The 66727-nt window shown below is 39.4% G+C and overlaps 4 protein-coding genes and 1 long non-coding RNA gene across 11 annotated transcripts in view; 4 read left to right on the plus strand and 1 right to left on the minus strand.

Annotated features, from left to right (window-relative positions):
* Positions 1-4731, plus strand: part of LOC590866 (zinc finger protein 696) — a 5304-nt gene extending 573 nt beyond the window's left edge. The window contains exons 2-3 of one of the 2 annotated variants that reach the window (XM_030992834.1): positions 2432-2568; positions 3129-4731. In XM_030992834.1, coding sequence (XP_030848694.1) covers positions 2493-2568; positions 3129-4669 — 1617 coding nt within the window. In that variant the 5' untranslated portion in view covers positions 2432-2492 and the 3' untranslated portion in view covers positions 4670-4731. The remainder of the gene's footprint in view (positions 1-2431; positions 2569-3128) is intronic. The other variant, XM_030992835.1, reaches the window with a different exon arrangement.
* Positions 4732-10540: 5809 nt separating this feature from the next.
* On the plus strand, positions 10541-14551 carry LOC105444044 (calcium-binding protein P-like). Of its 2 annotated transcripts, none has more exons than XM_030992836.1 (4): positions 10541-10644; positions 11697-11934; positions 12956-13030; positions 14165-14551. In XM_030992836.1, the coding sequence occupies exons 2-4, from the start codon at positions 11743-11745 to the stop codon at positions 14432-14434; spliced, it is 537 nt and encodes a 178-aa protein (XP_030848696.1). In that variant the 5' UTR covers positions 10541-10644; positions 11697-11742; the 3' UTR covers positions 14435-14551. The 2 variants fall into 2 exon arrangements, with proteins under 2 accessions (XP_030848696.1, XP_030848697.1); XM_030992837.1 differs by having other exon boundaries at positions 10595-10644; positions 11727-11934.
* A 3454-nt stretch (positions 14552-18005) lies between these two features.
* Positions 18006-37576, plus strand: LOC100888163 (zinc finger protein Xfin). Of its 4 annotated transcripts, none has more exons than XM_030992841.1 (14): positions 18006-18135; positions 21171-21283; positions 22019-22660; positions 23044-23265; positions 23620-23735; positions 24450-24653; positions 25159-25987; positions 27071-27343; positions 28601-28669; positions 29069-29869; positions 30740-31543; positions 32212-32430; positions 33492-34250; positions 36102-37576. In XM_030992841.1, the coding sequence occupies exons 2-14, from the start codon at positions 21196-21198 to the stop codon at positions 36356-36358; spliced, it is 5283 nt and encodes a 1760-aa protein (XP_030848701.1). In that variant the 5' UTR covers positions 18006-18135; positions 21171-21195; the 3' UTR covers positions 36359-37576. The 4 variants fall into 4 exon arrangements, with proteins under 4 accessions (XP_030848701.1, XP_030848702.1, XP_030848698.1 ...); XM_030992842.1 differs by having other exon boundaries at positions 30737-31543; positions 33492-33856; positions 36102-36220; XM_030992838.1 differs by having other exon boundaries at positions 18007-18135; positions 30737-31543.
* A 4697-nt stretch (positions 37577-42273) lies between these two features.
* On the plus strand, positions 42274-43016 carry LOC115927247. Its single transcript, XR_004065516.1, has 2 exons — positions 42274-42382; positions 42918-43016. It is a non-coding gene; the product is annotated as an uncharacterized LOC115927247 (long non-coding RNA).
* Positions 43017-43341: 325 nt separating this feature from the next.
* On the minus strand, positions 43342-59562 carry LOC115918023. Of its 2 annotated transcripts, none has more exons than XM_030992843.1 (6): positions 59456-59562; positions 57140-57295; positions 55754-56212; positions 48571-48663; positions 46321-46478; positions 43342-44130 (listed from the first exon to the last, which is right to left on the minus strand). In XM_030992843.1, the coding sequence occupies exons 2-6, from the start codon at positions 57266-57268 to the stop codon at positions 44046-44048; spliced, it is 924 nt and encodes a 307-aa protein (XP_030848703.1). In that variant the 5' UTR covers positions 57269-57295; positions 59456-59562; the 3' UTR covers positions 43342-44045. The 2 variants fall into 2 exon arrangements, with proteins under 2 accessions (XP_030848703.1, XP_030848704.1); XM_030992844.1 differs by having other exon boundaries at positions 59402-59545.
* Positions 59563-66727: the final 7165 nt, after the last annotated feature.

Genomic DNA, 66727 nt, shown 5'->3' on the forward strand with positions numbered 1-66727 from the left:
AAAAGTTACAGCCCCTCCAACACGCTGGTATATTCATATCATTTTGGTCAAAATCGTCGAAAAAGACGTCCACGCAGAGTGATGTTGTTTTGCTAAATTTAGCCAAACAGCTGTATCGCGCGATATGCAAGCGTATGCATATCGTACGCATGCTGCTAAGCCAATCCGCGACTTGCAGCTTGAGCTACGCTGTCTCCGCGACATGTGCGATTGACTAGTATGGTTGGCGTTCGTCGCACAATAAACCCGGAAGTGAATGCACGTTATAGTCAATGGCAATATCGCGGAGACAACGCACGTTGTCTCCGCGATATTGCCATTGACTATAACGTGTATTCACTTCCGGGTTTATCGAGGGAATTTCCAACCATAATTTCAGTCACTTGAATTTGGGGTTTCGTTCGTGCGCGGAGATGTTACGCGATGTAACCATGGTTTGGACTGAGCGGAGCGCACGCCCCCTAATTAGCTGATCCACCAAATAGCGAGAAGGGTATTTTTAAACTGTTATCAGTTGTGATCCCTGGGGGCTAGCGAAAATATAATCACATAGAATTGTTCCTTAGGACTGGGACTACTTATCGATCGGGGCGTCATATCTCAAAAGTGACAAACCTCAGAGTTAGCCAGGACACAATGTTTAAATTGCTGTTTTGACCAAGATATTTTTAGAATTTCGGGGGCTACGCCCCTTTGGAAATATTGGAATTCACCTGCTCTTTCATATGACACCTCATTCATTGATTATCACCTTCAGGATCACAACTGATAAAGGTTTGAATCTCGATTTGAAAAAAAAAAATTGACTTTTTTTGCATGGTCGCGCAATGCACGTAGGCTGCATAGGGATGCGTGTAATCTCTATGGGAAGAATTTTAGCACACAACATCGGGTGCGCGATCAGTCTAGATCTAGACCCTAGTCTATAAAATAGAGTCTAGATCTAGATCTAGCAATATTATTATTACTATAGGCCTATTAGCAACTACCGGTAGACGTAGACCTAAACTTAAAGTGAGTTAAAGGCTAGATCTAGGCCTACCGGTAGTCTAGTTCTATAATCGCACATTTATTTTGGCGGCCAATGCATGGCCTGGAATAGCAACAAACTGACTTGTGGTGGCGCACTGGCCCTTTACAGTAGACCCTAATTAAAAAAGATATGACGGGTTCGGAGCAGTGACAACTCGCTTGTCGCGGAAGTTGTCGCTCATCTTCTTGGCAAAGACGGCTTTGTGAAATGACTTAGCTGACAAGCCGAGCTACAGTAGCGACAGAAGCGAGATGTCTTTGATCTTTTTGTAAAAAATTGTAGTCATGACGGTTTCGAGAAACGGCCCCCAGGCTGTTTATTTGTTTTTTCTTGGCTTTTTTGCCCAGATTTTTCTTCGAGTTTGACCAATTGAGGCATTGAGTGATTTCAAGTTCGATGTGTGTTTCGAGCAGCCAAGAGCTCTTACATTGGGCAAAAAATTTGCTGATGAAATTAAGAGCTCGATTGATACCGATATCAATATCGGTAGGCCTACTGTGCGCACTGACTTTGCCACACAGACTTGATTTCACGACGATGATTTAAAAATAGTTCATCAAGAGTTCAAGACTCAAGATATCATGAAAAGCACAGAATAAATTTACACTCACTTCTCTGGTCTTATAAAATAACTCATTTTACACAAAAGAATGTTTGGATCACATAGTGAAGGAGCTGTTTCTACTTCTACTTCTACTATCGTCAGACAATAAATTAGCGTCGTTCGTGCGTTGACTGTTGTGCGGGTATAACACTAACACCGAACTGGAAATCAACATTTGCTTAATCCCTAGGGTCTAGTGTTAGTGAATAGGACATTTGTACATAAAATATTAACACCACAACCACAAAGGTCGGTTCAGCAGACAATAATTTTGTAAAATCGATAACACTAGCTACCGGATGTTGACAATATTCAGTGGTCAAAGCCTTAACACCAGCTGATTTCCATTTCGGTGTTTAGGGCTGGTGTTCGTGTTTATTTAACACTAACACCAGCCCTTCACACCCAACTTGAAAATACTAATTGAGCTGACTGAGCTGCGTAAATTCCATTACTTTTCTTACATTATTGTGTAAAAGTTAGATACTAGTAGGCCTACTAGGCTGCCATTGACGGTAATGTTTTGAATTTGGTTTGTTTTCATGGATATTGGGCAGTGTTTTTGAAGACTACTGAAGTACTAGTATAATTCTCTAGTCTATTGAAATAAGCATGATGAGTAACTGACAGGTGTGAAATGTAGGACCCCAACAAAATGTCCATGTAATTTTCTGTTATAAATATTTAGGAAAAACAAGATTCAGAATCAGAGATACGCATACCCTGTAATCTATCTTCATAATATTTCTCACCTGTAAGTTACTCATTGTCCCGTTGTTTATGATTTCATGCAGGTCTCCAATCCAGTAGTGCTTCAATCGGACTGGCCTGGGCTGGTGGATGTGAGTTTAGACGATGGAGAGCTCGAATCTGGCAGGCATCGCCAGCACCACTGTTAAACAAGAACCAGTGGAACCTCACAACCAGCTTGGTAAGACAAGATCTTGATCTAAGTCTGTCGAAACTACTAGGAAATGTCTACATGTTGGTCACTTATTCTGATGACATAAAACATAAAACTAAATAAAATTAACCCTAACCCTATCCTTAAAGCACTCTCCTGATAATTAGTTGTGACCTCAACCCTACAACCTACAACCCTAAATATGCCATTGGGGACTCATGAATGTCAAAACATAATCATGTACATGTACATGCAGATTTAAAGTTAACAAATAAATTATTGATTCCTCTTCTAAATTTGATGTGTTTTTTCTTTGTAACTCAAGGATAAAAGGTAGACTGGTTTAATTAAATCCTTTGTTGAATAATTTTAGATTGCTATGTTACATTAATACATTCTCAAGAAACATAAATCAGGCCAAATGGAATATTTCACATACCGGTACTTACAAATTACAAAAGCTTTTGTAAGGGTATGATCAATAATAATAATAATAATAAAAACGTTACTTATAAAGCGCTTACCACCGAAGTCTCTAAGCGCTAAATTTAGTTGTTAATTGTACATGTATGTTTATTTTCTTATAGAAGATGAGAGAGGATGTCCGGTAAATGCCAATCAACCTGTGTCACACTCACCACCAGGTCAATCAAACATCAAGACAGGAAGGACCAGTGTTGGAAGAGATGGTCATGACTTTGGTTCTTCAACAGAGGAACAGAACTCACAGGATTCCTGCGCAGGTTTCCAGCTTCATGCACCGACTCTGAACCCTAGGAGGACGCCTCCAGACTGTATCCCTTGTGAGCCACCAGGTGCAAGCTCTACAATGATCCAAGAATCACAGGTTGCTCTTCAGGACCTTGATGGTCCTTCGACACAAGAGACTGAAGTGAGCATGGTTTCAAATATCTGTGAAAGGACGCCTGACCAAAAGCCATGGATAATTGGAAATAAAGGAGGACGTATTCTAATACCACAGCGGGAAAAGCATTCCGGTGGAATTGAGTCGATTTCCAACAAATCCAGGGTTTCCATTTCTCATCCAGAAGATCTTTTGAGCAGAGATGGGAAAGAAACAAGTGCTCTGGAAAGGAGATATTTTTATGGATCACAGGGTTCTGATACTAATCACCTGACGACAGATGGTCTGGGTGCAAGTGTCCTTGAAGGACAGCTTCATAGCCAACGTGTTCCTGATGCAAATCCAAGATCTCCAGGCATTGACATGATGCAAGCAAGTGACATAGAGTGTTTGGATGACAGACCTTCTGCTAAGGGTTTGACTATGATTCATGAGTCGGGAGTTGCTGTTCGCTGTCAAGAAGATCTTGTATCCCAAGAGGACACTGGGACATATGTTTTGGAAGGAACATCTTGTCAAAGGTCACAGAACCATTGCGCAGCAGCAACGGCGTCACTGAATGAAGAAGAACAACTCTCGCAGTGCAAGATATGCCTAAAATCTTTCATGCATCTAAAATCACATATGAAGGTTCACACTTCAGAGCGGCCATTCAAATGCAGTGTCTGCGACAAGGGCTTTATCGAAAGACGCCACCTTGAAAACCACATGCGTAGCCATACGGGTGAGAAGCCATTCGAATGCTCCGTCTGCCAGAAAGCATTTAGCCGCGCGACCCACCTGACTTATCATCTCCGCACCCACACCGGGATCAGGCCCTTTTCTTGCGAGACCTGCGGGAGGAGCTTTGGTCGTAAAGGAGACATGACAGTTCACATGCGAATCCATACAGGTGAACGTCCGTTCGCCTGCAAGCTGTGCGACAAAACCTGCAGTACGCAGAGCAACCTGACCCTTCACATGCGTGGCCATACTGGGGAGCGACCTTACAGCTGCACCGCATGTCCAAAGACGTTTAAATCGAAGAGCGACCTCATCAAGCATGTACGCATGCATACAGGCGAGAAGCCGTACCAGTGCGGGGTATGTCACAAGGAGTTCCGCGCAAGCTCGGATCTGACTCGGCACATGAGAGCCCACACCAACGAGAAACCGTACAAATGTGATGTATGTCTGAAAGAATTCAGCTCAGACTGTTATCTCCCTAAACATGTCTGTGCACCAAAGACTACCAATATGACTGATATGACTGATACTGATTAGCAAGGACATTCATCATTGTTGAGAGCCAGAAGAATGAAAAAACTCTTTAATTTAAAGGGATCGTTTAAAGGTATTACAAAGTTTTGGTATGGGGTCATGAATTTGGTTCAAATTAACATATTGGAAGCATATGCGTTCCTTCAATATTCATTGATCGTTGTCGCGGTTGAAATCGAGTCTAAAGTTATGAAATTATAAATAATTAACTCTTTATGTTGTATAGCTCCCTCTCAAGGTCAAGATTTTAATTTAGCTATGAAACAATGTTTCTTGACTAAAATCGACCGATTAGCTAATCCCATTTGGAAATTATATATCACAATTACATATTCTGAGATTTTCATGGTCGCAGCTCCCATTTCACGGCAATAGGCGCTATTTTAACTTTATCAAAATTTACCGGGAGCACCGGTAAATTTTTATATTCAATTTTTCTCGAAAACAGAGGTGTTTTAGGGGCTAATTTTTTTAGTGCTTATAATACATCCACAGGGGCATCCAAATATATAAAAATTGTAAAGATTCACTATCCACCCAATTTTCAAAATTTCCCAAAACTTTGTATTACCTTTAACAATGTTAAATCTGAGATACACGGTCCTACATGTTACCAGTGTCTGTGATATGGTGTAATATTGAAGCCCTAAAAAAATTGCGCTTCAAAATGATCAAGAAGTGCATCAAAATAGTAAAAATCTTTGAGTGACCGGTTTTACCATACTCGTTTTCCCCAAAATTTGTAAATCCAATCATTAATATCTTGATAAGCAGACAGGCGATCGGCTTGTAAAAGTCATGGAGTTCCTGACTGACCTAAAGGTTTATAATTATCATTGCAGCATGAGCTAAATCAAGGATTATTTCTAAAGGATCTAAGACAAAGTTACCGGATCCCTTTAAAACAGAGTTCATGCGCTCTTGGCTCTCAACAGGCAATATCTTGATTAGGGGCGAAACAAAATGCATCTAGAATTCTACATGTAGGCCTATGTTTGTAGAAGCTCTTGCTTGGTGTGCTGTATTGAAATTAGTTTCTCTTTTGCCAATTTGTTGTATTCTATTTGTTTGTAATTTGTTTGGTTCTTTATATACCAGAGCTCCTCTTTGGAATTACCAGAGCTTTTGATCCTACATATGTATCCCACCGCTGCCACCATGATGAGTTTGAGGGTGGAATGCTCTTCCACTGAATATTCATAACATCCAAAACTATGAAGTGTTGAATATTCATTAACATCCAAAACTATGAAGTGTTGAATATTCATAAACATCCAAAACTATGAAGTGTTGAATATTCATTAACATCCAAAACTTTAGTCTTGGATATTCATAAACATCCAAAAACATCCAAAATCGTTGAAACATTAAAGGTTCTTCTGCTGAATCAGGTCCAAGTGGGCTAGTTCATTTGTGGAAAGTTTTAGTTCTGACCAATTCATAAATTAATTTTTAATGTAATTAATGTGCTGTGTGACATACGGGACCAGAGAATTTCTGACTTTTTCAAAAATAAGTTCATCATAAAAGTTCTCTGAATTTATTAAGTTATGAGATTTATGGTAATGATATCTTAATTCATTATGGAATCAAGCATTAATCACAACTATTACCATATTTTTCTGACCTTTCGTTGTTATGTAATATACCAAAACATAAATGTGTGTATGTGACGTACGGGACACGTGACGTACGGGACAACTTTTCCGTATGGGAAAATGCATTGAAATGAAGAATGAAGATTAGAACATGTATATGTTGCTGTCATATATTCAAAAATTTAGATGTACATTAATGTAGCCTACAACATGTACATGTTTGTGAAAGATGGATACAAAAATATAAATCTTGAATGTATTTTGTATTGATTAAAGACATCTTATTAACACCACCAGATATAAGAAATTAAAACCCTAAAGGTTTGTGAGACCTTTTCCACAATTCAAAAGATTAATGCATGGGTGTAAAAGTGATAAAAATCTTAAGTGGGTGAGAGTGTGAAATACTCAAAAAGGCTATCCTTCCTTAAAAGTTATGATTTAGTTTTTAGGAGATCAAAATTCCCAAGCTGGCTCCATAACATGTACAGTGTATGCTGTAATCCTTTACCATCATAATATGACATTTAAATAGAATATCAAAAAAACCTCACATGGAGAGCTTGATAGCATACATGTGCTAAGATTCTTACCTGCAGCATCTATGAGTTGTAAAAGCCAGCTTCTGGTGCATCTACTACCATATAATTTCATTAGACTCATTCCAGGAACTAGTACACTATTATGATTTACATATTTAGCATCTTGCCAATGTTGGGGACATCAACTGGCAAAATACCAAAGTTGATAATACCAGGGTCTGGCTTGAAGACTAATTACATCGAATTCAGTACAAACAAGTAAATTCCTAGAAGGGACCCAGTTGAAATGTTCATATATCCCTGTATACAACAAGTTTCCTAACACAGTATATATTCTCCTTTTGGTCATTTCTTTTTCACATCTTGCATTGGTTTTATATGGGGTTGTCCCGTACGTCACACACTTGTCCCGTACGTCACATTTCTTAATTTGATTATGTAATCAACACAGAATTTTTGTAATTTTTGTTCAACCTATTTTTTGTTAGGTATTCATCTAAATTAGAACTTCCTAGAATATCTTTAAAAAAAAAAATATTTTCGTAATTAAAATTAAACAAATTGTGATCAAATTGTGACGTACGGGACATCACATTTTGGAACCTACCTCATTTGCATAATTAATTAATTTTTAAAGTTTTTATATTTTTTTCCTATTTTCTAGCATGATGGTCTACAATTCCTGAGATATTTAATTTTAAACAAATAATTCAAACGAGATACAAAAATAAAAATGTAATGTCCCGTACGTCACGCTAATTAATACAAATCGAAGTTCGTGACCTTGGCACTCGTCGTATTTTGATAATTTTTTTCTTTTTTATCAGATTCATAAAATTCATAGTTTCAGCTTTAAAATGAGGTATAGTTTGTTAAATATATATACAGATGAAATTTGACTCCCAGAGGGGACAATAGCTTGGACCTGCCCTTATTCAACATCCAATATCATTCAATCATTGCTGTTGAATATTCATAATATCAAAAACCATGAAATCATTAGACTTGAATATTCATAGATGTCCAGAACATTGAATAATTATTGTCTTCAATATTCATAAACCTCTTAACTCACTAAAATCATTTAAAGTTCTTCCATTATAAATAAATAACACCATCCGAAAACATTTATAATCAGGATGATAGAGAGTCGGCAGTCTGGTTTGTTATGGTAAACATGTTGTTGATTCAACTACAGCGGATACCGGATATTCGGATGTCGCATATCGTAACATTTATTTTCTTTCCTGAGCAGTATTAGTATGTTGTCTATGCCGAGTACCGATGCCATTCTGTTTCTCAATAGGTGATATTTATGTTTCTTGATTTCAAGGAAATGATTGGGGCTAATTGGCACCTACTTAAAGAGATCCGTAACTTTGTCTCAGATTCTGAAACAAAATCCTGGATTTAGCCCATGCTGCAATGATAATTATAAACCTTTAGGTCAGTCAGGACTTTTACAAGCAGATCGCCTGTCTAATTATCAGGATATTTATAATTGGAAATTAAAACCAAATATTGTGTTTTCCTAACGGTTTTCATAAAACTGCAGTATGGTGAAACCGGTCACTCAAAGATTTTTACTTTTTTGAGGCACTTCTTGATCATTTTGAAACACAATTTTTTTTTTTAGTGCTTCAATATTAAACCATATCACAGACACCGATAACACATAGGGCCGTGCATCTGAGATTTAACATTGTTAAACGATGCGTTTAAGGATGTGACAGGATGATTGAAGTACCGTTATTGAAGCTTTAAACAAAGTTTGATAGCAGTATTAAAACATTGCTTCTTGATCCTAGTGTTTGATGCAATCAGAGTTTTCCTTCAAAGTTTCAAGAAAGGTAATCACTCAGAGCCTCACTTGAAAACCAGCGAGTGAGTTATCCTTAACCCATTGCTTACTGGAACCTGGTGGCCTCTGTGTTAAGCCTATGGCAACAAATAAATTCAGTAGTCAACGAGTTAAGTGTCATCACAGAAAGATCCAATATTCTGGAAAGAGGAGATGGCACCCAAAAGATAAAGAATGAGAAAAGAAAAGTAAGAAGACAGAAAGAAAATGAAAGAAAAGACAAGGAAATTAGTAAATTAATGAATAAATGAATAAATAAATAAATTCCAAAGGTCAATAAAGAAAGAAATTAAGATAAAGAGAGACAGAAAAAAGCAGTGTTCAGGGGACGCTCATTTGAAATGGCGGATGCACAGCTCTTACATTAATTCTATCAAATTTGGTGCTTATAGAGGAAACTGGAGAAGCTTTAATATTTTTGCCATTTAATACAAGTATTAAACTCATATTATCAGGTTAAGTGCAATATTGTGATTTGAGTAATATTCATTTGAAGGACATTCACACCGGTTTCATGGCGTTATGTCAGTATATAGTTTTCTTCTACCGTATACATAATGTACACACTGTACATGTACATGTACATGTCAGACAGAAATTACTGAATTCAAGAAACTTCTAAGAGTTATTTATTTTTGTAGTAGCTTATGGTACAGTGTAATTATAAAAATTATGTCCCACTGTGGGAAATCTGTGATCATTTATTAATTAGACTAATTGAATCATAAAGATAAAGTTGAGTTCTGGTCATGCGATTGCATTGTGAACAAAATGTATAGCAAATACTGACTAAAGACTGCGACACACTTTTAGGCTCTGCAAGATTGAAGGAAGCAGAGTGTACCATAAAGTATAAGAAGACTCTGCTCAGACCCAGTGTTATGCATGCAGATAATTATCGCAGGGTGTACATCAACTACATGTATCTTCAATAGTGGACACATCTATATATGCTTAAGTCTACCTAGATGAACATTATCATAGGTTGGAAGTTTTAAGTCCCAAAGTCAACTCAGCATATCTTTGGGAACATATCAGTTTTGTAAAATACCCAGATAGATGTGAACTAATATTTGTATGTTTTATTTAATTAATCATTTGTTGGATATTAATTATATAAGATGAAATTATACAGAAAAAATGATGCACTCTAGTGGATACTTGTAATAGCTTAAATATAAGTTACCTGGAGTGAGAGAGGAGAGAGAACAAAAAATGAAGAGAAATAGAGGAGAGAGAGAGAGAGAGAGAGAGAGAGAAAGAGAGAGAGAGAGAGAGAAAGTAGAGGTAGGAGAGGGGAGAGAAAAAAAACTACAGGGTTTAGGAATTAAAATAATGAAAGAAAAAATCAAATGAATGAGGTTGATCGAGAGAGGGATAGAAGGAGGAGGTGAAAAAGAGATTGAAGGTGTTCAGAGATATTGGGAAAATAATGAAAGAAGAAATTAAAGCACAGAGAAGGGAGGGGCAGGAATCGTAATTAATTAAATAAAGAAAGGCTTAATTTAGAAGAACCTGTCAAGAGATTGATATGGGGACAGAGAGAGAGAGAGAGAGAGAGAGAGCTAGAGAGGGGATAACTAGAAAGATGGAAAATGGAGGGAGCAAGTGTGTGATACTGGAAATAAAGGTTGGACGCAAAGGGGGAGGGGGGGGATAAATAAATAAAATTAAATGTCGCCGTGTTGGGGAGGAAGGAAAGAGGCGGGGGAAGGGGAGAAAAACATGTTCAGTTAATTACGAGGCAACTTCATCTGACTTGATGATAAGGATTTTTGTTTTGTTTTGTTTTTATGTTTGAGTTTGTTTATACAAACATACACTTTTTAAAGGTCTGATACTTTTTTATACTACGTGTAGGCCTAGATATCTAAACTATTAAAACTGGCTAATACTAGCACGCGCGCGTCTGAGCTGAAGTTTGAGAAAGACTATTATCCACGAGCAGATCGAGGACCTCGCCCTTAAAGTTGGACGGTAAGAATGTCTGTTTTTTCGCCTCAGTTCGTCAATATTTTGTTCTTAATTCACTTTTATTGATATCAAAGATGAGGGTACGGTATGTATATATCTATCAATTTAATGGGAGCTAGAATTGTTCCTTGAATAGGTTGGAATCGGATAAATAGTACCAGCATAATCTCTAACTCTGAAGTCGATGTGTTTACATTGACTTTACTCAGTCCCATGTATTGATTTTGGCGTTTGTTACTAATATTATTGTTATGAATGGATCATTTTGAAATATTAAAAAGCAAGACGTGACGTGAAGTGCTGTATGAAATCAAATCATCTATTTTTAATGACACAGCACCAATACCATGTTCAAAGAATTATTAATTTCAGATGAATAGGTCTATAAATAGGAGGAGGAGGAGGAGGAGGAGGAGGAGGAGGAGGAAATGAATGATAAAGAAAGACAAAATGGAAGTAGGTCTAACAAGTTAGACCTATGATCAGGAGAAAAAAAAAATTAAACAAAATGAATATTAAAAACCTTGTGAACCTTCTGAATTTGGAGTCAGCAGGGCGGTATTCCGCATGTCGCTAACTTGTACTAGGGGGTGCAGGTGGACCACTACACCGGGGTTTTCCCCTACTCTTATACGAATAGTGCAGTGGGTTCTTATCGTGCAAAGGTAGTGACTCTTCTCTACACGGGGCCTCCATTTAACGTCCTATCCGAGGGACGGAGTGTTTTCCACTTGACATAACCTGCGTCTATGAACAAGGGAAGGGGCACGTTAACACACAACGCAGGCTTCAGTCATCCGCCTGGGTGGGAGTCGAACCCGGGATCTTTGGTTCGACAGACGGACGCTTTACCGACTGAGCCAACTCGCCTCCTCAGCCAACTCGCCTCCTCGAAGAAAATATTGAAGAGGAAGAAGATTGATTGTGGGCCTAGCAATAATTTTATGCCAGCGATTGCCAAACTTCCATTTACGTCTGAGTGGAGAGTAGCAAATACACATTTTTACTGTCATAATTAATCTTCTGACACTTCCCTATTCATTCTACCCATACAGAATTTAGACCCTTGCTGCTGAGGATTCCAGCTGATACCATCTCATCATGAGCTACCCCCCACCAGGTGGAGGAGGGTACCCCTACCCACCCGACGGTGGTGGCGCTTACCCCCCTCAACAGCCCCCTAATCAGGCTTACCCACCCCCAGGACCAGGAGGGGGCTACCCCCCTCCCCAAACAGGCGGAGCACAAGGGGCGTATCATCCCCAACCTTATCCTGGCTTAGGCGGTGGTTGTGTAAGTAATTTATTAATTTTTTTTTTTTTTTTTTTGGGGGGGGGGGGGGGGTTTAAATTATTCAGCTATTATTTTGCAAAGGAGTGTTGTGAAATATATTTTAAAGTTACATTTGCATATGTATTAACAGTAACAATTTATGCAAGTGATGATTATTTCATTATATTTGTTGTTGTTTGCTTTTTGAAATTTTGTTGTTGGGGCATTGGTCATTCAGATTTTGTTCATGGTTCACAAAACCCAGCCCCTCGTCTACACTGCAGGCTGAGACATGCTAACTGTTGCTATATCAGGAAATTATCCTACCTCCTTGAAATATATTACCGAGAACCCTCCAAGCTTTAGCTAAGCTGAGCCATGTTGGGAATCTTCAGTGACGAGAAAGAGAAAACTTCAAACCTTTTTCTTGGCAGTGAAAATCAGATTAAAACATAGTGGAGATGTTGTGTTATTGTGTTTCATTCACTTGAATTGATCCAAGGATCTAGGGTTTGAATCCAAACCCGGACTAATAATAATAATATCCTTTGGTAACCGGAGTGTTGGCTCAGTCAGTAGAGCGTCCGCCTCACAACCGGGAGGTCGTGGGTTCGAACCCCGGCCGCGTCATACCAAAAGACGTTAAAAGATGGGAGTTGTTGCTACCTTGTTTGGCGTTCAACAATAAGGGATAGAGCAACGTCAATCTGGCGCTGCTCAGTGGCTGCCGGGCTCACGATCAATTGGGCAAAAAGATTTTCCGTTTTGGTTTAATAAAATTTGGAGTGGACTATTAGGCTATTATTATTATTATTATTATTATTATTAAAACATCAATCCGCATTTGCTACTCTCCACTCAGACGTAAATGGGTACTTGGCAATCGCTGGCATAAAGTTATTGCTAGGCCCGCAGGAAGAACAGCACTGATTCGCTGATGAGGTTTTCCTAGGTAAACAAAATTATCGCTATATTTTTGTTTACAAAAGTTATTCTACTTGAAAAATATGTCATTTATGGTTCCTTTGTTTGTTGCGTGCAGATTCCCCCACCACAAATCCCACCCCAGGGCTACCCAGGACAAGTGCCATCATACCCCGCCCAGGGCCAAGTGCAGGTAATCAATCAATCAATTAAAAGATATTTGATACCGCGCCTTTTCCTTGCGGTTACAAAGCGCTGCAGTATGTAGTCACACCAACGAGACCGAGTCTGACAGACACCAAGGCATGAAACAAAGTTTCATGAAACTGTCGTAAGTACAAGTTCCCCTGCAGCCCATTGAAATGGGTGTATTAGAATTATAGCTTGTTTCAGTGGGATGTCGTGTGAACTTCTATACTTATGACTCTTTCCTGAAATGAGGCCCAGACGGATATCAAACCGAACAGAACAATTACATGTGCATTACATTTTTTTGTGTCAATTTTGATTTTTCATTTTTTCTTCTCCAGATGTCTTCTCATTCAAGAAACATTTCTATATATTCCAACTATGAAGAAGTGGAAAATATGATCAATTGTTGCTAACTTGAGGAGAGAAAACTTATTAATTCAGAAAATATGAAAAGTTTTAAATAGATTTGCATACTAACCTTCACTCTTAAAGCCCCACTGCACTACTTGTAGCTACTTGCTCCCTCTATATAGAAAACAATGCCTAAGCGGTGCCTGTTGGTCCCCCATGATCCTCTTTTTCTTATGATAATTGATAGCTGAGTTGATGAGATAACCACCTGTCAGTACCACACTGGGTGGTCTAATCCCTCCTGGCCAAACTAGTGCATACCGGCTTTAACAGACTTGGCTCAGACAAGCGGTAATTAGAGTTGCATTCTAGAGGATAAGTGTCTAGACAGTGAGTCACAAGGCAGAGGGTTCAAATCCCTGTCACAGTGCCGACATCTTTAGGGTTATTCCCCCCCCCCCCCCCCCCCCCCACTCAGTGTTATTTAGGGTACGCATATGCTATGTTACGGATTATTATGAGTATAATCATCATTATCATAATAATATAATAATAATATTCTGTTTTTATAAAGTGCCCAATACATTGATATAAAGATGTGTCTAAGGGCTTTACAGAGATATTATTACCCCGGTCATTGGATTCAGGCTTACCCGCACACAATGTATGCACATTCTATACTCCCTGGGGAGCATTCCAGCCAGTCGCCATGATGAGCATAATCGTTATCATTTTCATTATTATTATTTTTTGTCATTTACATTTTTCTATTTTCCACTCCTAGTACCCACAAGCTCCTGTCGGCTACCCTGGTGCGGCAGCACCTGGATACCCTGCTTCCGGTTCAGTGGGCGTGGTCGCTCACGGGAAGAAGAAGAAGAAACAGAAAAAGATGAAGAAACACAAGCACAAGCATGGCTCGTCATCCAGTTCATCCAGCTCTTCATCATCGTCGTCTTCAAGTTCTTCCAGCAGTGACTCGGACTGTAAAGGGCATGGTTATAAGGTGAAGGTGAAAAAACATAAGAAGAAGAAGCACAAGGACTTTCGATGAATGAACCATTTATAATAGAATCAAATTTAATGCATAAATCTTTGTTAAAGATGAAGTTGAGTTCTGGTCATGCGATTGCATTGTGAAAGAAACGGTGTGGAATCGACCAGAAAAGGTTGATCATCTGGCATATAAGTATTTGTGTGTATTGCAAGGTTCTGGAATCATCAAAATGATAAGAAATTTGGCCAAGTCTTAGTAAAGTTACAAACACTGTACACAGAAAGATGTATATGGGACTACACCAACACGTAGCGTAAAAATCTGTCCCGATTTTTACGATGTTACATGACATATTTAGAATATGAAGGCATTTGAAGAAACAAGTTTTATCTGATGTTCTTCCACACTTGCGTAATAACAATGAAAACGCTCACAATTTATTTTTCACCTCTTCCCAGAACTCAACCTTCTTTTTAAGTGCCATGTTTTAAATTCTTTCATTCACTTGTCATGAATAATTGTATTTCAATAGGTAGAATGCGAATTCATACCTTAATTTTTGCTTGGTAGGACAAACATTATGACATGTCCTACCAAGCAACAAGTAATAAGTGCAGTTCGCATTCTGGCTATTCAAAGTAACAGGTGAATGAAATAAAATGTACATGTAGCATGGCACTTAACAAACCATTAGGGTATGCATTAAATTTGATTACATTACAAAAATGGCCTATTTAGGTCCTGGTATAACTCGATCCTATGACACGAAAAGCGATCCAAATCATTTATTTTTAACTAGTAGTATTGGTGTAGATAGGGGATGTAGCATGCATAAGCATTTTTCTTTTTTTGGTGAAAAGTGACAAACTAGTAGACAATTGGATGAAATATGAGCAGATAAGGCTTTTCCTTTCTTGCTAGTTTCTTAACCTTCTCTGCTGCCTGGAACCAAATTTTGTCTGTATTAAGCCTATGGGAATTAGACAAATTCAGTAGTAGGGTTATGAATATTTCTTGCTTATTTTTTAACCTTTTTTCGACTGTAACTAGGTTTTGTCTGTATTCAACCTGTGGGAATAAGAAAATTCAGTAGGTCTAGTTGGGTAGCGTAATTTATTAATATACTCACTGGTGTGAATTAAGAGGCTGCTTTACTTTATCTGTATTCTTGTGTTATTTCTATTTGTTTTCTGTGAAGAAAGGGTTATGATTTAATGTTACAAGTCTACATTAGGATCATGGCTAACTTGGGAATAGGGACAACTCAGTGCAAGACCTTGGCAGAGTTGTCCAAGCTATAGCTGAATCAATCACAAATACTTGTGTGCTTTTTTTTATAAATTTTGCATCAAATAAATCTTTTAGAAGACCATGTTCAAGATTATTTGATATGATTGTGTAAAACTAGTTGAAAATTGCAGGAGTTAAAATTCTGCAAAGCATGAAATGTTCTGCTATTACGGGGCCTGGTGTGTACATGTAGCTTTTTTTCAATCCTGCGCAATGCCGGGTTTACCCCAGTGACAAGTTAGCGGCACCTTCTAGATCATTTTTTGCCCATTTCCATGAGAGACCGCCACTTGCTAGCAAAAGCATTAAGATGAGATTGATTCAGTTTATATATATATATATATATATATAAAAATTATATTGCAATAAAACTAACAGTACTCTTATAATAATCTTGTTTTTCTCTTTTCCATATTGTAGATCGAATATGAAAATATGTGCTAGAATTATCAACCTGTCAATAATTTAAATTTTCATATGTATTTTTATATCATGAATTGACAGGGGGTAAAATGAGAGGTGAGCAGTGTAGAAGATAGTTTCTTGACATTTTAGTGCTATCATTTCTACGTATATTATTTGCAGTATACAGGAATCTAGACTTATTTGATTGTATTATTTGTGAAAAGTCTTAAAATAATGTGCGTAAATTCTGTGTAGAACAGTGTTTCAAGAAATTTGCACTCTTCTTCTTGTGTATACATGTATGTAATAAGAAGCCAAAAAACGAATCAGTGAAAAATAATAAATAATTTATACATCTATTTAAATTATGATCATTTATCAGATTTATATTAATTTATAAATGAAGAATGCAGTACTAATGTGGGGAGTTTGTTGCTAATTTAAGCTTAGTGAATTCACAGTAATTTTTTCTGTATTCATAATTTTCAACCATTTGCTGTCAGAAGGAAAATTGTACATGACAATTTATACAAGGAATAATCAAATTCAACAGAAGTGTTATAGGCCTATATGTTCCTTTTTTCTGAGTGGATTGTATTGTCTAATAGTCAGACATGTTATATGAAACATAGTGCCAAATATAAACCAGGAGGTTATTAGGTTATATATTGTTATGTTCTTAAGAGGCTGCATTTTATAGAGTCAGGATCTCAACTTGTTCAACTCTGTTTAACTGATTATTGGCATGTTTACTACTACTACTACAACTATTACTATTACAGTACTACCACTGCTACTCAGTACTACTACCACTAGAAGTAGTAGTAGAAGTAGTAATAGGGACTTTTAAATTTGCTTGGACTGATACGTGTGACGTCCATTCAAGGCAGTGCATTAAAAGGACGTCGATCGTACCATAGACCTATTGTCTTCGTGCGAATCTAAAAGTCCCTAATGATACTAATACTGGTACTACTAATACTAATAATAATTATAATAATAACAGTAATGATAATAATGATGATGATCATGATTAATTAACAATAGTAATGATGGTAATATGAAAAGTTAAAAAAACATGTTGATGATGATGGTGATACTAAACAAACTATATTGATATTAATAGCAATAATAATAATAATAAGTTCTTGTACATTGCATATTCATGTTATATCAAGTGCCTCCAAACAGCTTTGGATTTGTATCTATGTATTTTCTGCTGCGACAGAAACATAAACTTTAATCTCAGATGTTGCTGTTAAATATAGGCTTATATAGTCTGGATCTTTCATGGTTAATATATTTTAAATTAAGAGAGAAGAACGCAACATTTTGTGTTTATTTTGTTTGTTTTGCATTATACTGAATTCATATTAAAAGGATGGAGACTGAGATTGGGGAGAGTAGGAGAGAGATAAGTGGAAAGTTCATGGAGAGAGAGAGAGAGAGAGAGAGAGAGAGAGAATCAAAATATTGTTCAGGGAGCTCTATACGATACAAGATTACAAAATAAATAGCACAAAATGATAATGATATTAAACTGAAATAAACCATAACGAAAAATAATCAGAATCATAAGATCGAGATAGATATGAAAAATGAATTAGGATAGAGAGTAATAATAGTTTTAATATTTGAATGAGACAGATGGGAAAAGGAAATACTCGAATGAGGGAAAGAGGAAAAAACTAAATTGAAAATGAGATAGAGAGAGAGAGAGAGAGAGATAGAAAGAATGAAAGAGAGAGAGAGAGAGAGAGATAAAGAGAGAGAGAGAGAGAGAGAGAGAGAGATAAAGAGGAGAGAGGGGGAACACATTCGTACACTCAAAGAACAAAGAATTCATAGAGAAAGGGGTGTGCTTAAAACTACATTTACATACCCACTATCCCGGAAATTACCCACAATGCAAATGGAAGAATCCATGGGGGAGGGCGTCCGAAGATTAAACAAAGAAATTAGGATTTAGGGTCTGAGGGCTAAACTATACCATTATCGATATGCTTCCGGTGTACGACGCAAAAAATTTAGGGCACTTTTCATCAAAAATTTCCACATTTATGGTAAGTGTTTTCGATCCCTTTTAGTTATAAAAGTGCAAGAAATATTTGGTGATAGTTTAGAAGAGTCGATTGTGTTGATTTTCGTCGTGTGGAATGTGTAATATTGTGTTGAATTTTGTGCGAGGCTGCCACGACGCCCCGCGGCCCCCGCACGCCTATGAAAACTGTTCATTGCACTATAGTATGGGCCTTGTGCGTGCATAGTGTGTGCAGTGCATGTATGAGCATATGATTTGGGCCTGCGTGTGTGTTCGTGTGTTGTTGGTGAATTGACATTGCCCACGCGATAATTTGTGTGAGTTGCTAGACGTGTTTTTGCGATTAAAATCCAGTCCATTCAATAATGCCAATATAATTCACATTATAAATATGATCTAGTGAATCTATACATAGAAATGATAGAATTTAAAATCTAGAATAGATTAACTCAAGTTAGATCACAAGAATATGGTCAGAAATCTGCAGTAAGCTCGGTCTCAGACTCTCGCTCAGCATGGGGGCCATTGCAAGCACATCCCCCCCCCCATTAATCTGATTATGATCTAGTATCTGCACTTCAGAAACTGGTTGGTCTTGAGCATTTGTCGTACATGAATTTGCAGAATTGCATTTAATTTGAGTATTCTATCCACATCGCCAGTGTAGAGTCATAATATCCAATCATTGCGCAGAGTTAGGTGGGAGGGGGGGGGGGGGGCCGGGGGGATGTTTAGCCTTCTTAAATTTGCTGGATGTAAAGTTTGACTAAAGCAAATTTTGCGCAAACACAAAATCACCAACTAAATACCGCTGTACATCATGGTTGATTAAATGTAGAATCAACATGTGTTTTTTTTTAAATTTACAGCAATATTTAGCCGCACCGTTTGAAAAAAAAAAAAAAATCCTTGATTTTGACTTAAATTTTTGATTTGAATTATTTTGTTTTTTCAGAAGCGTGGAATGCACAGCATCAATAATTTGAAATATTATTCTAATTCAAACTATTTGAAAAAACTTACCTTGATTTTTGTAAATGTAATTTTCTGTACCGCGGTAGTCTACTTTGTATTTCATTATTTTATATTTTAATATTCATGACTGAGCACTCCATCAATGTCTTTGAATCTATGGGAGAAATACAATTTTTTAACTATTTATTTCCGTCCATAAATAGAGTCTATTAATTTTTTTTTCAGCTAATCCATATGCTGGGAGAGTAATAATTATTTTGTTGTTAATGTATTATATTGTTCTATATTTAGTTGGTACTACTGATTCATTTATTTATTACATATTTTGGTTTTTCAGAAGCGTGGAATACACAGTATCGACAATTCAAATATTATTTTAATTCAAAATATTTTAAAAAACAATTACCTTCCTTTTTTTTTAAAGGTAAAGACGAGTTATGGTCATGCGATTGCATTGTGAAAGAAACGTGGAATCGATCATAAAAGGTTGATCATCTAGCATCTAGCATCTGCAAGGTTCTGGAATCATCAAAATGATAAGAAATTTGGCCCATTCTTCGTAAAGTTACAAGCACTATACACAGAAAGATGTATATGGGACTACCCTATATCTCTCACAGACCATGAGAGAAACAAATTTACCAAATATATGAATTAGTAGGCGGTTTCCCGGCAAATTTTTTATCATCATGTATTAGTCAAAAGGTGGACCTGTGCGCTATACAAGTAGCCACTATTATTATTATTATTAAAACATATTCTTTCACATGATTGGTAATGAGAGCTTCCATTTCATTTTTTGAAATTGGGGCGTTTCCAATACTGGTCTTTACCTTTAAGGTAATTTTCTGCAGTCTACTTTGTGTTTCATTATTTTATATTTTCATGTTCATGCTACTAACCACATCAATGTCTTTGAATCTAGTGGTGAAATACACATTTTTACCTTTTAGTACATTTCTTTTTCTATAAATTCATGCTGGGAGAGTAATATATTTGTTTTGCTAATGTATTTCTATTGTTCTATATTTATTTAGACTACCCTAGACCCATACTGATTCATTTATTTATTCTTTCATTTATTTATTACATATTTTGAAAATTGATTATGCAATTATTTTTCCTGGGGGCTTCTCTTTCTATATATATGCAGTCCTTATTATGATGATGTCAATTAAAATATGTACCCTTGAGCAATAGACTATAGAGTGGTGAAGTATGACGTCATAACATTAGGAACCAGAGCACTATATAACACTGAGTTCCCATAGGACATATATATATTCAGATGGTCAATATCTCAGCCAATACTTGACATATTCAATTGGTTTTCGACGTTCAGACATTATTTTTGATGCTCTTTCGGAAAATGAAGAAAAAATTGAGAAATTCTAAAAATAGATTTTTATGATGTCACAGCTTCGGTATAGCTGAGTGGACTATCGTCACATGCACAGTGTGTAGTGCATTTTTATTGTACCATATACACCTAATAGTACCGGTAGTCTGCTTGCACAGACTCTGATGCAACACTAAAATACAATTCAACAAAACCTTGAGCCAAGCCTAGCTCTGTCGGTCTCTTGCTGTTTCAGAAGCAGCTAAAGTAAATTACAAAGACTAGTGTGTCAACTGTGTAGTCAACAGACATGTAGTCTCACTGTTCAGACATTAATTGTCTTACTTGTGTACATGTGCATAGGGTTTGATTCCTGGAAACAAGAGTTGAGGTGTTGTGGTCTAGTGGATACGTCGCCAGACTGTGGATCACATGGTTCCTGGTTCAAGTCCTGCCTTGGCCCTGGCGTCCTTTAGCAAGACAGTTATCATCAATTGCCACACTCTACCCAGTGATGTAAATGGGTGCATGCCAGGAACGAATTCCTTGAAATGCTAGAGCGCCATAATGACAGCCATGCTTAAGCCCGGGTAATCATTGTAGAGTGCCAGGAGTGTTCAGAATGACATAGATATGTATGAGTGATATACAAGAACCCACTATTATTATTACACACAAAACTCTAATTTTGCAATCCTTAGCAAATACAGAGTTGACCCTTAATGCTTGACCTTTCCTAATAGATTCCAACCCAATGACTTATGAGAGATGACTTCATTGAGTTCAGCTGAACAGCTAGAAACAAAGGACGATGTACCACCTACTGTGACTCGGGAGCTGCAGTCAGAGGTCAAAGGTCAGTATAACCTCAGGAAAGCAAAGAAGTTAGATGGAACAACAGGGTTTGATACGGGTTGTTATGTCCAACTAAATCCAGATATTTACTCAAGACTCCCCAAAACATTGAAGCCACATTTCTATATTCTACATTTCGTTGGAAAACAGATTTATGGAGTGAATTAATAGATTTAGATGATGTGGGAATTAAAGTGCCCTGTAACCTCCTTTTTTTTGGAGCCCTTGGAGGAAAATAATGGAAAAAACATGCATCATAGGGTTAGAAAATATTAAAAATGAAATCCAGAAGAGGGCTCATGAATAGAGGAACTACCATGATTATTTACTATAGTAACCACTAACCAGAGCCGCCAACCTTTATGATTTAATTGTATTTAGTACGATTTTTAGAAGTAAATACGATAGTACAATTTTCCTCAATAAAATATGATTTTCAAAACAGAAAAATGTTAAGTATCGTACAAGCATCTCACATCGGCAAATTGGGGATGTTCATTGGTTCATTAGACACACCAGTCGTGACGAAATCATGCTTACATGTATTCAACAAATGATCAATACAAAAAATTCTTCCTGTATGTAGGAACTGTAAGAGGCATTTATCCATGTTTTTTCTTAAGAATACAATTTTTGTCAATAAAATACTACTTTTGGGATTAAAGAATACAGTTTTTGAACTCCAGAGGTAGACAGGTCTGAGTTACACATGTAATGTGCTGTTCTTTTCTTTCAGAACCTGCGCTACCTGTAGAGCAGAACTGTAGTATAAGCCCAGAGACAGAGGACGTGTTACATGATCATTTCCTACTGCCCTGTACAGTCAAAGTTAAGTGCGGCGGCTGCGGAAAGGAAGCCGAGGTTTTAAACCAAGACGACACCTCCCCGGACCTGACCGAATTCTCGTACATCTGCGACATCTGCAAGTCCCGCGCCCAGAAGAAGCTCCGCCTCCACCAGCTCATCAACGGCGGGACGTTCGCGGCGCAGGAACAACCGGATCGGACAGAGCCGAAGCGGAAGCACCCATGCCCGCACTGCTTTAAGGAATTCAACTCCCAGAAGGACATGAAAAGACATACAAACATCCATACAGGATTGAAACCATACGCGTGCGATACCTGCGGAAAGTCCTTCTCGCAGAGCTGCAGCCTGAAGCGCCATCTAGTGACGCACACAGACTCTAAGCCGCACCGCTGCGAGGTCTGCGGTCAGACGTTCAGGGGTCATCTGGCCCGGCATATGAGGAGCCATACAGGGGAGAAGCCGTTCACCTGCGAGATTTGCCAGAAAGGGTTCTACAGGAGCGAGCTTCTGAAGAGGCATTTGGCGGAGCATATGACAGACGGAAGTGTTTCCGGCTCTAAATCCAAGCTAGGTAAGACAGACCAGGTTTAGTCTGAAGGTTTGGGGCTATGATGCACAAATAACTCTTTGAAATTTGTTTATATAAATGAAGAAAGAAAGGAAGAGGAAGAAATTGATATGTTATCATACAGTTATTTATTTTAATTCCTTTACTCTTTTTCTCAATTGGAAATTTGTTGTAGGTACTCTGTGGCTAATGAGCAGTTTTATTATATTACAGTCAACCCTGTTTACTATATTAACATGCAGTCCCACCCAAGAAAAACAATGAATGAAGACTTTGTAGACTGGTAGCATTTCTAATAAGATTGGTAATATCAACCTGTCCGACAGTGCATTCGCATGTAATCAATGTCGAGCATCTTGAGATAATGTCTTTTTTATCCTTCACAGACGATATTTTTCAAAGGAGCCTGACCAAGCAGCATACCTGCTTGATCTGTGACAAAACATACACAAACAGTGGACACCTCGCAAGACACATGAAGCAACACAACAATGAGAATGTCCTGCGGTGCGGGGTATGCACCAAGGTGTTCTACGTCAAGGATGAACTCCAGGAACATCTGCAGGGCCACAGCAAAGAAGACCTGGCTGCAATCATCGCTGGCACACGTAAGATATCTCAATGATACCTACTTGAGTTATCATCTCTATAGAGGCTATCTGTCGATATACCCCAAATTATTATTGAATGAATTACAATACTTGGAATCCAGTCTGAATACATTATTTATTGCTACATTGTATGTAATATGCAATATGTCTCTTTTCCATTTAATTCATCAAAAAATGAAAAATATCTTGATATGATCCTGTAATAGTGTGAATGATACACAAAATAACCTGTAGTCAATGGTCAAACCATGAGATTTGTATTTGTAATGAAATGAATGAATAAATGTCAACATACGGACATGTTGCAAGATATTTCCTGTATTAAGTTTCTCTATATCTTTGTATTTGCAGTTGCAAACTTGCCTATGATGACCAATGGCAGCCCTCCCTCTCCTGAGGCTGAAGATGATCCGATAAAAGAAGAGCTTGCTCCTGAAGACGATACCCCGGCGGTCTTCCCTTCACAGGTAGGAGGGATGATTTAATACATTGCCTTTTCTGCGTGGTCAAGAATTGGTTCCATTTCTTAAGACCTGTTTTCATCGGACCGAAGTTGCAAAATAACCCGCTATTTTCAGATTGAAATTGCGTCTTCACCAGACCCATACGCTCATCACAAACTAGCTCATTATTTGTGAAAAAGCGGGCATTTGGAAACAAGGCCAAGATTTCTCGGTATATTTTCTTGACCAAATAGCTTGCTAATTGCAACTGCTGGCTTTCTTTTTACTTGTTTTTCCACTTGGAAACCAGTGCATCTTGTCATGGAATCGTAATAAGTGCAAGTTGGCAGATGCCTCATGAAAACTTGTATTCAAATTAAAACGTGTGATGAGGTGGCAGCAAATTTGTACAGTTTCATTAAAAACATGTCCTTGTACTAGTATTTGAAAATCTGATTTCCATTCTCGACGGTTCTTTCCTTTTTTCTGTCCATTTTCCATGATTGTAGAGGTCTGTGGTCTAGTGGATAAGTCTTTGGACTGTGGGTCACAGGGTCTGCGGTTCAAGTCCCGCCACGGCATTAATGCCCTTTGGCAAGATATTAATGTACATTTACCTCTCTCCACCCGGGATAACAGTTGGAGCGCCTTGAGCACCACGCATGGTGGATGTGTGCGCCATATACAAGTAAATATACAATATTATTATTATTGTGTAAAATGTGATTCCCTACACAGGACGCAGCTCCAGAGGAACACGCCTGCCTGGAGGACAAGGTGACCTGTGGCATCTGCGGTCATGCCTGCTGCTGTACCAACTACATCCCACTACACATGGAGAACCATGAAGAAACCATGGTCAACCACGAAGAGACCATGTTAGTCCAGTGCAGATCCTGCGGAATGGACTTTGCACCATCTGGTGCCAACAAAGGCTCCACGGTGAGAGAGTGCTTGGTTTCTTTAAAGCCCATCTGCTCTAGTCTGGCCAGGAGGGGTTAGATCTCCCTGCGTGGTCACTGGCAGGAGGCTATCTCATCCAATCAGCTCTCAATTAACATAAGAAAAAGGGGATCATGGGGTCCAGCAGGCACCGATTAGGCATTGTTTGCTATATAGAGGGCGCGAGTAGCTATAAGTAGTGCAGTGGGGCTTTAACAAACGATACCCCTATTGTGCTTGCTCTAGTGCCTCAAAGTAAATTTCTAGCGGTACAAAATTCTTACTTGAAATGTAGACCCAACACCACCGTACCTATTCCTTCCCTAATAGTTAAAATATGCAATCTTGGCTGTAAGCTTCCATCTTTAACATCATAAAGTCTGGAAAAAATGCCGCCGGGGCATAAGTCTGATCACGAAAATCATCAGACCCTGTTAAAAAATTGATCTGCTTTAATAATTCCTTTTAATGAAGAATTTGTATTTGATCCATATTGCATTTCCAGATCTGCAACGTCTGCAAGCCCGAACAAGCAGGAATGGGAGCACAACCAAAATCGGATGACATCCAAGACGATGAGGGAGACGAGGCCCAGGACGATGTCCAGGATGATGATGGACTCGCCGCAGGGGATGATGAGGAGAAGAGACACCAGTGCCTTGAATGCGACAAGACATACAAGTACATCAAGCACCTCAGGGAGCACGCTCGGATCCATGCTGGCGGGTACCGACCGTACAAGTGCCCCACCTGCAGCAAGACCTTCTCCAAGCGATACCACCTCAACAGGCACATGCTGATCCATGGTAGACATCAGCAAAGACAGCAGCAGAGCCAGTCCAAGACGCTCGCTGGAGTGAAGGGGAGAATCGGAAGGCCACCTCACACCATGGGAAGGCCACCTAACACCGTCGGAAGGCCACCTAACACCGTCGGAAGGCCACCCAAAACTGTAGGAAGGCCGCCACACACCGTGGGAAGGCCGCCACACGCCTTGGGAAGGCCGCCGCACACCGTGGGAAGGCCGCCGCACACCGTGGGAAGGCCGCCGCACACAGTGGGAAGGCCCGTGGGAAGGCCACCGCTGCAGCACGTCGTGAAGAAGGGGAGAGTCGGAAGGCCACGGCTCACTGATCGAAAGCCGCAGCTGACCGAGATGAAGCCGGTTGTTGCGGTTGCTGTCAATGTGTATGCAAGGCCGAAGCCACATTCTGGAGGCATGCCGTTTGTTTGCTCTGCCTGTGGGAAAGGGTTCCTGAAGAGGGTTCCCTTGAAGCGGCATCTGCTTAACCACCTTCAAGAAGGCACCATCCCTAAGGATCATCCGCAGATCAGTAAGTCAATTAGAATCATTATGTCTTTATGCCCAGTTTTATCAATCGCAACTATGTACATAAGAGATAGGAGACTGCTAATTTGTGATTGATTTGGATCAATCGCAACGCTTTGTAAAACAGGTCCCTGGTTACTTCGATCAAGAGAAACAAAAGAAATGCTGCCTGTCTATACAAGTGGTCCGGAATGCTGGTTTCACCTTATATCTGTCATTGTATACATACAGTGTACAGAGTGCACCTTCAAATACCCTTCACTGAAACCTGCTTGCAGGATAGCCACTTTAGCTGTATATATATTGGGAGATAATTGTTGATTGCAGGTCATACCAGCAGTCCCTGCAAGGAAAGTCCTAATTGAGCCATTCACATTGGTTTCTTGTTGCATAGATGGTCGTATAAATGTCTTTTCTTTTAAATAACAAAATAAACTCAATTAGCATTTCTGTGACATTAAAGAGAAGGTTGAGTTCTGGGAAGAGGTGAAATATAATTTGTGAGCATTATCGTTGTTATTATACAAGTATGGAAGAACATCAGATAAAAAGTGTTCCCTGAAAAGCATGGCTCTTCAAATGTCTTAATATTCTAAATATGGCATGTAACAGGATACAAATTGGGACGGATGCTCGTGTAGTCCCATATACATATTTCCGTTTACAGTGCTTGTAACCTAACCAAGACTGGGCCAAATTTCTTATAATTTTGATGATTCCAGAACCTTGCAGTACACACCAATACTTATATGCTAGATGATCAACCTTTTCTGATCGATTCCACACTGTTTCTTTAACAATGCAATCGCATGACCAGAACTCAACTTTATCTTTAAAGGCACGCTTTACTACTTCAGCTAGAAGGGATTAGACCACCCAGCGAGTCAGCGAGGTCACTGTGACAGGTGGCTATCTCATTAACTCAGCTCTCATTTAACATAATAAACAGAGGATCATGGGGGACCAACAGGCACCGATTGGGGAAGTTTTCTATATAGAGGGAGCAAGTAGCTACAAGTAGGACAGTGTGCCTTTAAACAAAAATGATTTGTGGACGGTAATTCCTTCTTTTTCTTGTCACTTTTAGATGAGATGAAGGTCAATTCCTACGTGAACGCCAACATGGGTGAAGCGCCCTCGCCCCAGCTCCAGACCTGTCCCATCTGCACCAAGGTCTGCAAAGGTCTCCATCTTTACCGACACATGAAGATACATTCCAAGGAAGAGATCGCAAAGGCCAAAGAGGGCGCAATAGGTTCCTCTTCCCCGCAGCTCCAGCAGCAGCAGCAGCAGCAGCACAAGAGGCCTCAGATGAAGATCTCGAGTAGGGAAGCTCAGGGCGAGATGGACTACGAGAAAGGTATGGAAGATGCTGTATCCCTCTTGCAGGCCCAAGATATAGAATTGTATGAATAGAGCGGTAATGGTGATTTTATTTACCCAAGGAAGCCTCATCAGTATCGATGCTTTTCTTTCTGAGGGTCATGCAATTATTATGATAACAATAAATATTTTCCGCTTTTATATAGTATTTCAATACATCTACGATTACTCCCTATCAATTACCATGTACCCATTGACACCTGGGTGAAGAGTGGGAAATGTGGATTAATGCCTTGCGAAAGGACATTTAGTGCCAGGCTAGGATTCAAACCCTCACCCCTTGGATTGGAAGTCACTTACAAGTGTATGAACCACTATACCACATAGAGGAATGTAATGTGTCTCATACATCATATCACATTTATATCTATGAATGGAAAATCTCTTGTTATGACTATTGCTAATGGTAGTGATACAGTCAAACCTGCTTTAGTGACCACCTGTCTACAAAGACCACCTGTCTACAACAAGCACATTTCTTGTTTCCTTTGGAAATGGTTTCTCATTGGAACCTGTCTACAAAGACCACTTTTTGTTTTTCCCTTGGGCGGTCGCTGTAGACAGGTTTGACTACACAAGAAAATATCGTTATTCAGTGGTCATATATCTAGAGAGTATTAATTTTTTATGAAATATGTGGAAGAAAGATTACACTGTATGTCGTACAGGACATGCAGCATGGAATCCCCCTTCAGCTAATTATTTGGCATGGATTGAAACCCTATACTATATCATTGTTGAGAGTCTGTGATTCATATACACTACATGTGATCAAATTTGATTTTAGTGGTCCGCTGTTTATTCCAGTATTCCCACAAAGCCTGTAAAGGGTTAAGGTCTGCACTCTGAATATTACCAATAATCAAACTGGAAAATGCTGTGGAGAAGATGATGTTTAATATGCTCTTTTTGTTCCATGTTGCGCTCAATTGATCTCTGTTTCTCCATTCCATTTACCCTCCCACCGTCTTCTCTCTTTCATCTCCTTGCCTTCTCTTTCTACCCTTCTTTCTCTCTCTATGTCTCGTCTTACACTGTCTCTGTATGTCTCGGTATATCCATCCCCCTCTCTCTTTCTCTATATCTCTCTCTACCCTCCTCTCTCGCTGTCTCTCTCTTTTTTTTTTCTCTCTCTCTCTCTCTCTTTTTTTTTCTCTCTCTCTCTCTATCCCCCTCTCTCCCCCTCTTTCTGTCTCTCTCTTTCTCTTGCTCTGTACAATCATTCCTACAACAGATGAGAGTCATTTTGACGGTGAAGATTCTGATGAAGAAAACATGGAGGATGAAGAAGAGGAAGAGGATGGTAATTGTCATTCGTTTTTTTCTTGAAGAATTTGTGCCTAGAGGTGTTTTTTTCTGGGGTTTAGTGTGTTTTAAGGGAACAACTTTTTAAAGATAGAAGTACCTTTCTGGCATTGATGAACTGCAAGCAATTCAGCTCTGAAAAGCCCCCAAATAGCTAAGGAATACTAAATTAATGTCTTGCAGAAAGCTGTGAAACTAAAAAAAAAAACGGCAATAAAGTAAGGGGGAAGAAGAACTAAAAAAAGAACTCTCTTGAACCGAGAGGTATTTTTCTTTCCACCGTTAAGAATTCTAATCCCCCATGCTTGTGATCCCACAATCATGACGTCACCAAGTTTAAAGATAGATTTAAAATACAATGCTAATGAGAGTTTTGTATTGTCTTCCGTTCTTCCAGGATCGATGTCCATGTTAAAGGATGGTGACCTCAATGTCAAGGAAGAACCACCTGAGGAGGTAAAGGAACACACGTGTCTAGAAGACAAGGTCACCTGCGGGATATGTGGACATAACTGCTGCTGCGCCAACTACATAACAGTCCATATGGAAATGCACAGCAATGAATCTGAGAACTGTGGCAAGTGTGGGAAGGAACTGGGTGATCTTCCATCCACCTATGTCAAAGGTGGACGCATCTGCAGCATCTGCGCTTCCCGCTCCAGGAAGCAGTTGCGCCTCCACCAGATTCTCCGGAACAGGGTGATCCCTTCGGATCTGCCCGCCGGCGTGACGAAGAAGCGCATTGAGTGCCCGCACTGCCCGAAGAGCTTCGTAGATCGCAAGTACTTCAGGGAGCATCTGCGGATCCATACGGGTGAGAAGCGCTACCACTGCTCCTTCTGCGGGATGGGCTTCGCGCACAGCCGCAACTTCAAGCGCCACGTCTGGAGGCACACTGGTGAGAAGCCCAACTGGTGCAACATCTGCAACAAGGGGATCGCTGGACACCTCGCGAGGCACATGCGCAGCCACTCCACCGAGAAGAGCTACGTCTGCAACATGTGCCACAAGGGTTTCAACCGCAGCGAGCATCTCAAGAGGCACTTGAAGACGCACCTTGGTATGCATGAGGAGTACCAGTGCCATCTCTGCTCCAAGAAGTACCTGCGGAAGGAGCACTTGAAGCGGCATGTGAGATCTCATGAAGATGGGACACTGACACAGCAGGGAGGAGCTGGCTCCAATGAACTTAGTCCAGGTACAGTGAAAACAATACACCGGGGCTCGGGGCGAAATATCCCCTGAAATGCCCAAAAGGGCCCGAAAATCAGAAAAGAACCCTGTAAATTTGCATAGAGTTCAATGCAAAACAAATTTTTTTTTCTTTTCAGTTAATGCACTCTTCTGTTTGTATCAGTTTGCATGTTTTACAGCTTCTTAAGTCTAAAAATACCACAACTAGTTTACTAGTCCACAGAATTACCTTTTAGAAATAATCAAAATTCAAACAAAACAAAATGAACATTAACTCAAATCAAACTTTTATAATACTCATTATGTATGCTTCGTATTTATTAAGTTGATATATTAAATGAAATTTCAATATTAAGCTCCTCTTATTTATAGCTAGGAATATCCATCACTCCTCAGCTTTTACTATGTTGTAAAATTAGTTAATTTTTGTTGATGTTATATAACATTCACTGTATATCTACATGTATGTACTTTTAATGCCCTGCATTTTCCAGTAAAATGGAATTGTCCTGGGCTATTGTTCTCCCTTGTTGTGCAAGTTTGAACAATAAAGTGATGTTAAAAAAAAAAAAAAAAAAAAAAAATCTTCTTCCCAATCAGAAAAAATATCTTAATGCTCTACAGGGCTTACCAGTAACATTTTATTGGGTCTGCAGGAAAAACCTGATGATACCCAGAAGCTACCCAACTTACATGTAGATGCAATTGTTCCAGTCCCCTCATTTTGGTTGACAAGGTCGTAGAAACAACCCTTCACTTTATTCTTGTTAAGGATTACTACAATAATTCAGTTTTGTATAGATCTTTATAGACATTATGAGGTGTATTGTATATCATTATTTCATCTTTTGTCCTTTTGCTTGGCCTGCAGTAGTCATGCCCGTTCGTCCACCAGTGAATGACCAGCCATACCGGGAGCATCCCTGCACATACAATGACGCTGTCTGTGGTCTTTGTGGTGACGCCTGCTGTTGCGCCAACTACCTTCCTTTCCACATGGAAGTGCATGGTGAGAAAGCCGAAGACTACATCGAAGGCGGCACCGTCAAGAAGGGCGCTACGCCGAGACAAGGTGGTGATGGTGAGAAGCCAGTCAGGGACCACTCCTGCACCTATGATCCTGTGACCTGCGGTCTCTGTGGGCAGGCATGCTGTTGTGCCAACTATATCCCCCTGCACATGGAGATTCATGGTGAGAAGGCGAAGGATCTTCCCAAAGACCACATCCTCAAGGACTCTGAAGGTGAAAGTCTGACGGAAGCCCATGAAGCACCCCAGATTGCAGGGAAACAAGTGAAAGGGCACCCTTGCTTGCAGTACAAGGTGAGCTGTGGCATTTGTGGTGATGTATGCTGTTGTACCAACTACATTCCTTTCCATATGGAGCAGCACAATGAGCAGGCTACAGAGTCCATCGGAGAGGATGATATCATCAAGAAAGCCCTAGATGCCTCCGACATTGCCTCCGACTGCGGAGACGATGTCAAACCACACCCTTGTACTCATGAACTAATCAGCTGTGGCATCTGTGGCGAGCCATGCTGTTGCCCCAACTACATTCCTTTCCATATGAAACTGCACAGCGAGGTGATGGACCAAGAGCCAATCTGCCAAGAGGAAGTCGCCTACGTTGCCAATCCAACAACTGTTACTGATCAAGATGTAGCTGATACAGCAGGTATTTATTCAAACTGGTTATTTGTCCATTTCATGGCCTTGTTTGTCACATCTTTGCTGACTTTTTGTCTGGTTTTCTATATGTCATTTACTCTTCCCTCTTCTTTTCTCCGTTCTCTTCTCTGCTTTCTCTTTACTACTTTTTCAATTCGCTTCTGAATTTCATGCATCACTGTCTGCTCCTTTAGGCCAATAACACAAGGATGTTCCATTTGAAACTTCACCTTTTCTTCTTTTATATCTATTTGTCATTTCAAGATGCTATTCAAATTGTCAGAGCTTCTGCAATAGAAACAGTACATGTAGTTGGAAGTGCCAGAAGCAATCACTCTTTAAAGCCCCACTGTACTACTTGTAGCTACATGCTCCCTTTACAGGTATATAGAAAACAATGCCTAAGCAGTGCCTGTTGGTCCCCCATGATCCTCTTTTTCTTATGTTAATTGAGAGCTGAGTTGATGAGATATCCACCTGTCAGTGAACACACTGGGTGGTCTAATCCTTCCTGGCAAAACTAGTGCAGAGGGGCTTTAAATGACGAGATATCCACCTGTCAGTGACCACACTGGGTGGTCTAATCCTTCCTGGCAAAACTAGTACAGACAGGCTTTAAGGTGAAGCACGATGATCCTCAACTAAAACTTCACCCATTTTACTTGTCATTCCTAGATGCTGTTCAAGAAGTCACATCTTCTGCAGTTGAAGCAGTAGAAGCAGTCCAAACCCCTGAGGCAGTTGAAGCGCCAAGAGCAGTGCCGACACTGGGGCCGAAAGAAGAAGCTTTCGAAAAACAGGTGGTGAATAATGGCAGTGCCGTCATGGAGGAACATGTGGAAGAATTTGACTGGGCCAGTGTTGCCAACTTCCTTCAAGGAACCCCTGAACCAGGTATGTGATTTTTTTTAACCTGGGCCCCTTTATACAAAACTTGTCATCAGTGACAAATGATAATTTTGTTAAAAGCTACTGAAATCCTTGCTTCTGATTGGTTATTAGCAGATTTGTCACTGATTTTGGTCATTTGTCATTGAAAAAAGGCTTTGCGAAACGCCCCCTGGGAAGAGCGTGAGCTCTAGGCAGAGAGTTTTCCACAGAAAAAGAGAAAGAGAAAGGGATAGAGCAACGTCGATCTGGCGCTGCTCAGTGGCTGCCGGGCTCACAATCAATTATTGGGCAAAAAGAATTTCTGTTTCGGTTTAATAAAATTTGGAGTGGACTAATTATTGGATCATTATTATTATTATTATTATTATTATTTGGTCCTGGCTCCATTTTTCAGAGGTATAGGGTTAGTGTTGCTGTAGAGGTTTAGGTTGAGATTAGGTAAGTTAGGTATAGAGCTTGGTCCAGGGTCTGAGTTCTAAATTTGTATAATTGATATGATAATATGGATAATAAGGAACTGACTGCAGTGATTATTGCCGGAGCATTTGATGTATACCAGAGGGGAAAAATGTAAGATGTCAAAGAAATTGTGCAAAGTATTTAACCATGATTGCTATTTTATATATATATATATATATATAATGTCTAGCAGTCAGTTATTGAAATATATTCAAAGGTTTTTAGGAGCTGGTATTTCAATATCAATGTTAAAACAGAAGTTGATTGTTCAAGTCACTCTCAGAAGGATAGGGTGAATTTACTTCCACTTGACTCTTTCTCAGCACTAATGTCCTTTGGCAAGACGTTGATCTACATTTGCCACTCTCAACTCGGGTGTTAAATGGGTACCTGGTACAATGCGAAAGTTAATATGGTTGGATTAGCAAGTGGCACTTGTAAAATGGCGATTGGCTGGAATGCTCCCCATGGAGTGAAAATGTGCATACATTGTGTTGCGGGTAAGCCTGAATTCAATGACGGGGGTAATAATATGTGCTGCGTGTAGAAACAAAGTATTGGCGCATTATAGATGTGGGCTATTATTATTATTATTTCTTCGCTAGACCCGTTGCCTGTTCCTCCACTCCTCGCCAGCGGAAGCAACGTTGAACCTTTAAACGGATCACCTATCAAGGAAGAGCCCTCCACAGCTAGTCATGTCGATGAACACCAGGTGACGACGGATCACGTGTGTCTTCAGGCCGAGGTGACCTGCGAGACCTGCGACAAGCTCCTGTGTTGCATCAACATCCTCATTCCGCACCTGGACACCCACAAGGTCATCAGCGTACGGTGCGAGCTCTGCCAACGGCACGTGGAGATGACCAAGACCGTCACGGTGCTCAAAGACGGGGTCAAGATCTACAAATGCGGGAGCTGCGTGATGGGCATCTCAATGATGTCGTCCAGCCCCTCCAGGACATCTCAGGTAAGAGCTGGTGAACCACGTGTCCTCGCAAAGAAGAGTATCCCGTGTCCACACTGCAGCAGGGTATTGAAGTGCCGCAAGGATTACACTCGCCACGTGAAGATCCATGCGGAATTCAAACCCTTCAAGTGCGACATCTGCGATAAGGAGTTTACGGCGATGGCCAACCTGAGGCGTCATCTGGACGCGCATGCCGGGGTGAAGCCACATGAATGTCAGATCTGCGGGCAGTACTTTAGTGGCCACATGGCTCGTCACATGAGGACCCACACAGGCGAGAAGAAGTACAGCTGTGAGATCTGCAAAAAGGGATTCCAACGCTTGGAGCATCTGAAGAGACATCTGTGGCAGCATGTCAAGGATGGACAGGCCACCAGCTCCCATAAACAGCTACGTGAGTAGAAAGCAAAGATTCATCCAGCCTTCTAGCCATTATCCCTTGTCGTAGTAACTCAGTGTACCAAAGTCTCAACTGTGCCAAAGTCTGTAGATTGTGCATTCATGTAGCTTTAGCCGGCATGTGCTTCAAGATGGTGTCTTCCAGTTTGGTGGCGTAGGGAACTAACGTTCAAGACTCTATAAAACTAACAAGCTTTAGCCGGCATGTGCTTCAAGGTGGTCACTTCAGGTTTGGTGGGGTAGTGAATTCTTCTTTAAACTAACGTTTAATAGTCTAAGAAACTAACATAGCTTTAGCCGGCATGCGCTTCAAGAGAAATCTTGTTTACGCTAACGTTTGAGACTTGATAAAACTAACCATCCTTCTCGCTGTGATGTTTGCATGCTATTTACATTCATGCTTATATACCAAAGACTTCATAACATAACATCATTTGTCCCATTTGTTTAGTTTCCCCCGGAATGAGATTTTGTTGTGTATTAAACAATTCAACGAAAGAAAAAAGAAAGATCATACAAAAACAAACCTAAAAAAATTCTAAAAACATGTGTATTGTACTTTATTTTTTTTTAAAATTTGTCCTCTGTGAAGAGGCAGTCATTTTGTGACAATTTCAAATATTTCCAGTAATCAAAGGAATTTTTGTTTCATTCTCTGGAACTCAAACAAATTTCAATTTTTTTTTCTTCCCCCTATTTTCATAGTTGTGTTCATACCTTCTTACTTGTTTGTTATTATTTATGCAAATTTACATAAATGGTTTTTTTATATCCATCTTTTTTTTTTATTGCAATATAATACCATGTTCATTTACTCTTCTGCTGCATGATCAGTGCCTTATATATTTTGCTGAATATTTACAGGGTTGTGTTTTGTTTTGTTTGTTGTTGTTTTAGTATTATTGGCGTGTATCATTCATTTAAGAATATTTACGCCCACGTTTTGTGTGGTGTTCTATTCAGTCCTCGAAAGTTGTCATATTTCAGTTCATTTGGATACATTTTGTGATGACTATCCTATCACATCGATTGCTACAAGGTTTTTTTTTTTAATGAAAAAAATGCAAAGGTGACCAATCACTCGAAAAAAAAGTCTTGGTAAAGCTTTTATCTTTGTCATTATTATGAACCTACAAATCCGTACAGTATCGCTTGAAATAAAGTAGACACTCTCACACTGTGTCACGCATAACTGCATGTATTATTCCATAGACTGGTGTGACTTGGTGTTTATATGTCTACTTTATTTCAAACAATACAGTATATATTGCTGTTCAGATTCATCTGTTCATAATAATGTATGAGGTCACTTCCAAAAAGTGTATCCAGTTTTCACATTACCTTGGTAGAGTGAAAGGAAAAGGATGCATGGTACCTAAACCTAAACGCATCTTGTGTGTGTTGGGTTTTCAAAGTGTCCTTATCCCATTGAAACGTCAGTTATTCTAAAACACCTGTTTCAATGAGGTATCCTTTTAGGCTGTTATGACAGTTCAGCCTAAAAAAAAAGATGTTTTATTGCCCTTTAGGTACCAAAACATGGGTCGATCGGTCAGAGTTTTTTTTTTTTTTAAACTTTTTATATATTTTTTTTCTCCCTCTTTGGGCTGATATTTCTCACTTTTGAATGCTTTAATATTTGTTTTCTCTAAAAAACGGTAAAAAAAAAAAGAAAAGAAAAAAGCTGAGCATCAATTTCAAGATTTTTGGATCGGTCGCAAAGGGCAACACAACATTTTTTTTTTGTAGGCCTTATGACAAACAGGCCCGGTTTCCTTTTATTACCTGAATATCACAACTCATTATGGTGACAAATAATTGTGTTTTTTGCTTTTTCTTGTCTCAGTTGAACTAGGCATCACGGCGGACACTCCGCCACCGAGCGAGGCGGCGCCATCTAAGCCCAACTGGTGCCATATCTGCGAGAAGGTGATCCCGGGACGCCTTGCCCGGCATATGATAACACACAGTGGCGTGAAACCCTACCAGTGCAGCGAATGCCCCAAGGCTTTCTTCCGCTACGAGCACCTGAAGAGGCATCTTGAAATGCACTCCAGGAATAAACAATATACAGGTGTAGTCAACACCCTGAAGGGTCAATAGGTCAAGTGAATCCTTACTTTAAACCAATTCCTACATCTTACATGTTTTATCCCGAAGTACAACCTAAGCGAGAAGACGAGAAGACTTTCCTTCAGTGAGAACATCTGGAGGGTGTTTCACAAATGTTGTCATCAGTGACAAATGACAGTTTTTGTTATAAGCTACTGAAATCCTTGCTTCTGATTGGTTATCAGCAGATTTGTCACTGATTTTTATCGTTTGTCATTGAGAAAAGGCTTTGTGAAACGGGTCCCTGGAGAAGGTATCTAGAAATCCATGATCAGAGAGCACAACTTGCTAGAATGCTGTCAATACCTGAAAGTGAAAGCAATTCCATCACTGTACATGTTTTATCCCGAAGTACAACCTATGCGAGGAGACTTTTCTTCAGTGAGAATATCTGGAGAAACATCTGGAAGTCTTAGCTCTGTGAGGACAATTTACCGCGGAGCAGCAAACACCCTGAAGACGTGAAACCAATTCCTTCACTGTACATATTTTATCCCGAAGTATAACCTATAAGACGAGACTTTTCTTCTGTGGGAAAATCTACAACTCCATGTCCAGAGAGGACAATTTACAGGGGTGCTGTCGACACCCTGAAGTGAAACTAATTCTTTTAACCATATGTGTTTAATCCAAGATTACCACCTTATAGACAAGACTTTCCTTCAGCAAGAACATCTGGAGAAACATATGGAAGTCAAAGCTCGGAGGGGACAATTTCATGATGTAACAATGGGTTCCGGAATTTGGTGGTTGCATTTCTCAAGATTTGAACTACATCGTAATCCAGGGCCCCCGTCTTTATACAAAGAGTCAATCGCAACTATATAGATAGGAGACTGCAAACTTGCGATTGATTGGAGTACTTACGATTGATTTGGATTGATCGTAACTCTTTGTAAGACTGGTCCTTGACCCGTCATTGACATTCAACCAAAGGGTTGATGGCCATAAGCACCAGTGCTGGTATTGAATCCAATGCTTATGTCAGAAATGAGAGTATTTTACTAGGTTTCTGGCTAAGATAAATACTTACAATGTATTGAATGTAGCCAAATTTGAAATACATACTACACCATTTACATGTATATATGTTTATCTTTATATAGATGTAGGAAGCATTAAAGTGTAAAAGATTTAAAGGAAAGTTATTGTTGCTTTATATGTTGAAAATTCAATTTTCCTTTGTGACGCAAAAAAAGAAAAGAATTTAAGGTTGGAGCCCTTAATTAATATGGCTTCTTGAGTTTTGTGTTCTTGTTCTTCTTCTTGTTCTAGAGGCAAAGGTCTGGCTACGGACGTTGAGATAAGAGAAGTGAAAAGTGCCAAGCTGACGCAAAGTAACATCAAAATTCCTTAATTGCTGCAAAAAAGTAACATTATAGTTGTGCCCAAAACATTTTAATGTTCAGAGTGGATGATGTGATATTAAATATTTCCGTGACATTATTGAACAGTGTTTTATAGACATGGAAATTACATTTGTGGGCCACTTTCAAGGAATGCAAGTCGTTACCGATTATTTTACATGAACAGCCTCTTATGAAAGCTACTGTTTAATTATTTAAAGAGAAAGCATTTTTCATATGTATCACGCCATATAAGACACTAAAAAATAAGAGTTGAATGGAGAAATCAATGAAAAATTCCAGTAAATGTTGGTACGTCTGTATTATTTATCTTTCTGTAGGATAATATGCTTAATTATTTAATTCATAAATCATAACTGAACATCTGTAATTTCTGTGTAATCCAGCATAAAATTTTATTCTTTGTAGTGCACTATCATCAAAGTTTCATGAAATTAATTTTACGTAGCAAAAAGAATAATGTGATGTTTAACCACATTAAAATTTAATTGTGACTTCATTTTGTGTAGAATATTCAATATCGTATAATTTCTCTTGGTCATACAGTTAATTTGTCTATCTTTTGTTCCAAATCTTGAGCAAAACAAATATTTGTGTCCATTTTCCTGTCTTCCCCCCCCCCCCCCCCCACCCATGAGAAAAATATAACAATAGACTAGTTTTTTTCAAAGGAAATACCATTGGAATATATAGAGAAAATAGCCAAAATATATTTGTTTGCATGTGAAAAAAGACCAGGGAGGGAATGTGTGCTTGTATCTCATCTGCTCACAAAGAGCCCTGTTAGATGGAAAAGTATATTTGACAAAGATTAGGGTCAAAGATTATACTTACTTGTAAAGAATTGGTGTACATGTTTTCTTTATTTTTCCATATGCATGTACATATTATGTTCATTGATTATTGGATTGTTTTGCTGAAAAATGTTGCATTCATTATTAAAAAATATTGAATTCACTATTTGTTTGTTGGGGTTGTCTTTAATAACAAATATTGTAATATTGTTCCATCTACACACTGGTCTATTTCCTACTACTTAGCAGCATGTTGCCTTGTGTATATTGTGTGTTAGACCATTATGTATATTTTAAAAAACAGTTTATTATACAAAATGTGTAATTCAATTCATTCTTCTATATATTTCCCCCTGAATTTAAAGAACAAACTACCTCTCGAGAACAGTTACCTTGTAAAAATGTTATTGATTTTCTCATGTCTCATATACTTGTTGTTTCTTGTCCTTTCTGCTATCTTTTTACCTCTATTTCCTCTTTCTTTTCATGCTCCCTTTTATGTCTTAACCTCATTCCTTATTTTCAGTTGTACAAATGTACTTTATTCATTCGTCTTGTATTTATTTGTCGATCAATATATTCCATTCGCTCATTTTTAAATTGATTTGTATAGTGAATTCATAGTATCAAGAAATTTGAGAAGTTCTTTCTTTATTTTACTTTTCTTTTTGCATACTCTAAGAACCTGTAGTTGAGCCATTGTATGTAGTTTGTATTACAGTGGCACAGAATGAAAACCCCATTTCAAAGTTCATACAACTACTCTCTTGCCAGTTGCCACGCCTAATATTGTGTCTCAGCTAATAAGACAAGTTCAAGGACTTTGCCACAAATGTTTATATTAACAACAACAATGATAATGATGGGTTCTTGTAGAGACTTTAACAAAATGTTGATCCTTCATATACAAGTAGAAGGGCATGTACCCAAACTTTGTTCAATTTATAATCAAGCATTAGTTTGGTCTAGGTCAGGCAGGCCTCTAGCAAGCTCTTGAGTCATTTTAGGTAACTATTGTGCAGGCATTATGCCTTAAGTTTGAGTATATACATGAACTGATCTACTTTGAGGTGAAGGCAAGTGCAGAATATTATTCCATGGAATTGTTACAGATTTATTAACTTTGATGCATGGTAGTTAATTTTAAAAAGCTCATGCATATTTAATCTTATGAAAATTCATGTAAAAGACTGGTTAGATATCTCTTTGTGTATAAATATGTCATTCTACATTTGTTTATAGGCATATTAATCTGATGAATATTCATGTGAAAGACTGGTTGTTCATGCATATTAACCTGATGAATATGTATGTGAAATACTGGTTGTTCATGCATATTAATCTGATGAATATTCATGTAAAAGACTGGTGGTATAATTTTGTCATTTTATATTTGTTCACACTACAGGCACCCATAACCAAGATTTAGGCACTGAACAGCAGAGACTGTCATTTGATGTTTTATTTTGATATGTACTCAGAATTACCAAGTTACATGTAAATTGTGAAGTAATAGAGAAAGTTGATTTTTGTATTGTAGTAATGAGATTGTGAATATTGTGCTGATTTGTTGATTTATTTAGCATTAAAAGAGAAGTTATTTCTGACATTTTGTGCACTTAGATTCATAATTCATGTCAAATGGGTTCAGAGCGAGGTTAAGTGAATGAAAAAAGTTTGATTGTAATCATCTGGACATATTAAAGTGCCACAGAGAGAGAGTGGGGTGTAAAAGAGTGAAAAGAGAGAGAGAGAGAGAGAGAGAAAGAGAGATGATAAAAGAGAGGAAGGGAGAGAAAAGGGGAGGGTTTGAGGGAGTAGAAGTTTATAGAAAATAAAAAGAGAAGTCCAGTAAGAAAGCGAGAGTATGAAAAGAAAAACGAGAGTACAGAAAATAAGAAGAGATGGTGTTGGAGGGAAAGGACCCCAGCTCAAATCAAGTCCAGTCTTAAATATAATATGAATGGGATCGTCTCTAAAGTGCTTGGACACATCGAAAGTGTATTGAGCGCTATATAAACCAAATTGTTATAGTAATTATTAATCTTGGGCACAAATTCCAATATTCCACAGAAAATTTAAAAATCCAGAGGCAATTATATAATAGGAAAACCTGTGTTGCAAGAGAAGTTATATTTGTCCGATTTATGTTTTTTAAAAAAATTATTTAAACCACAATGGGCTGTGTACCCTGCTTATCATCTGGTGTTTGTAACTTTTTATATTTTTACGATTTGCAATATTGTATTATATATATTTATATCTTTTAAATTTACTTATAAAATATCAACAATTTAGCAACTGGCTGCTAATCATGTTCAGTATTACATTATACCATGAATAATTACACATTGCAAATGCAAATTGGCTACATTTAGAGAATCAACCACGCCCCCCTTGAGTAAAAAAAAAGAAAAGAAAAGAGGATTCGGGGCAAAAAAATTGCATCTAACAACATTCCCCCCTTTTGAGTAACGAAAATTGGGAAATAATAGGGACGAATACCGTACCATAGATAAAATAAGGGAAAAATCAGGAAGAAAAATACAAGAACAAAACAAACAAGTTTTGTACAAGTCATATTCATTTTTCTTCTCAAGGAATCTATATTCCTTCAATCCATATTTATTTTTCTTGCATTAAAGATTGCCATGCATACAGATAGGTATATTCATTCCTTGAATAAATACATATATACAGAGTATAGCTAGAAAATAAAGCACCATCTTTCGTCCGCACTATACTACAAGTAAAAAAGAAAAATCACCCCACACATTAAATATTCAACAATACACAATACGTAAAGAATTACCGGTAGGCTGCTTATTCAAACGTGACACTTCCATATTGAAAGGCTCACAGAAAATTACATTCTGCTGCTCCAAACAACAATATTTCACATATCAAATCTACACGCATCAACTATTGCTAGGTTAGATACACCTCTAGCAAGCCTTTAAACCTCTAGGAAACCTTGTAGACCCACACTGGTTCTTGCCAAAGCATACTAAAGAGACATCGAGAAATATATAATAATATTCCATTTATTGTCTTCGAAAAATTGGCAACAGAATAACCTTACTTTTGCCTATAACGTACACCTCGAAGCAAACAAATAAATACATAAATACTAGTAATACTATTCTTTGCATCGTTCGATTTCATGAGCAGAGAAGAAAATAACGATGTATCTTACGCTTTGAGCAAAAGCACACTGATAACCATGCAAATTTTGGAAAACGGCACCTCATGGTTTTCAAAAAGCACCTGAAGGACGATAACGTTTGTGTCAATACCTCATGCAAAGGGTTGCGAGAAAGCTCTTTCAATTTCCTATATTGTACCCCACTCGAGGCCATTCAATACTATACCGGTAAATATTAACAAACTAACTCAAAACAATGGTTCAGCGAAATACCCAACATGTAACCTGCAAGGCAGTATCTAACAATAAATATATCTCACCATTTCTAAATCAATAATTCAGTCTAAATTAAACAACTAAATTATTCATAACATTACCAAGATTTTTAATTTACTATTATCAATAAGTATGTAAAAAATTGATTTGTCCAGATTTGTATTTATTGAGAATGTGACATATTTACATTTAAAAGTATTCGATAAAGGCCCTAATTCCACCAATTCATGTTCCTTTCTTGAAATACACAAAAAACATCAAATTTACAGGGGTATGAATAATTTAGTTCTTACTGTATGTGAAAAATCAAACTATGTATGAAAGTGTTAGCTGTGCAATTTTGTGACAATTTATCTTGATCTTGCAAGGATCATTTCATGAGGTTGGGGCAAATCGAGACCACCAAACTAACCCATCACTTTTAGTGTTAAAGGTACTATGTCCCTTTTGCAGCCAACCTCAAATTCTGTAAAACTTTGCAGGAATTATGAATATGTCATGTATGTCCTATCTGTGAAATGTAAACGTTAGCAGTGTCCTTATATTCAAATTATGCAAGGAAACCCGTTTACTTGCTAGACTTCACTGTCAGACACTATTGAGTGACTGACTGGCTTTTTTCTTCTTTGGTAATAATATACATGAAAAGAGTTGTAAAGGGTGCATGAGCATTTTGTCTACATCAATAACCCACTTCTTGTGATGGCCAAGATTAAACTGATTGAATCTTTGCGCAGCATAAAACGTATGACCATTCGGTACAATTGTCTGAAAATCAAGACCATTACTTTTGGGCTCTATAGCCCTAAAGTCGATTTGACAACTAATAGTCATTATTTTCCCATTTGAAGACATTTTCAAGCCCCACCTTTTTAGGGAAGTTCTAAATAAGTATTATCTTTCAAATGCAGTTGGAATTTAACTTTTTCATTTTTTTGGCCTGCAAATGGGACATAGTACCTTTAAAGCAATTATTCATCATTTAGCGTGTTAAAACACAATTATATTTTTGAGGAAAGGAAAATTTGTCTTTCAACACACTAAATGATAAATTATGTCTTTAAGTTCTGCAAAAAATGAAATTCCATGGATAATCTACAAAATCATGTTTTAGATCTACCGGTATGTTTCACTCCAGAAATATATAATTTATATATATATATATGCAGTCCAGCTCTTTGGAATTAATTTTTCCTTCATCACTCATTAAGTGTTCTGAAGTACCTTGAAAGGATTAAGCCCTTCCATTTTTCTACCTGATAAAATTAAGTTATTTATCAGTTATATGTGGAATGTTTAACACTTTGGTTGCTTTGGTCGCCTCTCTGTACAGTTGCAAGTTTGCCACACAAACATTTCTGCACAATACAATAAGCAGCAATGGAGAGAGGGTTGCTTTGTGCTACACAATGGCTTTGATAAATTACCAATATGGTCTTTATTAGCTTATGACAACCTTTTTAACACCGGCATAGATTAATCTTGCGCTGCAAACAGTAAAATAATCTTGAAGCCTTTGGTATATCTATCTTGTGATAGAAACAAAGTGGCACAGCATATACAGAGGCAATTATAAAGGCACAATTTTAAAAGTTCATATAAAGATAATTACTTTGACAAATGCCAGCTATGGGTCGCTTTACAAGAAACACAAAAACAACAAAAATTGTTTAATCTCGTTTCAGTTAGGGATGAAACAGGTGGGGTTCCTACCCATGGAAAAGGTGCTAATTTACTTGTGCTGTTACAAAGAAATCTAATGCTGCCTGATACATTTTGGCAAAGCACTATCAAAAATTTGAGAGACGTGTACCAATTTCTTTGATCATATGCCAAGGGCATGCGAACGACCCCAACAAGAGCACCAACGATTCCCCCAAATATTATGTTACGTATGGATTGCCAATCGTTTAGAAATTGTCACAATGTGAGAAAGAAGGTGGCCGGTAGAGGGGACATCACATACACCCCACTAGATCCTTTGGCTTGCGTGTCTAGGACCGTACATCTACGGATTGACACAAATCAAATCCCTTTCATTGGAAAGTATGAGGGAAGTGAGACCGATAGGGGCGGGCGGGGCCGGTAGAGGGGTGTCATATATACCCCACAGGATCCAGCATCCCCTCCCAATTTGGCTTGCAGTAACATCGGACTTGGTTAACCGTACCTGCATCATGGCTGGAAAAAAAATAGAAAGAGATAGGGGTGATTATTACATGACGTATAACGTGGTACATAGAGTAAAGTAATGTTTTTCTGTTGGTGAGTTTGTTGTGCATTTTATGTTTGAAAGTTGAAAAATGGGACCAACATTTACACCTGAAATTGTTCAACAAGTAGATTTTTGTTTCAGTATTTAAAACTGTAATCATATTCTCCGTTCTCTCGTTCTTCATCTTTTCATCGTCATTCTTTATCTATTTAATTCTTTTTCCTCTCCTGCCCTCCTTAACTTATTTTCCTCTACTCTTCCTCCTTCTCTTCCTCTTCTTTGAATACTCCTCACTATTCAGCTCCTTCTTCTCCTCCTACCCTCTTTTTCATTCTTACTTTTTTTTAAACTCCTCCCCTCTCACTTCTCTTCCATCATCACCAACATTGAACATTTTCATCAACAAAACTCACGAGGCCAATGAAAACTACTCTCATTGCTATCATCTTCACCGCCTCACTATCATCATCACCATCACCATCATCATTACCATCATCACAATAACCATCATCATTATTTATCACAATTCATAACCATCACCATCACCATCATCACCACTATCATCATCATTCAATCAATTCAATTTCAATTTAATGTCCAATATTGGAAATTTGTTTTGTTCACATTTAACATCACAATCACCATCACCATCACCATCACCATCACAACCCTCATCATCATCATCATCATCACTACCCTCATCATCATCATCACAGCCCTCATCATCACCATCATCATCATCATCATCATCATCACAACCCTCATCAGCATCATCATCATCATCACAACCCTCATCATCATCATCATCATCATCATCATCATCATCACAACCCTCATCAGCATCATCATTATCATCATCATCATCATCAGCATCATCATCATCATCAGCATCATCATCATCATCACAACCCTCATCAGCATCATCATCATCATCACAACCCTCATCATCATCATCATCATCACTATTGAAACTCACCCAGCCATCGGTACAGGTATATCACTACAGTGATACTGGTGAGGGTCAAGTACAGAGTCACACTCCATCACAACCATTATCACAACCATTACCATCACCATCATCACCACCATCATCATCATAATCACCATCATCATCACCATCACAATGACAACTACCACCATCATCATCATCACAACCATCATCATAATCACCATCATCATCACCATCACAATGACAACTACCACCATCATCATCATCACAACCCTCATCATCATCATCATCATCACTATTGAAACTCACCCAGCCATCGGTTCAGGTATATCGCTACAGTGATACTGGTAGGGATCTGGTACGTAGTCCGACTCCATCACAACCATCACCATCATCACCATCATCACCATCACAACCATCATCACCATCATCATTGTAACTCACCCAGCCATCGGTACAGGTATATCGCTTCCCGTGATACTGGTAGGGGTCAAGTACAGAGTCACACTCCATCACAACCATTATCACAACCATTACCACCATCATCATAATCACCATCATCATCACCATCACAATGACAACTACCACCATCATCATCATCACAACCATCACCATAATCATCATCATCATCATCATCATCATCACTTTTGAAACTCACCCAGCCATCGGTACAGGTATATCACTACAGTGATACTGGTAGGGATCAGGTACGTAGTCCGACTCCATCACAACCATCACCATCATCACCATCATCATCATCATCACCATCATCACCATCATCACCATCACAACCATCATCACCATCGCAACCATCATCACCATCATCATTGTAACTCACCCAGCCATCGGTACAGGTATATAACTACAGTGATACTGGTAGGGATCAGGTACGTAGTCCGACTCCATCACAACCATCACCATCATCACCATCATCATCATCATCATCATCATCACCATCATCATCATAATCACCATCATCATCACCATCACAATGACAACTACCATCATCATCATCATCACAACCATCACCATCATCATCATCACAACCATCATCATTGTAACTCACCCAGCCATTGGTACAGGTATATCGCTACAATGATACTGGTAGGGATCAGGTACATGTACGTAGTCTGACTCCATCACAACCATCACCATCATCACCATCATCACCATCACAACCATCATCACCATCATCATTGTAACTCACCCAGCCATCGGTACAGGTATATCACTACAGTGATACTGGTAGGGATCTGGTACGTAGTCTGACTCCATAGCGATCCGCGCCTGCTCCAGGTCATCTTCCATCTTAAGGCTGTTCTCCTGTGGGAGCGCCCAGTAGTCGTTGCTTTCTACCTCCATGGACTGAAAGAAAACGTTACATTGCATTGCATAATGTTAATCATATACAGTCAAACCTGCTTTAGTGACCACCTGTCTACAAAGGAAAGACCATCTGCCTACAAAGACCACCTGCCTACATACATGTAGACTAAGGCTGCGACGGGTAGTCGAATGCTCGAGTACCCGCACGGTTGACAACTACTCGGGTACGATTTCTTGTACCCGAATATTCGGCCGCAAAAAAAATTAAAAATAAAAAAAAAAAAAAAATGTCCAGGCCCACGCTTACCCGTGCCAGGGAGAGCGGCGTCCGCTGGCATGGTACCGTCGGTAAAAATGTTTCCCAACTCAAGCACTGTCAAACTCACCTTTCAGAAACTGGGACCAAATGTCCAGATTTCTGTTTGGACTGGGAGGAAAATGGATTATTCTGCCATCTTTGGTTTTTAAAACAGCATTGTTTACTGTTATTATTCTTATTAAATCGGCGCCTTAAACTGCAACTCAAAGTAAAGTTGCATGCGTTTTCAGCGAGGGACCTGAGAAACTGCCGAGTGGTATGGTAGTGGCAAAAAAAGAAAAAAATTCAAAAAAATCCAAAAATCCAAAAATTAAAAAAAAATCAAAAAAATTCAAAAAAATTATAAAAAAACATGGCGTCCGAATATTTGAGTATTCGCCTGTGAGTGTACTCGGGTACCTCATTACACTGTTGTGCACAGCCCTAATGTAGACTACCTGCCTACAAAGGAAAAACCACCTCCCTACATAGACTACCTGCCTACAAAGGAAAGACTACCTGTCTACAAAGGTAAGACCACCTGCCTACAAAGCACTAGTGCCTGCCTTCAAAGACCACCGGTCTACAAAGACCACCTGCCTTCAAAGATCACCTTTTGTGTTTCCCTTGGGCGGTCGCTATAGACAGGACTGTATTCATATATTTACATATCAGACTATCGGACAGTTTCTTTGACTTTGTGTATATTATTTATTTATCATCGTTATCTATCTAGCTTGTACCTATATTCGAAATCGAACCTCAACTTTTGGTTGCAATGAAGAAATAATAATAATAATTATACACCAAACCAACACACAATAAAAAGATATTATTTTGTAAACAGAAAATTGTATATTGTACCAACTTGAAATCAAGAGATTTTCTTAAACAAATTAAAAATAACTATTTAGTCCATTCATTTAGTGTTTATTTATATCTATTTAGCAATCAGTAACCATGGATCCTACCATTTTTTATTTATTTATCACCAGGGGGGTGTTTCACAAAGATCCTTAATCGAACCTAACTCTAAGTTAGACTTAAAAGTTATGGAGAGCCATTTGTAGCCTTAAAATAAAATATATTCAAAAGCAAATATTGAAGTGTTTTTTACTTTTAATAAATTCCACATCAATAACAAGAAATATCCTTGATAATAGTAAATATGAATGATTTGAATCAATATTTTATATCTTTTAAAATAATTTTTACAAATTATTTTCATAGATGCTAATTGCTTTCCATAATTGTTAAACTTAGGATCTTTGTGAAACACCCCCTGGGTGGATAGGTGGACATATACCAGTATCACAACTGAGGGCTCAAACCCAAGATCTTTCCTTGTTGAGCAGAGCTGCCAACCTTGTGCGACCAAAAAAAGGAATCATGATGGCAAAAAAAAGGAATTCATGAAAACGAAACTTACAACCACGTGCAACACACTTCCAATGCAGAAATGTTCATTCATCATGCTGTTTTTTCCATACAAGCAGGTAATTTTTTTGGTGGTTATTTTGGTATTATCGGCATTTCATTTTTTTTGAGAATATTTTTCTCTTTAACTATGTTTTAAAATTAGTTTTCTATTGAATTTGTGATCATTTCACCATTTTAGGGCAGTTGTTTGATGTGCGGTATGTAAAAGGAAAAAAAAAAAAAAAAAAAAAAAAATTATTAAAAAAACGTATTTTATGAAGAAAAAAACGTAATACCGTAATTTGGAGGAAAAAACAGAGTAATTCCGGCAAAAACGGAATGGTTGGCAGCTCTGGTTGAGTCAAGAATTAAACCATTCAACCAAGACGCCTCTATTTCTTTATGCAGACTTACCTTCATGTATTGGAGTTGTGATTGTAGTTTATCTGCTTTGGCTCGAAGTGATTCCTGCCTTGCGTGCTCTAGCTCAGGAGTTCTAATTTGTTTCTGGAAAAAATTAAAAGAAAAGAGATACAATATGTTCAAAGGATTTGTTTTTGTAATGTGAGCTTTCATAACTTTATTGCCTAGTCGCATGCATCTTTCTATACCAAATTGATAACATTTCGACCAACAGGTACAGCGCAGCGCTGCCTGAGGACAAAATGAACATTTCCCAATACAACAATTCATACTGTACACAATGCAGAATTGTCAATTTGCAGATATGTGAATAATGACTATTAGTCAATAAGCAATAATTCAAATACATTTTGAGATATGGTTATAAAATTTCATTTGTTTATTCAATTATGAGATACTCTATCTCTCTGTCGAGTTTCAGAATCTTTTCATCACTCCATCTCTGAGATCCCGGGGTGGGGTGGAATCTAGTCCAGATTCAGTCCGTTCGTTCTTTTTATCCCCCACACACATCGCGGTCTCTCCACTGATCGCGCAATCCCCAAATTTCCGTCCACACGAACGTCCAGACGAATCTGCCAGTGTCGGGGGTCAAAAGTTCGCGCTAATGTATGCTGACGTAGTGCCTTCGCTTATGCCCCAATGAATATGCATTAGTAACATCGTCGAGCTTTGTTTGTATTAGGATTAGGTCAGCCCTGCCTGAAACCTTGGACCATGCTGAAACTCTACACGCACTGCCCCGATGCAGTGGAAAACACATTGGGTGGAAGTCCATGGTTTTAGCCACTTACTGGTGTTTGGCCTACTACCAGGGAGCCCAACTCCCTGATCTCTTCACATGCATGCAAACTGTATTCTTGTCTGAATTCAATAAGATTCTGACTTGCAATCACTGCCATTATCTCTCGTTGCATGAATAAATCAGCAGTAAATTTAAGATGGTGGTCTCCTGCATTTGTCAATTAAGTTGAAATGATTTGTAAACCGTTGAATAAAGGTAGAATTATTATATAATTTTTGATTATATTATATGATCATAGGCCTATATATATTTTGACTTTTATTAAAGTACCTCGTTTAACGAAATAATGATACTATCAATTATAATGATATGAAGGTCACTTAATTCAACATAAAAACGCTCAGGCATTTGACACGGCACATAAATATGTCTCTATACAATTCTCTTTCGTTCATGACTCGTACTCGTTGGAATGATGAGCCACAGACAAATTTTATTTATATGTATTTGTTATACGGGGCAAACTTTCATATTTTCTTTGGGGTATATTGAGCTAGTATTAGGAATTTGGACCATTCTTACGTGTTTTTTTTTCCCGAAGGACGGGAAAAGGGGAAATCTTGTTTGGGAACATGATGATCTGAACAGGGGGTCGGAATACTTTAGGTGTCGGGAGGGGAAAATAAGAACGAACATCAGTGGACGAAAGATATTCGTGGTTTAAGAAGAAAAAGAGTGGGCCTATTCCCAATTCTTTTGGCTTATTATTTTATTTCCATCTATTGAGAGTGCAAAGAGCGGCAAAAAGTCTAATGGATGGTCCAATACGATTTACTTTTGGCTGTGAGCGCGCAAGTGACATCAATCAGATTGTATGAGAAGTTTTTAAGTCCAAAATGATTTATTTGCAAAAGTTACTTTCATTAAAACTTTTAACCGTATATTCGATTAAATGAAGCTTTAAATACTTAAAACAGTTTAAGTCTGAAGAAGGATTTAGAACTTAAGAGAGTATGCGATACTGAAATATTGAGCCTCATGATATTCGTTATTAAATCTGAAAGGTTCGTGCCCGGTTGAAAAATCTCTTCGACTTAAAATAATAAACCATTCGCGCTTAGAAATAAGTCTTATTTTGTAGAGCATTATTCATGTTAATATTATAACGGAAAACCTAGTCTGTGAACAGTATTGTAAGTGTTGCCTTGTTTCATTCACTTAGACTTTTATGAGGCAATATATTGAGTGGGAAGTGGTGAAAATAGGAACGAACAGATATCTCCGGACGAAAGAGACGGATGGAGAAGGAAGAATATGTAAATCATATCTATCTTGGACATGTTTATTTTGACGTTCGTAGAGCATAGTTCATGTTCCAATTAAAAGGTGGAATAAACCTAAATTGCGAATAATAATAGGATTATTAATAATAATGATAATAATGACATCAACAACAAAAAACGATTAAAAAAAAGTAATGATAGTAATAACAATGATAATGATAGATGTTCATCATTTATCTTAATGGTGTAATATTGTTCTTTATTTAATCAATGTTGATTTGCATGTTTCGATATGGGCATCAAGTATCCATGTGTTTGTTGTAGTAAGCCAGTGAAAGTGTGAAACGAAATCAAAAAGCTCTTCGGTATGTTCAAAGTATGGGGAATGGGTTCACATTAAGTGTGACAGAATTCCACGAATAAAAAGTCATGTTCATACCATCACACCCAACTGCAAAGTATGATGATTAAGCAGTATCTTGGGCAATTTAAAGAGAGAAACAAACGATGAAATCATCCCTAATAATCTAATCACAATGTAGGGGTACAATATGGCAATAATTGTATATTTGTGCTTTGAGGTTTCCCTTTGTAGGTGCCCTTTTTCCGTAAAGTACCCTTTTTGTTGGTGCCCCCCTACTTTGGAAGTTGCTCCGCAAGGCACTTGTCCACGGTAAGAGGAAACTGTTAAATCTCGAAGAACAAAAACTATATAATCTCACATGGCTATACTCCCCATATAATGTCTACAATTTCCATTTGGTATTTTTAAATTCATAAATTGGTTGTAAATTGCTCTGAAAAAATGTCATAAAATGCACTAAAATAAGGCTTATATTGCGCCGGAGAGAATCTAGGATCCCAGAGCTTCCAAGGCCCCTGGACCCCAGCATAAAGGGACTTCACACATCGCGCTGGTGATGTGATTTCAGGGTGAGAGCTTCCGAGTCAACGCTCCTTCCCCAACTTCAAGAAAGCTTCCTACGCCTATAATCTACAATGTCTATTTTTATTAGGAACCTATAATCCACAAGCACCATTTTTTAATATAGGTTCCTCACATTTTACTTGAAGTTTTATTTATTCCACATTTTACAGAAAAACAGTTTATATTCTTTCAATTTCTTATTTTTATACAGGCGTATATTTTATAAGAGTAGATTTCACACAAGAAGAAAAACAATTAAAGATTTCAAATCAAATATAATGTACGGAAAATAAGTGGGAAATTTCAAAATATGTAGATAATAACGGGCAAGGTAGAACAATGTAAAATGTGGGGAGCCTAAATAAAAAGCATAGCTTGTATGTGAATAGGCTCCCGTACTTAATCGGACATGTGAATTGAGTTTCTTTGTAACTTGATTATATACCATTACCATAGCTATATGATTTCTATTTCATATGTCTGTCTCTATACTGTAAAATGTGGAGAGAGCAACAACAAACAAACTTGAAAACTTGAAATGCAGGAAAACCACAGGTTTTTTAAAGCAAGGATATCGAAATTCACGACGTTGGATGGAATTACCCCCTCCGACCACTTTCCTGTTCGGTTGTTTCGCTACCTCGCGGGGTCACATTAACGATGCCATCCAATTTCTAAACACCCCCTTGATAAAAATCCTTACAGGCCGGTATGGACGTGTGACCATAGTTCGCGTGTGCCCTCAGTAATTCGCTATCTCAAAAATCGGTAAGATTTCGAAAATCTAATATATAGGCCTATAGTGGAAAGAGGAACATAAATTAACCAGAGATGAAATTTTCTTTGGAATTGGGTGCGAAATTGAGAAAATATTGACAAAAGATCGGTAAATTTTGCAGTCATTATTTTGTGTCCGTTCCGAAAAATTATCAACTTACCGATAAGGGTCTGGAAATCTACATTTTGAGAGCAGATATCCTCAAAATTGTGAGTAAAAAGTGCTCCCAAACTGGTTGTATGATATATTGCCTTGCAAATTACGATATTATTATTTTTTTATTTTATTAATTGCGTTTTTGATAAATCAGCTGTAAAGCCCCGTGCGCGAAGTAAGGTCTCGTTGTTTTTATAACGTTTTTAGTTGCAGAGCGCACGCCGATCCAAAATTAAAATGATGAGTCATCTACATAATTATGCAGGAAACAATAATTGTGATAAATATGGTCAAAATATAGGTAAAGGGTAGGAGAAACAAGAAATGGTAAATTTCCATATTGAAAAGGGATGGAAATTACCCATGTTAATATCAGAAGCTTAACTTAGGTAAACGATGTTCAGTATTTTTTGACAAAATAAAACATACGATTTGTTCAGTTAGTCTGAAACATAGTTAAACGATGACATTGTATGAATCAAATCAATTATGTGCCTGGATATAAATGTGTGGTTAAACATAGAGGCCGGTTAGTTAGAGGAGGAGTGGGTTGCCACATAAAGGAAAATATATCTTACTTAAGAAGAACGGATTTGGACTGAATGTCACAAGATTGAACTGATGTGTTTAGAAGTAAAAAGGCACCAAAGCAGTCCTATTTTGTAGATATAGATCCATCCAGTGATGCAACTCTTCAATTTTCTTTAATATACTATAACAAAATATTAATGATGTATTTTCTGTCACAAATTCTGTCACTATTGTTTTTGGTGACTTTAATTGTAATATGATGACCATTGTCTGTTATGCGACCTATCGTATATAATGCTCGCCATATATACCATGCACCCAAAACCTTCGACAAATACCATTTCCTAAAACAGAATACAAAAAATTGATCCTTTTTATTCACCAGAAATTGCCATTGTCCGTCCAGAATTGCAAATCACAATTTCAAGAAACAATGTAAACATTTCTCTAACATGCTTTAAAAAAACACGACAATCTGACTACTGTGGGGGGGGGGGGGGGGGGTTCTCGCCGTGCATCTCATGTGCGCTCCATGTATAGTTTAATCAAAATGTACAAATGTTTTTTTTTTTATATATTGAATTGTATTGATGTTTTCATGCATTCATGTTTTGTTTTTATGTTGACTGATTTTGATTGTATCATGTGGTGAGGGAGGGCTCCGTTGGAAAGCAGTTCTTTTAACTGAATCGGAATACCCTTCACTGTTTTATCCATTGTAATAAATAAAACATAAATAAATGTTAGATTCGAGAGTCATTCAGTCCCAGTTTCGTATAGCTCCATATTTCAAAGCTTCGGCAATCTTCTCCTCCGTAAAACGATGATGATTATCCACAGACGTTCTTACAGATTATGGTTAACAAACGATGATAACAACAGTTCCAAAAATCATGAAATGTAAATGTAAATCTCAGAAAACCAACTCGATAAAGCCAACCCGAAGAGCACAGTTTGTGTAAACTCGATATCAGGCGTCTGGACGTCAGTATTTATAGTTCAGTTTGTTTTCAATTTGCAATAGTCAGTTCATGTTTTGCTCCACAATCTTCAAACTTTAATTTCTTTCAACAAACAGAGGATTTTTTATTTATAGAAACATTTGAAATGCATTAACGTAATAAACACTCCACCCTAATTTTTTAAAATAAGTATGGAATCCTTATAATGAGAATAGTAGCTTCGTGACGGCGGCGGAACATTACGTAATGCGCCAAAGTGATTGTCAGGTTTTTCGTCCAATCAGCGTACATCGAACGTGTATAGCTTTGTGGGCGGAGTTAATCTCCCCCGGAATTCCGGGGGAGAATGGCAGATTCGTCTGGACCGTATTCAGGACCCAGATTTAGAGGAATGGCTAGGTCTACTTTCAACGTTGAGGGTGTGTTATTTTATCAGCTGAGTGGGTGCGCTAAACGAAAACGGTACAGAGGCTGGACTAGGTGGAATCCACCCCTAGTACCCCCTCAGCAGAGAGTGCACCCCGAACACCTGGTCTTTTTAGGGTTAAACCTTGTTGCCCACTTATTAGTCGACAACTAGCTTAGTAAAGGTTTAATGTATATGAGCCCAGGGGGAGGGGGGGGGGGGAATGTTTCACAAAGACCAAGATTGACATTAAGTTGGACTTGACTATCGCAGGCCATTCATGCCACTGTTTGCTCTTACCATTTACTAGCGTTGGTCTCTCAAGAAACGTACAAACCATAGTCACATATCTACAGAATTTTGGATATCGTATTTGCCAGCGATAAGGCCGCACTGCTGCATAGGCCGCACCCCAACTTTGACATTTCAAAGAGGAGGAAAAAAAAAAAAAAACAGACAAAACAAAATAATCGTAATTTTCTCTGAAAACACTATTTTTTTTTTACAAACTGATACTAAATTCATCAATATTCTTATAATTTACCGGAAGTTTAGCTAAAAAAGTGATCGCAGGCAGATTTGGTGTCCGATATACCCCTACGGTACGGTGTAAAGCGAAATTGCATGAAATGGAAAAACAAAATGGCGACTTCGGATGGATGCTTCACGGCAGCTCCGTTTAAAGGTCCCTTACTTTACTTTTGCAATGCATTGGCACTAACTTGGATCAAGATATATCGGCAAATGTTGTTTTAGGAAGTTATTTTCATCTTCATGTCAACAATGCAAGATAAAATTGTCGGTAAGATGTGTTGAAATGTCCTGTACCATAGTGCTATAGTTATTTTACCGTATGTAGTCCCATATGTGCAAATTCGTGCTGGTTTTGACTTTCGTTTTTTTTTTTTTTTTACTCTTTCGCCGTAAAGGCCGCAACCCGACTTTTTGATATTGATGGCAAATACGGTAGTTCATTATCGAAGGAAGAATTTAAAGATCATAATGGCGAGAGCAACCAGTGGCATGAATGTCCACTTTTAGTCAATAAAGGTAGAAAGCAAGATCGATCTTGTCTTTGTGAAACACCCCCCTGGTGTATTTATTTGTGCTTTCAATGAAAATGCTTCGAGGTTATCCATAAAATGTGAACAGATTCTTTTAACCATAACAACCAACCAACAGCGAACAAAATTACACAGGAGTTGTGGGCAATTCAGCTCTTGAAAGCTCAAAAATAGCTCTGGTAAACTGAAAAGACTCTGGAAATATATAACAATAAATTTCTCAAACATGATAAATATCACTGAAAAAATAGCACTTTCACCACATGAAATCCTGAAACAACCCGTGTGAACAAAAACATATTTGTTTCGCTGCCAACTTACCTCTAGTTGTTTGCGAAGGTTTTGAGGAGTCTGCCAGCAGCTGTTTGAATCCTGATCTATCTCCACCCTGGGGTTACTCAGCAATGCCTCCTGACCTGACCCCGACCCCAGCCTCTCGGCCCCGCCCCCTTGACCACGTCCAGCCTCCCCCTGGCCCCACCCCTCTCTGTCCAGTTGGGCGTCGTCGCTGCCCCTGCAGGACCGCGCCACGGCCGACCAGCTGGCCAGCCGGCCCCCCTGCCACGAGAGCCACTTTGGACCTTCTCCCTGATTGTTCGGTTGGGGTTCTACCCTTGGTCCCGTGTGGTCCCTCTGGCGTTGGTGAAGTGACGGTGACATGTGAGGTACTTGGTGCTTTGATGGTTGATGGGTGATGGCGGGGAAAGGTGTCTCTGGAAGGCAGTCGTCGTCCATCGCAAGGTCTGACGGCGAACACATCTTCTTTGCAACTGGACAAAACTGGGAGGTAAACATGAGTTGTGGTTGTCTGATTAAGTTGCAAAACAAACTGTGTTCAAGCAAATAGGAAGGTTAATGATGAAGTATATAGATGTTGGCCTGAATTCACTAAGGAGTTTTAAATTTAACCCATGGTTTAAATCTTCCTTAACCCATCGCAAGGTCCGACGGTGAACACACCTTCTTTGCAACTGGACAAAACTGGGGGGTAGAAAAGAGTTAAGTTTCAAGTTTTTTTATCTATCTTTCTTTCATAACACACATTAGATATATGACATGAATATAACAAGTGAACAGAATATGGCATTACAATAGAAAGATGAGGTGACCTTGGTTGAAAGCAAGGCTTGTGGATTTAAGGTCCCTCATGAGTAGCTTATGAGTACGGTATGTCCAAAAAAGAACAAACTCGTCAGATAAGAATAATGTGTACATTTAAATGCAACTGAGAAAATATAAACATTTAAATAAGAACAATACAATCTACTGACTACTAAATAATGGTTATAAACAAGAGGAAACAGGAATATACTATGAGCAACAGGACTGAAACACAGACAAAAACTAAACAAGACAGACAGATGAATAGATGTGAGAAACGGGAGTAGAATTATGCTGACCTATATAGCAAATAATTGCATGGTTATCTGATTAAGTTGTAAAACAAACTGTCTGCAAGCACATGGGAAGGCTGTTGGCCGAATTCACTAAGGATTTTAAAATTTAACCCATGGTTTAAATCTTCATTTACATAACCCATGGTCTAAAATTAGCATAAATTAAGCGCAACACAGCCAGAGGTGCAATATTAGACGCGCTCAAGGCAAGGTACGCTTAATTTGCGCTAATTTTCATAAGAAGAATCATTCCTCCAAAATAGGAATGATTGGCAGCTATGAAAGAGGGAGCAACACTGTTGCTATGTACCTGATCATGCGGTTCCTCAGCTTGGGTGAACGTTGATTTTCTCTTAGTCCCATACATTCCAAAGAATGTCTTGCTCATGTCCCAGCTCGGCCTCGGCAGCCCCATCTGATCACAGGATGAAACTTCCATCACTGCCACGCACCAATCCTGATAAAACTGTGAGATAGAAAAAAAATTAAAGAATCAGAAAACACATTTTGGACATACGTGTGTGTAGGATACCCAGTGGTCTACACAGGGTTTTGTCACGAAGGGTGTTTTAAAATTTGGAAATCAGGCCGATCGATATTTCACACAGACTCAGAAGGGGGGGGGGGGTTAACCCTCAGAACACCCCCTCTGGCCTCTACTGCATACATGTACGTGCCTGAGGATGCCAGACCATAACAACTAGGAGCATATATACTTGTAGTAACAAATGTAAAGAGAAGTCACCCTCGCTTAGGCTCAAACCTCTCAAACCACCAGATTTCATTCAAAATCAGCACTTCAGTCTTTACTTTTTAGATCATTGAAAATTAGTGACAACTAAAATTCAAAAATTAAATTCAACAATTTACCAATTAAAAGAATAGGTCTAGAATCTAGACCTACTTAAATAAATCGGGAAATCTATCGTTATTCCTGGCAAAATGCTGTTTCGCCTTCATCATTCATATTCATGCCATGGTTCAATGTCATTGCGAATTTGTGTGCATTTCTAAATCTTGCCCTTCATTACTCTTTATACTATAGCTCACTAGCTGTTTTAGCCTAGATCTACAGAAAGTCAGATTATTTCAGAGCCACACAATGACACATACACAGACAGAGCAACATCAACAGACACAGGCAGAATAGACTCTAGAGACTAGACTAAGTGCAGTGCAGTGCATAGACCGAAAGCTTCAGTCTCTATACCGTCGGTTGTTCCACTGAGACTACGTCTGGCTCCACTAGACCTCCCGTTATAGAGACTGAACGATCGCCTATGCCAGCCTATGTTGAAGATATCACGGCTAGATTTTAGCCGTTAGGCCCCTCCCACAAACATGAACAAACTTGCCACGGCCGTATTGTTATGCCCCCAAAATCCCCCAAAATCCCCCAAAATGTCATTTTACCTCGTGCATATCCAATTTTACATTAGGCCTAGGCTATAATACACGGTTCCACTTACTAACTTGATTGAAATAATCCGTTTAATGGTCCCTTTTAAGGAAATTATGGGTCAAAATCGACATCCATGTTGAAAATCTTGCAAGCCGTGTTAAACTCTCGCTGCCGTCAATCTCATCCCTTCTAGTCTACGCCGAAGGCAAAAATGATTATGAAGGAAAAACTGTGATAACGCCATTATGAACGTGTAGATGGCACACAGTTTTTCCTTCATAATCATTTTGCCTTCGGCGTAGACTAGAAGGGATGAGATTGACGGCAGCGAGAGTTTAACACGGCTTGCAAGATTTTCAACATGGATGTTGATTTTGACCCATAATTTCCTTAAAAGGGACCATTAAACGGATTATTTCAATCAAGTAAGTAAGTGGAACCGATGTATTATAGCCTACTAGATCTAGGCCTAATGTAAAATTGGATATGCACGAGGTAAAATGACATTTTGGGGGATTTTGGGGGCATAACAATACGGCCGTGGCAAGTTTGTTCATGTTTGTGGGAGGGGCCTAATGGCTAAAATCTAGCCGTGATATCTTCAACATAGGCTGGCATAGGCGATCGTTCTGTCTCTATAACCGGAGGTCTAGTGGAGCCAGACGTAGTCTCAGTGGAACAACCGACGGTATAGAGACTGAAGCTTATTTTAGACTTATAGTTTCCTCTAAGATGAGGGACTGAGATCTATGCAGTGCAGTGCTACTGGCTGCTAGCAACACTGAAATTGACCCAGATTTGATATTGTACAAGTGTTTGAGAAACAGTCTGCATAAATTTAGAGCCATAGAGGAAAGTGTGGCCTGCAAATGCTAAGATATAAGCTTATTAACGCCGTTAACCTGCTACAGCCTTAAATGAGCTGAGTACAGCCTACGCTACAGCCACAGGGTTGTATAACTTGTAGTTCGAGACCGAGCGCGGGCCGGGCTTGCGGCGGGGAACTGACTCAGTGAGCCTAATCCCGGGCGTCCCAGCTGCAGTGGCAATCAATTATCTTGCAATACAAAGCACATGTAATAATGTCAATAAACACCGCAGAACAGAACGGTAAAACAGAAGATAATTACAGCTCTTCCCACAGAAATTTTCACAGGAAATTCAGCTTACGTATTCTATACATTCACGTCGAATGAACGGTACATGTAATATGTAGAAACATACCTAAAATCCCACGAATTCGTCAGTTATTTCCGACTTCCTTTGTTGTGGTTTTGAAATTTCCCCAGCACAGGATAGAGCGCCAAACATTAGTGACCCGGAATTGACCAATAAGAAGCGGCGTCTTACAACCAGCTGATAAAGTTGGCTTCAGTACCGGTAATCTAATTGGCCAGTAGTAGAGAATCTAATTATGGATGTTTATGTTGTTTCGGCATGGCGCCGGTGGTTTTGAATGATCCAAATTGTTTCCATCTTTGTTTATATTGAGGCCAAATTAATTGCCAGTTACTCGCCCAGAATTGTCTTAACAAAGCAATTTAGAGTAGGGGGGGGGGGGGGGGGTGGGGTGGTGTGGTATAAAAAAAAAAACACGTTATTTTCAGGTACAAACAAAATGCTGCTGTCAATTTTGACATACTAATCAAAATTTCAATATGCAGCTCACATGCACATAATTATATTAATAGGCCTACTATACTCCAAGGCTAAAAACAATCAAAGTTAAATTGCGCTAAGCGGTTGATTTTTTTTTTGCCACATCGCGCGTCTAACCTTTGAGTTCAATTAACTCAGTGGGCGAAGCGTTTAAAGGTAAAGACCAGTATTGGAAACGCCCCAATTTCAAAAAATGAAATGGAAGCTGTTATTACCAATATGTGAAAGAATATTTTTTGACTAATACATGATGATACAAATTTTGCCGGGAAACCGCCTACTAATTAATATATTTGGTAAATTAGTTTATCTATTGGTGTATGAGAGATAAACGCACGTGTGCGTAGTCCCATAGACATCTTTCTGTGTACAGTGCTTGTAACATATCACGAAGACTGGGCCAAATTTCTTATCATTTTGACGATTCCAGAACGGGCTTGCATTACACACCAATACGCTAGATGATCAACCTTTTCTGATCGATTCCACAACGTTTCTTTCACAATGCAATCGCATGACCATAACTGGTCTTTATCTTTATGAAAGTGAGGCAAATTCAAGATATTTGTTTCCAGGATGAATGGATGACTAAATTTTCAACTTTGTGCATAACAGTTGAGGTACGGGTACCATGTGAAAGATAAAACATTGAAATTTAAAGAATCAATAAAAGAAAATTGAAAGCTCTACTAAATGTTGGAAATAATCAGAGTCGGAAACGGATCAGGAAATTTCTTGAAAGCCAGGAAGTTTAAAAACTACTTTTCCCCAAAGAACATAGTCAGGGAAGTTAAATCAGGGAATTTGTCAATTCTTCTAGCAAGTCGATGGAAGATCATTAATGTATTCAAGATATTTGTTACGGTTAGCAAATTCGTAAACATGCATGGCACTTTACGGGTACTTGAAAAAAGTGGAGGGGAGGCACTGTGCCCCTGCACCACCTGCCCCCCGGCTCCGCACCCACTGCCCTCTATTATTCTCTCTTTCTCCGTCTGCCTGTCTCTCTCTCTCTCTCTCTCTTCCACTCTCTTCCTCCTCTCACACCCTCTCTCCGTTCTCCCCTTCTCTCTTCCACTCTCTTCCTCCTCTCACACACCCTTTCTCCGTTCCTTTCCCCCTTCTCTCTCTCTATCTCTCTCTCTTCCACTCTCTTCCTCCTCTCACACCCTTTCTCCGTTCCTTTCCCCCTTCTCTCTCTCTCTCTCTTCCACTCTCTTCCTCCTCTCACACCCTTTCTCCGTTCCTTTCCCCCTTCTCTCTCTCTCTCTCTCTCTCTCTTCCACTCTCTTCCTCCTCTCACACCCTTTCTCCGTTCCTTTCCCCCTTCTCTCTATCTCTCTCTCTTCCACTCTCTTCCTACTCTCACACCCTTTCTCCGTTCCTTTCCCCCTTCTCTCTCTCTCTCTCTCTTCCACTCTCTTCCTCCTCTCACACCCTTTCTCCGTTCCTTTCCCCCTTCTCTCTATCTCTCTCTCTTCCACTCTCTTCCTACTCTCACACCCTTTCTCCGTTCCTTTCCCCCTTCTCTCTCTCTCTCTCTTCCACTCTCTTCCTCCTCTCACACCCTTTCTCCGTTCCTTTCCCCCTTCTCTCTCTCTCTCTCTCTTCCACTCTCTTCCTCCTCTCACACCCTTTCTCCGTTCCTTTCCCCCTTCTCTCTATCTCTCTCTCTTCCACTCTCTTCCTACTCTCACACCCTTTCTCCGTTCCTTTCCCCCTTCTCTCTCTCTCTCTCTTCCACTCTCTTCCTCCTCTCACACCCTTTCTCCGTTCCTTTCCCCCTTCTCTCTCTCTCTCTCTCTCTTCCACTCTCTTCCTCCTCTCACACCCTTTCTCCGTTCCTTTCCCCCTTCTCTCTCTATCTCTCTCTTCCACTCTCTTCCTCCTCTCACACCCTTTCTCCGTTCCTTTCCCCCTTCTCTCTATCTCTCTCTCTTCCACTCTCTTCCTCCTCTCACACCCTTTCTCCGTTCCTTTCCCCCTTCTCTCTCTCTCTCTCTCTCTCTTCCACTCTCTTCCTCCTCTCACACCCTTTCTCCGTTCCTTTCCCCCTTCTCTCTATCTCTCTCTCTTCCACTCTCTTCCTCCTCTCACACCCTTTCTCCGTTCCTTTCCCCCTTCTCTCTATCTCTCTCTCTTCCACTCTCTTCCTACTCTCACACCCTTTCTCCGTTCCTTTCCCCCTTCTCTCTATCTCTCTCTCTTCCACTCTCTTCCTCCTCTCACACCCTTTCTCCGTTCCTTTCCCCCTTCTCTCTATCTCTCTCTCTTCCACTCTCTTCCTCCTCTCACACCCTTTCTCCGTTCCTTTCCCCCTTCTCTCTCTCTCTCTCTCTTCCACTCTCTTCCTCCTCTCACACCCTTTCTCCGTTCCTTTCCCCCTTCTCTCTCTCTCTCTCTTCCACTCTCTTCCTCCTCTCACACCCTTTCTCCGTTCCTTTCCCCCTTCTCTCTCTCTCTCTCTCTCTTCCACTCTCTTCCTCCTCTCACACCCTTTCTCCGTTCCTTTCCCCCTTCTCTCTCTATCTCTCTCTTCCACTCTCTTCCTCCTCTCACACCCTTTCTCCGTTCCTTTCCCCCTTCTCTCTATCTCTCTCTCTTCCACTCTCTTCCTCCTCTCACACCCTTTCTCCGTTCCTTTCCCCCTTCTCTCTCTCTCTCTCTCTCTCTTCCACTCTCTTCCTCCTCTCACACCCTTTCTCCGTTCCTTTCCCCCTTCTCTCTATCTCTCTCTCTTCCACTCTCTTCCTCCTCTCACACCCTTTCTCCGTTCCTTTCCCCCTTCTCTCTATCTCTCTCTCTTCCACTCTCTTCCTACTCTCACACCCTTTCTCCGTTCCTTTCCCCCTTCTCTCTATCTCTCTCTCTTCCACTCTCTTCCTCCTCTCACACCCTTTCTCCGTTCCTTTCCCCCTTCTCTCTATCTCTCTCTCTTCCACTCTCTTCCTCCTCTCACACCCTTTCTCCGTTCCTTTCCCCCTTCTCTCTCTCTCTCTCTCTTCCACTCTCTTCCTCCTCTCACACCCTTTCTCCGTTCCTTTCCCCCTTCTCTCTATCTCTCTCTCTTCCACTCTCTTCCTACTCTCACACCCTTTCTCCGTTCCTTTCCCCCTTCTCTCTCTCTCTCTCTCTTCCACTCTCTTCCTCCTCTCACACCCTTTCTCCGTTCCTTTCCCCCTTCTCTCTATCTCTCTCTCTTCCACTCTCTTCCTCCTCTCACACCCTTTCTCCGTTCCTTTCCCCCTTCTCTCTATCTCTCTCTCTTCCACTCTCTTCCTCCTCTCACACCCTTTCTCCGTTCCTTTCCCCCTTCTCTCTATCTCTCTCTCTTCCACTCTCTTCCTCCTCTCACACCCTTTCTCCGTTCCTTTCCCCCTTCTCTCTATCTCTCTCTCTTCCACTCTCTTCCTCCTCTCACACCCTTTCTCCATTCCTTTCCCCTTCTCTCTCTCTCTCTCTCTTCCACTCTCTTCCTCCTCTCACACCCTTTCTCCGTTCCTTTCCCCCTTCTCTCTATCTCTCTCTCTTCCACTCTCTTCCTCCTCTCACACCCTTTCTCCGTTCCTTTCCCCTTCTCTCTATCTCTCTCTCTTCCACTCTCTTCCTACTCTCACACCCTCTCTCCGTTCCTTTCCCCCTTCTCTCTATCTCTCTCTCTTCCACTCTCTTCCTACTCTCACACCCTTTCTCCGTTCCTTTCCCCCTTCTCTCTATCTCTCTCTCTTCCACTCTCTTCCTACTCTCACACCCTTTCTCCGTTCCTTTCCCCCTTCTCTCTATCTCTCTCTCTTCCACTCTCTTCCTCCTCTCACACCCTTTCTCCGTTCCTTTCCCCCTTCTCTCTATCTCTCTCTCTTCCACTCTCTTCCTACTCTCACACCCTTTCTCCGTTCCTTTCCCCCTTCTCTCTATCTCTCTCTCTTCCACTCTCTTCCTCCTCTCACACCCTTTCTCCGTTCCTTTCCCCCTTCTCTCTATCTCTCTCTCTTCCACTCTCTTCCTCCTCTCACACCCTTTCTCCGTTCCTTTCCCCCTTCTCTCTATCTCTCTCTCTTCCACTCTCTTCCTACTCTCACACCCTTTCTCCGTTCCTTTCCCCCTTCTCTCTATCTCTCTCTCTTCCACTCTCTTCCTACTCTCACACCCTTTCTCCGTTCCTTTCCCCCTTCTCTCTATCTCTCTCTCTTCCACTCTCTTCCTACTCTCACACCCTTTCTCCGTTCCTTTCCCCCTTCTCTCTATCTCTCTCTCTTCCACTCTCTTCCTACTCTCACACCCTCTCTCCGTTCCTCTCCCCTTCTCTCTCTCTCTCTCTCTCTCTCTTCCCACTCTATTCCCACTCTCACACCCTCTTACGTTTTTCTCCTCTTTTCTATCTCGCTCCTTCAGCTCAATAAAATATCGCTGAACTTCAAACAATCACGTTTCAAAGATAGGTCTTCATTGTAAATAGGCTTACTGCAGATGGATTATGTTAAGACAATGTAGTAACATTAAGACAATTTTCTAAGATCATTTTTCTCATTGCAGAAAGTCATACCATAAAACGCAAAAACAAATATTTTGAAAAATGTTTACATAAAATATATGTTATTACCCATTGAAACTGTAGTCTTTCACTGTGCATTCGTTATTCTACCGCTTAAAAGCAAATTCAACATTTTCATTTCGAACATTTACGTAGTTCATCCCATGGCTCCCTGACATATACTGCTTTCTTCCGTCTTATTTTCGCCTCTCTCATTTCCCCATTTTTTCCCTTCTACTTTTTATAGAACATAATCTTCATGCTCAATAGAATGTTCTTAATTATAAAAGGAAATCTAAAACTTACAAGCTTAGCTTTTTACTAGATTACCCCAATACACGATAAATAAAATTTATAATTTCAGTATAAATACCATGCAGTGGTATTTATATTTTCGTATGTTGTAAGATACTAATCTCTGTTTTGTGAGGACATTTTTTGTTTCAGTTGACGATCGGAGTATGACGTCAGAAGCGATGTTTTTTTTGGTTGAATTTTTGGTCTGCCGAGTGGGGGCGTAACAATTTAGCTGCAAATTATTCTCAAATTTGGGAAAAGTCATCCTTCTGATTGCGATCAATATTTAGTATTTCCAGACAAGCCCAATGTTGTTGAATCGCCTTTTGTGAACGGTATCGCATCATGCTTGAAATTGTCGCTATTTATTGAAGTGCAGTCAGTCCGATTGGTTGGTTATACGCTACATTAAGTTCAACAACAGCGCTTTAAGTCAACATGAGCGATATGTTCCATCAAGAGTCCGTCAAGCCCGGGGATTCAGCAAGCCAGACTGGCAAGAGCAGCACGAGCAGTACCTCCAGAGCTAGAGTCAAAGCAATGGTGAAGAGAGCGGCCTTGGCAGCCCAGGCAGCAGCTCTCCATCAACAACAAGCTCTTGAACTGGAGGAGTTTAAGCTGAAGCAGAGAAGGAGTAAGCTTGAGCTACAGACAAGACTCAGCATGGCAAAAGCTGAGGAAGAGGTCTTCTCCCAGTATGGAGAGAGCATGACTGCTGCTGCAAATGAAGATGTATCCCAACAAAGAGGGGCCTTGACGACGGAGCCAAGCATGGCTATAGATTTAGAGAAGGGTGTCTACCAGCTGAGACAGCCCTCAAAGGTGCAACCTAACAGGGTCAGCACTACAGACAAGGACTTCTCCCAGCATGGAGAGAGCATGACTGCTGCTGCAGGTGAAGATGTCTCTCAACTAAGAGGGGCCTTGACGACGGAGCCCAGCGTGGCTATAGATTTAGAGAAGGTTGTCTACCAGCTGAGACAGCCCTCAGAGTTGCAACCCAACAGGGTCAGTGCTACAGACAAGGACTTCTCCCAGCATGGAGAGCCCTTGAAGTATGATACCACCACTAACCAGAGTGAAACCACAGAACAGAATGGCTCCATACTAACTGGGTCAGAAGCATGTTATGGAATCGCCATAGGGGCCGGTATGCGATGGGTACTTCCCATAGGTCCAGTGCATGTTCAGGCAGCAGATGGAGATAGATGTGTTCTTACCTACGCTCTACTGGACTCTGGTTCGACCACTTCCTTCTGCACAGAGAGCCTAGTAAGGAAAGTGTCATCACAGGGGGAAGAGCGCATACTTTCCATATCAACCTTGGACAATCCTGATGGAGGGATCCAGACTCAAGTTGTGAGTCGTATGGTCGACACAAGTCTCATGACAGAAAGAGTGAAGCTTCAGAAGGTTTCTACCAACAGGAAGACCGACTTACTGAGTGATGACATGGCCAGTATGCGAGACTTAGAAGGATGGCAGCACTTAGAGGGGCTGGATCTACCATTTGCCTGCGGACAAGAAGTGGGACTCCTGATAGGGCAAGATGCGCCATTTGCCCTGATGCCCTTAGAGAATGTACGTACTGTACTTGTATGGTCCTTGCATGGCCCTGCTGCTGCTATTCCAGACAAAGGAATGTCGGTGAAGTATAGAAAGACTCTTGACATACAGAATGAAGGGAAGTGCAAAGAGATGGAACAGTACCAGTTTCACATACCCTTCAAGGAGAAACGACCTACATGTAGCTTGACAGACAACCAATGGGTAGCAGAACAAAGGTTGCGGAGTCTCAGAAGGAAGCTAGGTAGAGATGACGCTCTGCACTACAAGTACACAGAAGGTTGTGTCGAGGAGGTGGAAGAGTAAGATTGTCAACCAGGTGACGTAACATGTCGATACCTCCCTCATCATCCAGGTTTACGATTTGGTACTGTCAGTCGACGAGCACTCACACCGCAATGTTTGGCCTTTGGGAAGAGTCCTTCAGACATGGCCAGAAGAGA

Source organism: Strongylocentrotus purpuratus, unplaced genomic scaffold, assembly GCF_000002235.5.
Source record: "Strongylocentrotus purpuratus isolate Spur 01 unplaced genomic scaffold, Spur_5.0 spur5_scaffold_20, whole genome shotgun sequence".
Taxonomy (NCBI): Eukaryota; Metazoa; Echinodermata; class Echinoidea; order Camarodonta; family Strongylocentrotidae; genus Strongylocentrotus; species Strongylocentrotus purpuratus.

What these genes read in the sequence shown, in the direction of transcription:
- LOC105444044 (XM_030992836.1), top strand. Translation starts at nt 11,743, where the DNA reads ATGAGCTACCCCCCACCAGGTGGAGGAGGGTACCCCTACCCACCCGAC. An exon ending in CTGGCTTAGGCGGTGGTTGT is followed by an intron (nt 11,935 to 12,955) that starts GTAAGTAATTTA and finishes TGTTGCGTGCAG; the next exon opens with ATTCCCCCACCACAAATCCC. An exon ending in CCGCCCAGGGCCAAGTGCAG is followed by an intron (nt 13,031 to 14,164) that starts GTAATCAATCAA and finishes TTCCACTCCTAG; the next exon opens with TACCCACAAGCTCCTGTCGG.
- LOC100888163 (XM_030992838.1), top strand. Translation starts at nt 21,196, where the DNA reads ATGACTTCATTGAGTTCAGCTGAACAGCTAGAAACAAAGGACGATGTA. An exon ending in GCTGCAGTCAGAGGTCAAAG is followed by an intron (nt 21,284 to 22,018) that starts GTCAGTATAACC and finishes CTTTTCTTTCAG; the next exon opens with AACCTGCGCTACCTGTAGAG. An exon ending in AGATGTAGCTGATACAGCAG is followed by an intron (nt 31,544 to 32,211) that starts GTATTTATTCAA and finishes TGTCATTCCTAG; the next exon opens with ATGCTGTTCAAGAAGTCACA.
- LOC115918023 (XM_030992843.1), bottom strand. Translation starts at nt 57,268, where the DNA reads ATGGAAGTTTCATCCTGTGATCAGATGGGGCTGCCGAGGCCGAGCTGG. An exon ending in CTGAGGAACCGCATGATCAG is followed by an intron (nt 56,213 to 57,139) that starts GTACATAGCAAC and finishes TTTACCTCCCAG; the next exon opens with TTTTGTCCAGTTGCAAAGAA. An exon ending in ACCTTCGCAAACAACTAGAG is followed by an intron (nt 48,664 to 55,753) that starts GTAAGTTGGCAG and finishes AATTTTTTCCAG; the next exon opens with AAACAAATTAGAACTCCTGA.